This window comes from Hyalella azteca, unplaced genomic scaffold (assembly GCF_000764305.2).
Source record: "Hyalella azteca isolate HAZT.00-mixed unplaced genomic scaffold, Hazt_2.0.2 contig2126, whole genome shotgun sequence".
In the NCBI taxonomy this organism is placed as follows: Eukaryota; Metazoa; Arthropoda; class Malacostraca; order Amphipoda; family Hyalellidae; genus Hyalella; species Hyalella azteca.
Window position 1 is genome coordinate 58,451 of NW_025932412.1, and position 55,617 is coordinate 114,067.

The 55,617-nt window shown below is 40.2% G+C and overlaps 4 protein-coding genes across 6 annotated transcripts; 2 read left to right on the forward strand and 2 right to left on the reverse strand.

Annotated features, from left to right (window-relative positions):
* Positions 1 to 2,543: 2,543 nt before the first annotated feature.
* LOC108671879 (superoxide dismutase [Mn], mitochondrial-like) lies at positions 2,544 to 6,267 on the reverse strand. The gene is made up of 7 exons (XM_018159473.2): positions 6,124 to 6,267; positions 5,497 to 5,647; positions 4,673 to 4,818; positions 4,044 to 4,191; positions 3,560 to 3,612; positions 3,187 to 3,313; positions 2,544 to 2,881 (listed from the first exon to the last, which is right to left on the reverse strand). Exons 1-7 carry the CDS (start codon positions 6,211 to 6,213, stop codon positions 2,724 to 2,726), a joined length of 873 nt encoding a protein of 290 aa, XP_018014962.1. The 5' UTR covers positions 6,214 to 6,267; the 3' UTR covers positions 2,544 to 2,723.
* A 5,867-nt stretch (positions 6,268 to 12,134) lies between these two features.
* LOC108671878 (protein ABHD13) lies at positions 12,135 to 16,687 on the forward strand. The gene is made up of 7 exons (XM_018159470.2): positions 12,135 to 12,670; positions 13,103 to 13,240; positions 13,593 to 13,827; positions 14,221 to 14,414; positions 14,715 to 14,878; positions 15,069 to 15,281; positions 16,027 to 16,687. The coding sequence occupies exons 1-7, from the start codon at positions 12,472 to 12,474 to the stop codon at positions 16,102 to 16,104; spliced, it is 1,221 nt and encodes a 406-aa protein (XP_018014959.1). The 5' UTR covers positions 12,135 to 12,471; the 3' UTR covers positions 16,105 to 16,687.
* A 4,797-nt stretch (positions 16,688 to 21,484) lies between these two features.
* LOC108671859 lies at positions 21,485 to 30,198 on the forward strand. 3 transcript variants are annotated; one of them, XM_018159452.2, is made up of 12 exons: positions 21,485 to 22,222; positions 22,361 to 22,427; positions 22,829 to 22,897; positions 23,146 to 23,548; positions 23,813 to 24,179; positions 25,360 to 25,472; positions 25,563 to 25,744; positions 26,193 to 26,467; positions 26,741 to 26,897; positions 27,190 to 27,403; positions 28,252 to 28,480; positions 28,887 to 30,198. In XM_018159452.2, the coding sequence occupies exons 1-11, from the start codon at positions 21,888 to 21,890 to the stop codon at positions 28,392 to 28,394; spliced, it is 2,325 nt and encodes a 774-aa protein (XP_018014941.1). In that variant the 5' UTR covers positions 21,485 to 21,887; the 3' UTR covers positions 28,395 to 28,480; positions 28,887 to 30,198. The 3 variants fall into 3 exon arrangements, with proteins under 3 accessions (XP_018014941.1, XP_047741242.1, XP_047741237.1); XM_047885286.1 differs by having other exon boundaries at positions 26,196 to 26,467; XM_047885281.1 differs by having other exon boundaries at positions 22,364 to 22,427.
* Positions 30,199 to 34,177: 3,979 nt separating this feature from the next.
* On the reverse strand, positions 34,178 to 52,778 carry LOC108671860 (vacuolar protein sorting-associated protein 11 homolog). Its single transcript, XM_047885219.1, has 23 exons — positions 52,418 to 52,778; positions 49,867 to 49,935; positions 49,318 to 49,500; positions 48,432 to 48,651; positions 47,505 to 47,743; positions 46,645 to 46,737; positions 45,856 to 45,986; positions 44,807 to 45,037; positions 44,419 to 44,572; positions 43,635 to 43,781; positions 43,015 to 43,133; positions 42,198 to 42,344; positions 41,737 to 41,887; positions 41,032 to 41,245; positions 40,681 to 40,828; positions 40,032 to 40,226; positions 39,839 to 39,973; positions 39,135 to 39,230; positions 38,778 to 38,868; positions 38,299 to 38,464; positions 36,845 to 36,910; positions 36,247 to 36,318; positions 34,178 to 35,366 (listed from the first exon to the last, which is right to left on the reverse strand). Exons 1-23 carry the CDS (start codon positions 52,442 to 52,444, stop codon positions 34,729 to 34,731), a joined length of 3,732 nt encoding a protein of 1,243 aa, XP_047741175.1. The 5' UTR covers positions 52,445 to 52,778; the 3' UTR covers positions 34,178 to 34,728.
* Positions 52,779 to 55,617: the final 2,839 nt, after the last annotated feature.

Sequence of the window (55,617 nt, forward strand, 5' to 3'; positions counted from 1 at the left end):
CTGAATATGTGAGACTGTTTTCCTTTAAATTTAATAACGCATTATATTCCACGGATGGTTCTACTCCTCGCACCCGTCAAGGCGGTAGATCATGCTAAGATGCTATGGATGGCTCCACTCGTCCCACCCAACACGACGTTAGGTTATATAGCCAACGGTTCTACCAGCGGAAAACTTACCATGATATTACGTAATTACTATGCCGCCCAGCGCCGAAGCTACGGCAACATTCGAACCCATTTGCTTCCATCACTTGCCTCTCACCCACACAGGTGCAGGTTTCATCATTTCTCACATATTTAATAAAAATATTTTTCAACATCTGGAAACAAAAGAAGAAATCAAATTTTTCTAACATCAAAGATGGATTGGCGTATTGGTTCCCTGTCTCTACAGTTCTTGTCTGTCGCCCAGTAGTTCGACTGAACGAGTAAACAACACGACTTGACGTTATTTGAGTCGTGGCTTTTCCTAAGCATCACTTCCGTTCCGTACAGTGCACTACCAAAGCGCATAATGATGCTATTAATTATTATAACCTTATTATATCAGTATAATTTTATTATATTATAGCCTTCTGTGGCTATAATAATAAACGTGGCAATGAATTTTTCCAGTTAAAATGAACCTAGAATAAATTTAAATTATCAGAAGTTATAAAACGAAGACTTTTTCGAGCTTTCCCAGTACGAGTGAGCTAAAAACCGTGGCAAGGCTAAGACGTAGCTTAACTACAGATCAAATAACAGAACTAAGTACAAATATGAACCGTTTTCGAGACGAAAAAAGCGCACGCATCATCGTTATGAGTGGAGACAACAGAGTAGCATTTATCTTTTGAGAGTAATTTAAATCCCTTAAACGCTTGTCAATCTCCGGTCCACCGCTCGATTAAAACCTGCCTTATGCGGTCTTCCCAGGCCTCGCTTAAAATCGAGTTGCTCGAGAAGTGTTAGTCAGAAAATACGCCTCAAGTACATAAATAGATCAACGAACCAACTTGATATCCCAAAGAATACAATACGCACACTATGAGGAAAGAGAAAAAAAATAAAACCAGTCTTTATCACCGACATTTATGTCTCAAAACGTAAAGTTGGGCGTAGCATGCAAACCAATAAAAAAGTGCTTAACGAAGCTTTTACAAGCTAATTGACGCTGATACTTATAGAAAACAAGAAACGTAGTAAATTTTTAAACATAGTAGCGGACTTCATTCAGCAAATGATTTACTTCCATGAGGAGCAGGATAGCACTAGGAACTCCTTTGGTGGATGCGCGTCAACATCGAATTCCGACAGAGCGACACCTCATGTTCAGCTGACGGGCTTCATGCCAAAAGAAATGAATATAAGAGGAAAGATATTTTATGTCTTAGAAGCTAACAAAAAACCGAGTATCCCACAACAAAGTAAGTCTTTACGCAGATTTAAACCTTCAAAACGCAGCTTACCTGCACAGGACAGGTCGTCTCTCGTCTTTCATGCACCTCCACCGCGCGGGATGGCATCTTTAATAATTTATTTAGGTTTTTGTTATTCGATCTCTACATAAACTCGTCACTCGTATTCAATACGTACTTTGAGTGACTTGAACTATCGCATAACTGCTATATAAGAAAGCACTTGGTTCGAATTTCAACAAGTAGTAAACATTCATTCTCTGTTACCAGCAACAAATTATCGTACACTTTCTTCAAATACGAATGCCCATTAATATTTCGTCGTCCAAATGAAAATTTTGCATTTGAGTACCGAAATAAAATAGCAAGGCTGTAAGAGATCCCTTGATAGTTACATCCGACGAGTGGTAACAATTCAAAACTCCCAAGGAAACAATAGCAAGGTTTCAATCATCCGCGTATCTTGAATACCAAGTAGAACAACAACGAGCATCTGCACTCGGCATAGTGATGATATAAATCAAATATACTCTAAACATTAATAATTATTCGAAAATAATTTTTTTGGGCATAGTCCAACCTCCTCGACACTTGATAATTATTATTAAACGTGCTACTCAAAATAAACAACAGATAGAATATTTTTATGATATTAATGTTTCTAAGGAGCGAGAATACACGATTATCTAAGAAAACATACTATGGAATAAAGGAATTAGCATAAATGAAACGATTTCAACATGTATTCCTGTGACAGATGAATTCTCAATTCAATCAAGAAACATAGTAAATTCAATAAAAATTTCATAATTTTCGTGCCATACTCAGAATTTTCCAATAGGCATGACAGGAGTGCAGCTATGAATTTCTTTTCCGTCGACTTAAATGATCCCGAAGACGCTAGTTTGCATCCACAGGTACCCCGCTAAGAGTGCCATCAGAATCACTACAGTCTAGAAAAAACTTGATTTAGCAGGCCACTCCGGTCATGGCTTCTTGTGACTCGTCTTCAATGTCCAGCGTCAGTCCTAGCCTTGGCGTAGCGGTCAGCCACGTTGTCCCAGTTGATGACGTTGAAGAAAGCCTTGACGTAGTCAGGACGCAGGTTCTTGTACTGCAGGTAGTAGGCGTGCTCCCACACGATTTTCCAATAGTCATGACAGGAGTGCAGCTATGAATTTCTTTTCCGTCGACTTAAATGATCATGAAGCGCTAGTTTGCATCCACAGGTACCCCGCCAAGAGTGCCATCAGAATCACTACAGTCTAGAAAAAACTTGAATTAGCAGGCCACTCCGGTCATGGCTTCTTTTGATTTGTCTTCAATGTCCAGCGTCAGTCCTCGCCTTGGCGTAGCGGGCAGCCACGTTGTCCCAGTTGATGACGTTGAAGAAAGCCTTGACGTAGTCAGGACGCAGGTTCTTGTACTGCAGGTAGAAGGCGTGCTCCCACACGTCCAGCCCCAGCAGCGGCACCAAACCTGATCGTTGGTCATGTATTAACATTGCTTCTCTTAATATAAAAGATGGTGCATGTACTGCTTCGTTTCCCGCTCTAATGCCTCCAAACCTGACCATTAGGTGCCATAGGCAAGCATTTCTCTCTGACGATGGCTTTTATGGTGCACCTCAGATGCGGCACCCTGCCTAACCTCTTTTTAAAATGAATCAAAATAGAAAAACTGTGGCATTAACACATTACGCCCCTAGTACACCACCGAGCTGCAGACGTTGTACACAGCAAACAAATACTACTAATAATACTACACATGACGCAGCCAGGTACCGGTAGTGAGCTGCAGGGGGTCCTGGTTCTGGCAGGTGGCCACGGCGACCTCATCCTTGACGGGGCAGTAGCCCAGCCACCCCCAACCCGACCCCTTCACCCCCACGCTAGCTGTGCTGAACTCGCTCTGGGAGAAGGAGTTTGTTTAATGCATCGTCACGCATTGGTTACAACAAAAGTGACTAATGAATCAACGAAGAGGAATCTGGAACAACAATTGACTTGAAGCAGCGGATTCACTTAATTCAGATTAAAGACTTAGTAGCTTAAGGCCAATTCAGTTCATGTTTCAATCAATTTTAGACACCAATTTCAAGTGAGGCAGGTAGCAACATTAAGACTCTAACTGCGTAGTTAATGATCATTTCTGCACCTGGAAGTTCTGGAAGGAGCCGAACTTGGCGTCGATGGCTGCGAGCAGGTCGCCTGTGGGCTGGGTAAGCTGCAGGGGGTCCTGGTTCTGGCAGGTGGCCACGGCGACCTCATCCTTGACGGGGCAGTAGCCCAGCCATCCCCAACCCGACCCCTTCACCCCAACGCTAGCTGTGCTGAACTCGCTCTGGGAGAAGGAGTTTGATGTATCGTCACGCATTTGATACAACAAAAGTGACTAATTATACAACTAAGAGGAATCTGGAACAACAATTGACTTAGAGCTGCGGAATCATTTGATTCAGACTAAGGACTTAGTAGCATAAGGCTAAGTCAGTTCATGTTTCGATAAATTTTAGACACCAATTTCAAGTGAGATAGTAGGTAGCAACATTCAGACTTCAACTGCGTAGTTAATGATCATTTCTGCACCTGGAAGTTCTGGAAGGAGCCGAACTTGGCGTCGATGGCTGCGAGCAGGTCGCCTGTGGGCTGGGTGGGGGTGCCGGTGGGGTTGGGCGCCATGTTGGTCCAGAAGATGGTGTGGTTGAGGTGACCTCCACCGTTGAACTTGAGTGCGGGGAAGAGCGCATTGCACGCCGCGATGTCGTTCTTTGCGCGAGCCTCGTCCAGCTGTGGGAGCATTAATGCTTTTACATACAAGATATTTTGTAGATAAAGTGATAGAAATCATTGGGGCGGATTTCACAAGATATTTTATTGGAGCAGATACCACGGCAGCAGATTGCACAGATGTATGAAAAGTCAAAGAAATGGATGCTTGGTCAAGATCGTAAAGCGTAAAAAAGATACAATTACCAGCATATCCACCATGGCTCTTAGTTTTTTTATTTGGTCATGATGTTCCGTTAATAGAGAAAATTCATATAAAGATATCAATTGTTGTTTGATTGTATAAGTACAATCATACCTGAACTTGGTATGATTATTGAGTTGTAAAATTATGAAGCCTGAGAAGCATTAAATTAAATGGACATATTATATGGTAAGAGATTTAGCAGCAGTGGCCTGAAGGTTGTTGGTGTGGCCATAGTGGTAGCTGGCAAGAAAAACGTCATATAAAGGTCATTGAAGGTCCGCATTTCTTAATAACCTTAGCAGCAGCAGCCTTAAGGTTGTTAATGTAGCCTTGGTGGTGCTTGGTGTGGTGGATCTCCATGATGAGGCCAGAGATGTGGGGCTCCAGGCCCTTGTAGTCATACTGCAGAGGTGGCAGCGCATGCTCTCCCTTGTTTTCCCCTGCGGCAAATGCAGCCCTTGTCAACATTGAAATTAAACAAAATTGCACTACCAGTTTTTTAACAAACCTTAGACATTGTAGACATGCAAAATAAAAATTTTGAATGTTTTAACACACACTAACTGTGTGTTAAATAATAATTTCTAAGAATCAAAAATACAATAATAAATAATTGCTAACTACAAAACTCTATTAAAACATTGAGAATGCTGATGAAAGAATCTTAATGCACAATAAAACTGTGCACCTGAATATTTGACAGAATGACCACACAGCAGCTTCTGTTTGTGACCATTTCATCCCTGGAGACCATCACTCCAGCTAAATGCACACTAGCTCTGTTGTTACAAATTTATATTTATATTTTTGTTTAAATTATCATATAATTTATTAACAAAATATCATTAATAAATTAAATTACTTCCTTGAACCTGAATTTTGATCAACCAATGTCATCTGAAGAATATTTTTCGATCCTGAAAATCTAAATCAATCAATTCATTAACCATTAAGTCATTAACCACCAGTGTTTAAACTACCATAGCTCTGTCATGCACTTATCAGTTATCATGACTTATGCAGTAATATAATAATAATATAAAAGGTTATTTTTGTAACCATAGAAAAATAGCATCTGCCATCCAGAACTATACAATTGATTCAGAATATATTCTAACCAAGTTCAGCCTTGATGTGATCAAAGATGAGGTCAATCTGAGGATGAAGCACTGAAGGCTGGGCAGCAACAGCCACCTGCTGGACGGTGATGCCTGCCACATATTCAGCCATCTGTTGGATGCTGCGCGCCTCATCAGCCGCATTAGCCAGCTGAAACATCACAAAGTATTAATATCAATACAAGGCATTTATGTACTTACATACTATATATATCTTAATATTGTTCAAAACCACATAATAACAAGCCACAAGGCATGATCATAAACTCAGAGACAAACAGATAATATACATAACTGATTTAACTTGACTACCCTTGGTTAACTGTTACAGTTACCCTTGGGGCTTGGTTAACTGTTGGTTAACTGTTTGAAAGGATTTTATATGAATTCAAGAAATTCATGAGCTCTTAAACTTGTGAGAAGTAAACTGAATTCAAAATAAACATCCAAAACTAATTCAAAGCTGATATAGGTACAAATGATGTCCATCATGATCAAGCTTTGATTGGAAAAATTATTTATAAAAATTACTTAAGCGAAATAACTAGCCTATTGTACAACCTACAAACTGTAGTGTAGTGTGATATTCAAGAATAAATCATGTGTATACTACTAACACATAATTACCTGATTCTTCCTTATTTGATCAACTTCAATGCCAGAAAGCTCAGCCAGCTTGCTTTCAAGAGCAGCAATGTAGGCATCTTGATTAGCCATTGTTCTGATATTTAATTCTCAACAAATTAACAATCACTGAAAAAAAAATGATCAAATTACTATATCGAATTGATTGTGCATGAAGAAAAGGAAGGAAAAGTTTTAGAGAAAGAAGTCTCGACTCTCTCAAGTCAAGAATATGCAAAATGTTTTAAATCTATCATACCACTTTTAACCAACAATCTTACATCATACCTACATAACATGGCTCACAAATAATGAAATAAGCACTGCTACAAAGTACAAATACCTATATGTTTATGGTCTTGGAGCAGGACAAAACACAAGTGAAATTAATAATACCTAAGCATGTCATAATAAGCCGACCGCAAACTTGCATGCAATGATGCAAAGCTGATTGGTGTCCAATACAGTCTAAATGTGGGTGCAGCTTTGTTACCTCTAACATGCGCCTAGTTACTACAAACTGGCAACTGCCAATGCCAACGTTCTTAGCGGACCAGATTAACAACAGAAGAATGTATCCTTGGAGATTTTGAAGCTCTGAGCTATGCAATTAAAATTGTCCAGTTTTTCTCAGTTGTGACGCAGGTCCGCGGTTCATTTTAATCATGACTAGGACCAGTATCTATAAAAAAAAAAAACTCCGGATTATTCTTTAGTCTTTACATGAAACGATGTGTGCGTTAATTCGTTTCTAAACAGACTTAACGTAGGTAACGCCACGATAGTGGTTTGGTCTTGCTTTCTGGCAGTACCAAAAGTTAATGATTGTAGTATAGAAAATATTTATTGAAAACGAATAAATTTATGAAAAAATGGTTAGTACTCTGTAAACTTGATCAAACGTTTTCGAAAATCTGAGAACTTGTGTAATATTCAAAATTTCAAACCGGCACTTAGCTTCTTAGCCTATCTGCAACCGAGCCGTGTTCCTTTTTCTTCATATATTTGTTCAAAGAATATTAGAAAACATATGTTCTTATTTGTGGTTTAAATGCTATCCAACCGATATCATGTTATGAACTAATATGTTATGAACTCAGATATTAACTAATTCAGTAAATTATCTAGTGACTATTTGATTGCGATTTTCAATTAAAATATATTTGATTCTAGCCCATCAAAAATAAGATTGAAATATGAGACATAATAGGATTGATATTGAGAATGGACATCGGATAGGATTGACGTCGCACGATTGCCTGTGAAGGAATGATAAACTGAATTAGTTTTGATTACTGTATCGACACTTCTCCGAACTCGCCTTGGAAGAACTCTGAATTCGCTGTGAGAATATATTTTTTTATTTGGCAGGCTAGTAATTGTAGTTAGATAATGTTTCCTAGTTTTTTTCAGAAGGACGTATAATTCGCACCGCAGATACAATCTTCATTTACATCAAGGGTCGCCGGATGAAGAGACGTATAGTTTATCAGCACTTCCGTTGATATTTCAGTTTTTTAACACGGGATCTTGCCTGAGATAGAGTTAGAACCCGCTTGACAAGGCGGTCACGAAATGCACCGCTTCCTGATTTAATTAATGTTTTTGAATTATTGTGTATTTTTCTAAAAAAAACACTGCTTTATTGACCTATATGATTCAAAACAGCCTAAAATTGATTGCTTATAGGTATTTACGTTAGCCGCCTTCGAACGTTCATAGGTCCTAACTTTCTTCCTCCTCAATGTAGCTAGTCGTCAGTCGTATTTTACTTGCATTACAGAGTTTGCACTTTACTACGGCTGATTTCCGAGATATTTTATTTTAGAGCATCCAATTACCTTCAAAAATCTTGTTTAATTTGCGGTATTTCTTTATTATTATTATTTTTTTAAACCTGATGCATGTCATCAACTGGTTAGCGATATTGGTAAAAAACCGTCCAGAAAAGCAATGGGATAAATGAGGGCGGAATTGCTACTGTGGTTTGGAACATCACCCCGCTCTGTTAAATAATTTTTTATGGTACGTTAGCATATTGCATTTATAATTTCGGAGTTACGGGCGGGGCTGGGAGAACAGCGTACACCATGCGTTTTTGCATTCAAGTCTTCCGCTGAGTCCGTAGAAATTTTGATGACAAAGTGCAAGAAATATCAAATACTAGAAAGTGAACAAAAAACCTATGCGTGAAACTTCTGAAATTCAGATGTCTAAAACAAGTAACGAGAGTGGCAATTAACGCATAACTTCACTCCCGAATATAATAATAGCGGCTACAGCGTTTATTAGGCCATAGGCCTGTCGCCGATTCTTAGCATCGCAGAACATCCACAGCTTGTTGCGATTTCGAACTCACAACTCATTGATTCAAATTCTGCTGTGCTTAACCGCTCGGCCTCCTTGCAGATTCTGGCCAGAAACTTGCGCACAGAGCTGGGATCGCACCCGCGCCTTTTTGCGCCAATCTTGGTACTCTGAACTGTAACCACTGGGCCACTCTGCCCACCATTGGGCCACCCTGCCCAGTTAATAAAGGGGATGAGCCCAATATGATATGCGTCGGATGAGTGTTTTATTTGAGGCACCTCAGGCACTACTACAAATATTTCTTGGATTCTTGTGTGCATTAACAAAGATAAATAAATACGTTTATGAATAATTATCAAGATGCAAAATTTTGTACATTGCTGTTGCTGCTATGCGTAAATTTCATGCAATTTGTTATACGCAGGAGTTGGACAATTTTTATTAATTCTTATCGTGTATATGCTGGTGCATAGAAAGTTGTCTGAATATTGTTAAATAACTTGCAACATAAAAAAAACTTTTGTGAGTTACACGATCCCTGCAACGCAAGTGTTTTTTTTTAACTCGAAACGCTCATTTCCTTAACCTAGTAGCAACGATTGTGGAAACCGCATTTCTTCCTAAAGATCATTAAAACTTTGACTATGTGTTGAAATGCAACATTTCATCTATTATTCTACTCGATTCTTTTTATTTAGCACTCGTAGATAACACAGAGCTCGGTGTATGCTGTTATCCCAGCCTCTGCAGCCCAATCCGTAACTCCGCTGATGATATTCAATTTTTTTTACAATATTGGTCAATTATATTCCTGCTTCGTCATGATCAGGGTGTGACCTTTTTACTGTCACTTTGATTTTATTTAACCGTAAATGTAGGTGAACGCAGCCCGCTTCGGTCAGCAATGAAGCTCCTTCAATGGTAACGAGTTCTTCGTTATCGAGCATATCTCAGTAAGATCGAGGATTGGCTAGGCATCAAAAGTAAGAATGCCAGGACTCTTGTGGAATTCTCTGTCATTTTAATGATTTGTCGCAGTTGTATAGATAAGTGCACTCTTTCAGCTCAACTGCCTTAAGGATATGAGAAACATTTCTCTTAAGCTCACGTACGAGGACTTGAAAGTAAATTATTGAATCTAAAACGTGATTTCGAGAAAATTTCACGGTGAGATTACTGCTGTCACTATTACATTGCCGTGTTAGTGCTGACTCTGTTCAAATTATTACTCTTATTATTATCGTTATTTTAGTCGCTGTTGTTGTAGTCACTGTAATTTTCATTGGTTTTATTGCCGCCACTGTTAATCCCGTCACTGTCATTGCCGTTCCAGTTATTGAAGTCACTGTTATTGACGTTACTCATATCGCTACTATTGTCGTTCCTGTTATTGATACGATGTCACGGTTTCCACTACCATACCAAGAGTTTGCCTGCTAACGGCGTCAGAGCGTAACCCTGAACTCAGATTTGTCTAGATGCAGGCATTTTGCGGCTGTTTTATTGTGTGTGAGACATAATATTCTAGGCTTAATAGTATAATAGGAAGTAACAACGTTTCTGACGGCAGGATGGCCTGCCGCTGTATTCTAACATCAGACTTACTTCACTTGCGCTATTTTTATTAGGTAAAAACAATACCTCAAATAAAAACAGTATGGGCAGGCTAAAACGATCTATTTGGTTTGATCAAGCTATATGCCTAAATATTTTATGCACTGTATATACTTTCAAATAAAATCTAGAATGTAAAATTGTCCCAAGTGGTTCCTTTTTGTAATGTGCAGATTCTTTCGATTTGGTGTCATCTTCTTATAAATCACACAATCACATTTTTAAAGTAAAAATTTATAAGCTAGTTTATGTGGCTTGTTTATACTATTTGAGGATAGATTCGACATTCAAATGAAACATTGAATGTAAAGTTCTGTACTTCTGTTCGAGTTGTTCAATTTTTTGCTGTTTTCAGTTGCCTGCGACTATATCGACATTTTTCCGGACTCGAACGCTCCAGGCACGCTAGGGCTACATGCGATTTCAACACGCATAATTTAATCAATTTTGAACTGGCAGCATGATATTAAACATATAACTATTAAATGTCCTTACACTGCGACAAGCATTGTCTGAATAATTATGTTTGCATTAATTTTGATTGAAAAAAAACGGAAATATGCGCACAAGATTCACGAAGCGCTCGATGTTGCCTATAGTCGTACTGTTTACATTTGGCCGTATGTGATCTGTTCGTTCTGTTGACTGTAGGCTGTAGCTAGCCGGCAGCTGCTACGGTGTTAAGTAGGCTAGCTATGTCAGCCTATGTGCACGAAAATTTTTTCCCTTTGATCCTAAACGAAATTATGTATCAGAAAACATAAAAATCCACAAAATACAAATTCTAGTGGAGTACAAATAAAATTGAAAAATAAACGAATTTTTCCTTTATTCAATGACGTCCCAAAAATAAAAAATAGACAAATTACCTCCTACGACCTACGTGAAATCGTGAATTACCGATCGGCACTACTTTTAGAAAAACCATCATTTCCTATTAGCCAATTTCTAAGATTTTTAGCACCATTAGATAGCTCTTAGCCTAGCCTCTTGTTGTAGGGACCAGTGGGCTGAGTCGCTGAGTGGGGCAATTAGGTACCCGTAAAAAACGCATTTATGGAAGAACCTGTCAACCTTGTTTAGTAAAGGCTCCAGCTAACAAAAAAATCAATTAGGTAAACATAATGAATTCTGATTAAGGCTACCTACATTTACCTTGCTCAGCAAAAGAATTTCACTCAACGAAAAATTAATGCATCACCGGTCATCACAAAATTGTGCATAGAATGTCATAGATAGAATTGTGCACCAGGCAACATAGAATGAGTCTATGAGAAGTAATTACCCTAAACTATGATTTATTCCTCCAAAAAATGTAATGGTTGTCACTAAAATATTCCTTTCTGTTTCGGGTAGGTATGTTTTTTACAATCTGTTTTTCTTAGAGTGAATTCACTTGCCTCAATAAAATGGTAGAAAATTGCAAGCCATCCCAAAAACGAAACCTCTGCTGTCATCATTGCTGCGTTAAAGGCCGTTTGAAGGGCTAAGGCGCGATTCAGACATAACTTCGTAATTCATAGCAAATAATGTAAATAAATAACTGAATACTAAAACAATCCCATTCCTGTAAGCTTACGCCTTACAGATACAGAAGAAATGCTATACGGGCTATGGCTGCTGATATGAAGCTTGTGGGAGACAAGGTTGTTGTCAATGCAAACTGGCAATCTGGCATGTCCATGGATACAGTAATTGGGACTTAGGTAATATCACATCAATATTATTATTATGGACTGTTTTCCGACTGTATTTATGGTAATGTATGCACATCATCATCAAAGGAAGAGGAGGACTTCAGACTCAGAGTTCAGACCTACTGTTAGTAGTGGATGAGTACACTCTGCATAGTTCAGACATTTTGAAATTTAGTTTTATTTCAAGGGTCCCTTATTACCCTATTTACAGGGGGTAATTCAGGAGGCTTTTACTTTGTGTCTGGCACCTTACCATACTTAAGAATAGCACATGGAATTTTTTCAGAGATACCAATCCCAATGCCATATGATAGTAATCAAAATGACCTTTAAAATGAGCTTAAACTTGTTTGTGAAATGTTTCATGATAAGAAGTTTTTAACAAAAAATGCTCAAAACCATCCCATATTCATATTACCCTGTTTGAAGCTTGAAGGTACCTGTATATGTGTAGTGACTGTGGTCTACTAACTCTACTTACATTAAAAAAATTAGATTGTTGCACCCAGCTTTGACTTGAACAGTTGAGGAATATATCAAGTTTTTCAATCGTTACTACAGCTTTCCCGCCATTTATGGCAACATGAGATTCCTGCTTAATGAATAAGCTCCTATCTAATTGTTAATAAAAGTACACAACTGGGTGGTCACAACTTCACAAGTTTCCATATGTATTCGAAATTTATTTCTCAGATAGATTTTTCAATAGAATTGAACTAAAGTTTGTATCATGAGTGTGAACGATGAAGAAAAAAAGCCTTCAGCACCAACTCCTCCTGCAGCACATGAAATGAATGAAGATACTCAGCCACTGTTACTAGATCACAACCCTCACCTCCATCACCACCACCACCATGCCATGCAGCCTGTTGGTGTTGTGGACTTGGAGGCTGACAGCAAACGGAAAATAAGAGCCATAGCAATTATTGGTAAGTAAATGCAATATTTAAGTGCTATTTGCAAACTTGATGGGTACCCTCAACCTTGTAGAGAATAATGTAGATTAACTCAAGAGGGGTGTAAAACTGTTCAGAATTTTATTCCTAGAAATAGCTCCATTCCATTGCTACATTCAGATTATTTTGATTAGCATTTCACTTTCTGCTAATTATATGCATACATCCATCCTTATGAAAATGTTTATTTTTCCTTTGCTTATGAGGCAATAAAAATAATCTCGTATCATTAAACACTGTTTCATAGGAAATGTTAAATAATTACAAACCAATTACTTGAGAAATTCAGAGTTGTATTCTGTATTGGAAAAATTTATGTAAAGAGACGATGTTAATACATAAAATCTTTATGTGATTCTAGTTACCCTTATTTACTGTGAATGAGTAATGAAGTTTTTTTTCCAGGGATGATAGCAGTTTTGGTGGCTGGTGTCCTGAGAAGATTTCCAGTGATAAGCTGCTGCACGGCTCTTGCTCTTGTGCTGCTTTTCTTCCTGTACAGCGCAATTGCTTCTTTTGCCCTTTTTATTGCTTCTTTACTAGGTATGTTGCATTGAGTACCGTACCTATTTCAATAACTAGCATATGTTTCTATCATTTTTCCTATAATAAATTCTTCTAAAATAATATAAATTACAATAAAAGCTCCTAATTTAAGGAACTAAAATTGTAAGTAGGACAGCAGGAAAATATAAAAATCAACAAATGTATTGAAAATATACGTATATAAGGTACGAAGATGAATATGTTGAGAATGTATGGAAAATGTATTTAAAATTAATGGTATAAGTATGACATATGCATTGAAATTTTTGAAAGATGTGAAAATGGTTTGAAAAATATTAATAACAAATGCTTGTAATTATTAATGCATAATTTTTTTCCCTTCTGGCAGGTGTTTTATACAACGCCAGTGACCAAGCTGTGTTCTGTCCAGACTATCCACCCGATGCACGACAATGTGTCATGCTGCCTTCCTCTGTTGGTCTGCCAAGTGAGAACTTGAGACTCTATGCGGCAGACAACACGCGACTACACGCAGTCTTTGTGGGTCAGACAGACCCTGTGCTAAGACTGAACACTTACACCATACTTTATCTACATGGAAATGCAGGCAACTTTGGGCATAGGTCTGAACTCTACACAGCTTTCGTTTATTATTTGTGTTCTTCTAATGCTATCTTCATGCCTAAGAATAACCTAACATAAGAAGCATGAGGGGATGTGTCTAACTATAGTGTGGATTGCCATTTTGTTTTTTTAAGTAAGTTTATTAGTGTGACTTTATATATCTATAAATTAATCTAGGTATTTGTTTGGTTGATGCAATTTGATGAACGTTGTGTTCTAATTTGAGACGTTCAAAACGGCAAACAATACCAGATGCCTTTTCTGTGTACAAATCTCTACTCACAAGTTTTATGTTAAGTTACTGGCGAGAAATTAATGTACTTATGATGTTTTTTGAATTATTGATATATGTTGCTTCTCGACATCTCCCTGATTAAAAATAATTTGTGCAGGCTAGCCAATGTGTGCGGTCTTTTCAACCGCATCAAGTGCAACGTGCTGCTGTTGGAGTATCGAGGCTACGGCTTCAGCTCAGGCCACCCGTCAGAAGCTGGGCTCTACCAAGACGCCACAGCAGCACTCAACTACCTGCACACCAGACAAGATATTGATGTCAATAAAATTGTGGTCTTTGGTAGATCTTTAGGTGGGTTTTGGTATCTCCTAGCGTTTTATTTGTTGCAACCAAGAATTTAAAAACTAACAAAATGCCAAGTGAATTAAGCTTTATTTCGTTAAACATTATGGTTACTCTGATTTACTTTTTGGCATTCCATATGATCTTGAATTCTTGGTTCATTTGTGATTTAAGATAACCAACGGTATGTTATTGTTTTATTATTGGTAAGCTGGGCAAATTTCAACAGTAAATGTGTGAATAATTTAATAAGTTGAAATTAATAGCTTTATTGTAGAGTTGCGAGCAATTGTGTTCACACTGTCGCAGGTGGCGGAGTCGGTATTGAGTTGGCAAGTAGAAGCAACGCAAGACAAGAACTTCGAGCCCTCATTGTAGAGAACACCTTTACCTCCATACCTGATATGGCTAAGGCACTGCTGCCTAAGAATAACTTCATCACCAAGTTGCCTCTTTGCTGTTATAAGAATCAGGTCGGTCTTAAATCTTACCATCATACGAAAAGGGGATTAGTTTCCTTTAATATCAACAAGTTGCAAATGGTGGTGTTTTAATAAAAATCCTGTCAGTTGGATCACCTACTCTCAATATTCTGTGACTAATAGCAAATGGCGACTCTAACAGAAATATAATAATTCTTAATTTTAATTTATTGTTCTCTAGTTCCTATCGCGGCTGAAGATCCTGCGGACGGCTGTTCCCACGCTGATCGTATCAGGGCTACGGGACACGCTCGTGCCGCCCCACATGTCAGTGCAGCTGCATCAGGCGTGCGGCGCGCACCACAAGCGCTTGGTGCGCTTCTCCCACGGCACACACAACGACACTTGGCGCTGTCCAGGATACTACTCCGCTCTCAAGTATTTCCTGGACGAGGTGAGCTGGGCGTAAGTCTGGCGCAGTACTCCGCTCTGAAGTAATTTCTGCATTAGTAATTACTAATTCCGAGGACGAGCGACGTTTAAGGGGATCCCCGTTTTTGTTAAGGGGATCGTTAACCTTTTGTCTGCCCGGGGAACTCTCGTTTCCTGGCTTATTGGTATCAATATCTTTGTATACAATCCTGGCGTCAATCCATAGGCCTGAGGTTAAATTTCGGTAATCAAGTGCGTGGTCGAGATATTTTCAGGTTGGTTTGTGTCTCCACATCGTTGGATATTCTGAGCTGCACTGAGAGAAATTACATGTTCGTGTTTCCTTAATACTGGACGAGCAATCAGTTAAAATTGTTGGGGTCTTGCCAGTCTCCAATTTCGGTTCACTTAACGTGTACTAACTCACAATAAATAGTTGACGCATCCGGTCCGGGCTTGACATATAAAGTAATATTCCACCAATTCCCATTTATAAAAAAATATAACTCAGTACTCACTGCAGTGAGTGACAGAGAGTGCATTTTCTCGTCGACGAAAACTTGAGGTCACGGACAGACGAGCACAGACAGACAGACGTACGGACGGACATGGCGAGCACAATAGTGCATTTTTTCCATAAATGAGAAAATGCGCTAGAAACTGAAATTCTATTTTAATTTTTTTCTTTTTTATTCAGTGTTGAAATTTTCACGCCACGTTCATAACTTCATACTGGCGAAAAAATATATTATGTTTTTCTTCACTAGGTGACTGGTGGAGCGCAGGTGTCGCCGGTGTTCCCGCCAGGAGTGACGTGGCTGCGCGACGCGGCCCAGAACCTATAGCCATGACTGGACGGCAGCTTGTGCGCGATTCCATGAAGTTCTTGACTTCAATACGTCAAGAAGTTCTTCATTGCCGCCTGAAGTTCTTCACTTTTGAAGGGATGAAGAAATGTGTGCGTTGTGTAGAAGTTTGGGCATTGTCGTTCAGTATTTGAAAAAATCCTGGTTCAATAACCTTATAACTCCACGCCAACAGACTTATTTATTTATGATTTTTTTTTTTGCTCCTGTGAAATTGCGTGTGCATCTATCTCATTGCTTTCTCATGAACGAGTTATTTTATACTTGTCTTACAAACTGTCATTGTAGGTATTCTATATAGGGGCAAATAATCTTTATGTTTACCGCGATTTTAAACTTCTATGCCTTCAAATTTTGTATCTAGTTAAATTTTTTAATGAACTCTCACAGTAACGTCACATCAGTGACTCTAGTTTCTTGTAACAGGTATCGCGGAATCGTTGTGTTCAAAGTCTAAATTCTATTCCTCTAATATTACTTCAATTACTTCATTGTTTACTTCGTTTACTTTTGGTTATTTAAACAGAACATTTCAGAAATGGGGATTTTGATCAATTGTTTTCAGTAAAGTGAATAATCAGAGAAGTCTTAGTGCTGGGAATATATGATGCTATTGAATTTTTATGCTGTTTATTGCGTCACTGGTTCATGAATACGTCTCACTGATTGCCTTAAGAACCATAAATTTCAATGGAATTTTCACCTGTAAATCTTCTAGATTTTACGTTTGAGTGGCCAGTAACTGTTGGGAGTGTTAGCGTACTATAATTTATGCTTTAGTTAAAGCTTTTTTACGTTTTCTGCTTCTTGCTTATCAATGAGTGATGGTTTTCAGCGGGTCTTAATTAATGCGCGGAAGCTGCCATTTGCTTGTATGAGTGTGCAAGGATCTCTAATAATCATTGTTTGTTCTCTCTTATTATCCATTCACTTGTTTATATGCCGAATACATAAAATCTTGTTATGCTCAGTAATATGCGATATTCATTTCATTATTTTCGCCGCTTTGATCTTTTTGAATGTCTGAGTGCAAGTTCAATGGGTCTTTCACTCACTTTTTCCGTCAATATTAATAAAAACCTAATAGAAATCTTTGTACCTATATGTTTTTAAATGTTAGTTGCCTTGCTTTAATTGGATTTATGGTATGATTAAGAAAGCTTAATATTTCCCGTCTTCTCAACTGAGTGTGCAGTCCGACATTATTTCCTGCACCCAGCATGAGGAGAAGTTTACTCTCCCCAACGTCAAAGACTTCTTCTACAGTACGAAATTAAACATTTAGAAGAATTACTCGCATTCATAATGAAGGAAGATACTTTTAACCAATGTCACGTTCTCAACTTTGTTTTTCAAAATCAGTTAATAATGTTTTTTGTTTCTAGCAAGTTATTCCTGGAATCTTTATGTTTGTTTAAATCTTTGCACAAGTACGTACTTATCTTCAAACCCCTTGTCTGCATCGCATTTTTTTCATTAAGCCTAAGCAAGAGTATCCTATTAACTCGTATACATGTATTTATTTTATGCTGTAAATAGTAGAGTGAGATGCTGTAAGTTTGCTGCTTGTGTTGCCTTTTGTTATCTTGGTAATATAATAATTTTAATGGCTCAAGGGCCCTCCATTTAGAGCGGTTATTGCTATGCCCATGGTTCAGGCTGTGACCGTGAGTGTGCAAAGCGTTTTTAAATTTTTGATAGTATGATTGTATGCTTGAGTTTTGATTGATTTTTTTTAGACTTCGCTCTTCCGTCCAACATTTTATAAAATTTAATGACGGAGCTTGCGTAAATCATCCGTCGGTGTATATATGTTTTGAAGTCAGTGGAGCATATGTCAGTAGAGCATATGATTATGTCTGCAGCAAATGCGTTTTATTTGCAAGTTTTGGCGATCCCCGACTCATAATTAATTCCAATATGAAAATCTGATCTTCAGGTGTCTATATGCTTTCGGTTATCCTTGTAGTGCGGATTGGTCCATGTATGAAGCGTTCTTTACGTGATGACATTAAAGGGATCCTATGAGGATTGTTGGGTTTCGTGTAAAGCAAAGCAGCAGATGTTTGTCACCTCCCTAAGGAACAAACGTTTGGAATGTTATGCATGTGCAACTCTCCCTCTTGCGACATTTTATTTATGTTCTTCTAGCCCGCACACTAATGGATCAGCAAAAGAAGAAATGCATCTCTCCTGGTAACGAGTTTCACATACAAGCAGAAATTAAATGGACGTTGCTCATGCAATTCAATGATCTCTTGTTTTGTTTGCTCTGCGAGATCTTTTATACTGTATAGTGGTCTAATATCCCGCTATTTTTTTTATCGTTCTCGCAAAATTCAGAGGAAATAAATCGATCATGTACACAACCAATCCCTGATCTCTCGTTACTATTTGGCTGCTGTGCCGAATGCCGTGTCCGTTCTTACCGTTAAAATTTGGCTCATTTTTTGGAAGAGTTCTTCGCTGCTGCTAATCATTCGATCGCAGTTTTGAAGCAATACCTGAAGTTGTGTGATAGCAAGATGATACCAGCGTCACTATGGGATTTAAAAACTGGAAGGACGATATTGTTCGCGCGGGAAATATGTGCCCATGCTTCAGTTTAGGTCTGATGTGAGCCTTCAAAGTAAATGTGTAATTTCTATTTACATTCTATATATTTTTTTCTAGAGATAAAGTCCCTATGTCCGATAATCGTATCAACTAGTGTATATAGTGTAATCTAGTATTTCCACTCGTTAATTGTTGCAACGACCAATGTGTCTTCAATCATAGATATTTTTACCAATGTTGTTGCCGAAGAACTTTGTTATTTTAGCAATCTACATTTTATCTGTGATTGCCGTGTTTCTTTATCCCACCTGTTGAATAAGTACTGTTTTTAAGATGTATTTAACCATCGTCTACTGATACATTAACAGTCATCCATGCCATTGGTATTTATATGCCTGATAGGTCATAGGCGTTACCGTCAGTGGACTAAGAGGCTAACCGCGTGCTCGGATATGTAGAACTTTCGGAACGTGGAGTTCTGATTTATGTAGGTTCTGAGCTGAGTCTCCTTCGCTACAGAAATAAATGCGCCGGACTTGCATTTTCTCTACTTTCTTGCAAGATGGCATAACAGGTTTGACCAAAACTGGCCATCATCTTGACATTAAAACTATCTCGTTGTACAGTAAACTAATAACTAGCTCAGGCACAGCTAATCAAATACGAATCAGAAGTTATTTCAATTTGGATTGTTGATTAGATAGTTTTAGGCAGCTCAAATTTAATATTTGTTCGTTCATGATTGATCGCTAGAATTACTTCATAAATCATTCAGAGAGTCGCCTGAGGGATCGCCTGCCGAAGACCATCACTGCCCTGGATGTAATGGACCATCATGATTCCTGCCTTCCGGAACGTAGCCTTCAACACTTCAAGCCGTCCGTATCCAGGCCGTGCGTCGAACGGGTGGATAGCTAGAGGTCAGCATAGCCCAAGTCCACAGTGCGATTCATATACCTTCCCGAGCGTAACGCAGCCGGGCATCTTCACGGCTTTTGACACAAAGCGCCCACCACAACAGCGCAGTTCAGTCACAGGCCGGAGCGCATATAGGCCGCAGTACAACTGGCCGGAGCGCAGCAGGCTCTACCGCAACAGCTACTCCTAACGTAACCTAACCTGCGCCGCCTGTTGCGGTAGGGCCTGTTGCGCTCCGGCCAGTTGGGCTCCGGCGCTGTGAAGCAGTGGCTGTGTTGTGCAAAGCGGATTTACTATAAAATTACGTAATTCAACGATGCCCGGAAGTCATATTCGATCCGCGGCCTGGTGGTGCACGGCAGGTTCTATGCAAGGCCGGAGGTGGACAAAGCCGAGTGGTTCACGGCTGATTGGTGGATGTCCGGAGAGATCCAAGGCGTTCGATTCAGGGCTTATTGGTGTACAAAATTGGTGGTGCACGGCTGCGCTCCCCGCCCGAGTTGAGACGTTTCCGTTTTACTTGCTCGTTTAGGTGCGAGAATGGAAGAAACAAAACGATTGGCTGTGTGGTACGATTATCCGAAAAAAAAATTGATCCGATTACGCAACATAATACTTAAACTAACTAAATGTTATAGTCCCTGGAAAACATGAATTTTTCATCAATGAAATGCAAAATCGACGTTTATCCACTAATTCTACTAAAACAAGGAAAAGAAAATTGTCATGGCTGCATGTGAGATAATTATAGCGGCTTGAAGTAACTAATAAGGGCCGTAGTCAAAGTTAGGTTTAGACTAAAAACTAGCCTGCTTAGTGTGCTTAGTGCTTACTGGTTAGTCTTCACGTAACTGTAGTTCAAATAACAGCTGTTCGCTATAGTAACCGCAAGTCCAGTCAATTGGCCGGCACGAGCAAAAAAATCAGTCACAGTCGGTGAACTTTAAGAATCTTATGTGTCCACCATTATAGCGGTTTCAGCGTTTATTAGGTTGTAGGCCTGTCTCCTATTTTTAACATCGCATAATATCCACAGTTTTTGTGGTCACGATTCACTAACTCGCTGCTGCCGCTCCTATTTTGCTTTGCACGGCATCGTCGCCGATTTTGACCAGAAGCCGCCAAGCCGGTGCACAGAGCTGGGATCGAACACATACCCCTCTGCTCCAATCCTAGTTCTCTGGAACTGTAACCACTGGGCTTTCCTGCCCCTCCACTGCTTATTTCCGAGCTATTATACCAGTCAATTAATGCTTTTCACATTTCAAAGTGAGTTCTAAAAAGTGTTCAACATGAATATGAACGAATGGAGTGTACTTTGAACAAAAAATCTTGTGCTGAAACTAGGTTTTATCAAATTGACCAGTCTTCAGTGAAAATTAATGCACCGTATTATATGAGTGAAGTGGTTCTGACTATCTCTGTCATTCGTCTGGAAATTTTCATTGAAACTATGGTAGTGTCTGAGTCTTGACATATGTATGGTGTTAAGTTTGGTCAATTATAGTCTTCTTGCAAGATGTGAATTCTGATGAAGTTATTACGTGTTGAATCGTTTATGAAATTATATGTATTTAATCTTTCACATTGATGGAAATCAACATATATTTCTTACATCTAGTGTTTTTGAATCATTAAGATTAATTCCATCAATAGGTAATTTAACTAATTTTCCACATTCCGAATATACCTAGCGGGCGTACGACGATGATAAGGTTAGGACGGCTGGCCGTGCTACGTTCAATCTGATTTTTTTTTTTGTTGTGCCTCTTGTGCTTCCAGCCTTGACAAATGATGGTTTTCGAGAACAGTGGAGAGGGAAGCCCCGCCTAAATAATCCAAAACAATTTTTAATTTTTACTTCGAGTTTTAAAAGTTATTGCAGTGAAAAGGTTTAAATTTATAAAATAATGTCGAATAAAACAACGCGCTTTCGCCCACAAGAATTGGAAACTAACTTTGAAACTAGCCTTGCAGGTTGGCGGCATGTTCATGTCGATGGAGAAGTCACTAGTAGCTGCTTCAGTGAAATTCCTGGAGTAGCTGAGTTGAATGCTAAAAGCGATTAGGATTTAGGAATTTATATAAAAAGTGTTGTGCGTTCATTCTGTATAGTAGTAGCCTTTAAATAGAAATGGAATAAATATCCAGTTTATTGCAAATCAAGGGCTTATATAAAATCGATTAAATTTCATATTTTTTCTTTACCAGTTTTCTTCGTCACATTTTTCATTGATTCAGACATTTTAATCTTCTTTCGTAACTACGCATCATAAGAAACAAGAATCATGAGTTCGTCAAAATGGTTGGCGTCCAAGCGCCGCTCGTCTCTAAACCAAATCGAACCTCTCGGCCACGTGTCCAAACTCCTGACATTACGCAGCCCTCGACCTGCAGAAGGCCTTGCAAGATATCAATCTGACTCCAACTTAATGAAGTGCAGAACCCTGAAAATTCCCACCTTGAATATCAGTTTTACGTCGGAGGAACACTTTGAGAATCATGAACGCAAGCGGTCGTTACCTGAAGAGGATGGATTGACTGCCAATTCATATATTAAAGACAGGAGAGCTTCGTGCGGGCCCTGCCTTAAACGGTCCTACGTTCGGTCGCCCTTGCAGAGGTCAGTTTTACAACAGAAATTTAATTAGGCCAATAATTAATGTAAATTCCACTTTGTAACCTTACAGCAATGGGCAAAATATGTATTTCAGGAATTCAGTCCGAGAAGCATTTACTGACATTTTCAAAATTACCTCAGCAGCTTTCCCGAGTCAAGTCGTCGCTTGTCTCTCGCATCAGTGGAAGCGTCTCCAGTTCACATTCAGGTGAGATCTTATTTCGAAATTTAAATAATCTTATATTACTAGTTTCGCCTTCCTCTGTCATGTTTTTGTTACCTCTAAAACTATGGTTATTTCGTACGGGTGTTCTACATCCGTTAGCTGATAGCACCTGGCTGAATTTTCGTTCACAATTCAGGAGCTCTTAAATTGTAAAAATCTTGCTTTTGCCGAACTGTCATACTTGTTCCAGTTTCGTAAAATTGTCTTTGTGTTAAACGTTTTTGTGTTAAAAATTAAAGTCTCCGAAGTCATTGTGTTAAAAATTTATATAAGTACTGATAATGATTGATGACTTTGAAATATTCAATGAAAAACAATTTTAACTTGAAAAAGCTCACAATTTCTCGGAAAAACTATCTTGCCGATGACAATTTTACTCGCAGGAAACGTCGTTCCAGCGAAGGCGGTCTCTGTGTGCGCTCTCCCCTGTACTGGCCAGCACGCCTATCGAGGTTCATGCTTGAAAATAAGTTAATAATAGAATTTCAAATGTTAATGAAGAATCTCGTGCATTAATAATTAGAAAATTCATAGTTAATTTCCCCGATTTCCCATAGTTAGTTTCCCCATGAAACCATTCCCTGTTTTTAATTAATAAAATCAATCATTTTTTTTTTGTTGGAATGGTGAGTGTGGGAGGCCTTAAAAAAAATTTCCCGATTCTTCCTGATAATTTGCTCTAATTTTGATCATTTGGCAGGATTCTGGCCACAAGAAAGACGCTTTCTTTCGCACGCCTTCGCTATCCCCGTGCGTAGAGGACGACTACAGGGAAGATAAATTCTATTTCTCTTCTTTCGGAAAGGAATCTGATCCCTTCCAAAGTTCATCTCGTGACCACAGGTCTTTTTCTCAAATAAAGTATACCTCAAGTGATGAACTTCTACGATGCCAGCAGTCGAGGCTTGAGTCACACTCGATTGCGGTTTCAAACTTGAGTGATTCGCAGAGATATTCGACGGCAAGCGGCTTGTCTTCTGACGAGAATCTTCAACCAAACTTAACGCACTCGAGAAAACCTAGTGACGGAAATTTATTCTCCACGGTTACATCAAGAAAGAAGCACATCATTCCTACAATAGAGATTGATTTTGCAAGTCCAGGTCAGTATATGCCAATTTCGAAGTCATTTTCACGCAGGTAAAAGTAGATGCAGATGATTTTATAATTTGTATATTTCATCTATATATATGTCTGCATATGCATAGTCAGCTGCCTACTGTAACAAATAATGGGCGATATATCCGTTTTAATTCTGAAATCTTTACGCCGCCGCATTCTCAATTTAGGCTTCTCTAGTGATAGTCTTTATTATGTAAGGGCTACCTTGCATTACTTCTAATGACATTCAACATTGTTTTGAACAGTTTCAGTGAATAAATCTCAGCCTGTTGTCCACGAGGGCTTCTCACTCTGGCTCGTGGAGCATGTACAGGATGAGCAGCAACACGGGCAGCTCTTCTCGCATGATCGCGGCAACCCTCAAACGAAGCTGCACACCTCTGGCCCACTAAAAAATATGTACAGATCCTTTTCAAAGTTTCCAGCAAGTCAAGCTCGGAATAAAAACTCGGCTTTTTCTTCAGCCTGGTTAAACACTACGTATGGAGGGCGAAATAAAAGCTTTGTGAACTCCTCCTCCATTGGATGCCGAAGTCCCAGGAGAGTTTCCCTCCAGCCCGAGGGGTTGCCCGCTGTCCGGGCGTCTAGAAAACTCTCTGTTCACCTGCCAAGGTGAGGAATGATAGCAGTTTCAGCGTTCAGTAGGCCATAGGCCTGTCTCTGATTATTAACATTGAAGAACATTCACAGCATTTTGCCAGTCTTGAACTCGCAACTCACTGCTACAATTCTGCGGCTTAACCGCTCGGCCTCCTCGCCGATTCTGACGAGAAAATAACGCACCGAGCTGGGACCGAACCCGCGCCTCTCTGCGCCAATCTTGGTACTCTGTACTGTAACCACTGGGCCACCCTTCCCTTAAATATTGATGGGGATGAGGCTGTATAACGTTATATATTATCGAGAGAAACTTTATTTGTAGTGTTTGTAACATAATAGAGTATCGAGTGGAACGTCTTTTGGAACATATGTTTTTGTTTTTAGTTAGAGGTTACGATAGAAAGTTGGACAAAGTCTAATCTCAGTGCAATCTGTGTACTCGCAGAATGAAATAGCCATAATTTTGTTAATGCAGCAATCTAGGATTGCGTGCTTTAGAGTTTCAATTTAAAATCAAACTCTATTTGCTGTCTCCATCTATTTGTGACGTTTGCAAGCAAAGTTTTCTGGAGAACTTTTCTAAGTTGTCTTTCGTTTAATAGTACTTACTACTTATACATGCTAATTGTAGAAATGTTGCATATTCACCTTCAGTAAACAAAATAGAATCTATGACTAATGATTACTGCTATTTGTAATCTTAAATTTTACCGACATTTCCTGACAATTGACAAGTGAACCTGAATTTGTTCGATCAAATTTATCATGTGGAAAAAATATTCAAATATAAATTAAAGGGTGAGTAGAAATCGAATCACACTGTTTATTAATACGCTTCCATGTTTACTGTTTACGTTCGACGATTTTGCCTGTTTTTAAGTTGTATAATCTGATGAAGAAGTTACATAACATAAGTGAGTTACATAGTGAGTGAACACTAATCCAATTGATAAGACGGGTCGTCGCAAGTCTTTTATACCCAAGTCACTTGTCACAGCCACCATGCTATACCGCCAGCATAATATCAACGTTAGTATTACTTTCATCGCTGCTACCGTGTGATGCCGTGAGCATAATTCCAAGGTTAATGTCAACTTCATCATTGCTACTATGTGATGTTTCCATACCGTGTGATAATTCCATATTTAGTATCACCTCTAAGTGTTTGCTACCCACGAATTTGTTTGCTTAGGTTACGAGCTCCGATTTTCTCGTCCCCCGTCGAACGTTCTCGAGAGAAGCGCCCTCTAGGCGTGGAAATTGGCAAGGGTGGCTTCGGGACAGTTTGCCTGGCGACTTTCGAAGGTCAGCTCAATATTGTTTCAGTTATTTCTAATCTATTTTACATAGACACAGGAAATGATTGACCAGCATGAGTAATAAATTGCATTGCAGGAGACTACGTAGCAGTGAAGAAGATCCAGGCGAGCAAGACGGTCGCGTGTCGGGACAGCGAGCGTCTGGCGCTGCTCTTCCAGCAACACCCGCACCTCGTGACCACCGTCGCCGTGGTGGAGCCCTTGCCAGGGTCGGGGCAGGTCTTGCTCAGCAGACGACTACAGGGCACGACCCAGTCTGTAAGCCCTGTTATTGATGTATTATATGTGTGCTAAATTATTATTATTATTATTCTAGGGAGCGATTGTCGTGTCGTCTGGTTCATCCAATCTCCGATGGCACGTTACACATTGAGAGAGCTATGAATAAGTTTGATAGTGAAAATAAAATACACGAAAGATAGCAAAGACAAAAGGGTACATTTATTGTGAATAAAATGGAAAAATTGAAAGTATACCCTCAATTGAATCAATTTATTTGAGCTGAAGAGATTTTCTTTTTTCTTCGATCTGTTTGGTTAGTCGTTACAGTGATGCGTCATTTTTTGTCGCCGCATAACCGCCTTGACGCCATAAAAAATCAAATACTGATAACTAGTGGCTATAACATAACTACAAACCATTGCTAGTGCAACTCTACTGGATTCCCTTATTTAAGTCTTATAAGTCGTGTCTTCTTTCACATGAGAACACGGCGGAGGAGATCTCCCTAGAGGCGCTCACTCGTAGCCTCGGTCTACACACCACTACAGGGCACAGACAGTCTGCGGTGGACCGCTGCCAGCAGTACGGCTTTACTAACCTCCAAACAAGTTTACTGAAAAGCACCAAAACTTTTCTACCAATTAGCGCCACAGTGAACGGCAGCGACTGGCTGTGGGTCATCAGTGAGTTGTGTTCCCCAACTAACCTCCACACGTTGGTCCACTCCACCGCCGAACTCACCATCAAACAGAAGTTAAGGTTTGTGCTGAATGCCGCACAAAAACGCGGCCTATCTTTGTAATCATGTTAAATTGTATTATTTTCTATGGATGTCATATATGATGCAATTAATACTTGATTCATGCTGATTAAATAATCGTTTAGTTGCTCGTGACTAATGCGTTGAGGTTCGTACCCTGTAAACTAAATTCAGTTTACATCGATCCTCTGATCAACATCAAACATTTTTCTAATAAATAAAAGGTTAATAAGTTATAGTACAAAAAATTGGTATTGTATTTGGCGAGGGAGGTTTTTGGGTGAGCTGGCGAGCGGGGTGACGTTCCTGCACGAACAAGGCTTCGTGCACCGCGACGTGAAGCCCGCGAACGCCTTCCTGACCTACGGCGGCACCATCAAGCTGGGCGACTTCGGGTGCTGCGGCGACCTCAGCGGGGACATGAGTCCTGTGAGTTGAACTGCTGTGGTCCTTGCTGATGTACCTGGTAGCACAAAATTGAGGCTTTTGCTTTAGTCCTTACTGAATTAGCATAAAATTGAGGCTACATATACTACGTACATTGCTACTTGCACTTTTTTTTGATGCGTTTAATGAAGCTTGCTACTGCCAAGTAAAAAAAAAGAAATATTTGATGGATATAAAGGAACATTTGCCCTTTAGAATAATCGATGATATTTTTCAAGAACTGTGGATACAAGAAAACAATTGTACTCGCAGAACTAAAGTAATTTGTCCTAAGGTAATCGGGACCATTGCATACCAAGCGCCCGAGATCCTCCAAGGTGAATCAGGCAGTGAGAAGTCTGACGTGTTCTCGCTGGGCGTGACGATGTGGCACGTCTTGCACCGCACTGTACCTTACTGCGGCATCCATCCTCACGTCATCGCCTACAACGTCACCAGGACCGGCATGCGGCCCGATGCTCCCTGGCCTTTGGAGCGCAACTCCGAAGGTAGCTGCATGGTTTCGTGGGTGCTTATGCATCGTAAATCCGCAGTGAAATGCATTAGTTAGACTGTAGTCTGGAGTGCAACTCCGCAGTCAGCTGCGTCATTTTGTTAGGGACTATATAACGTAACTCTGAAGTTGAGATGCATTATTTAGAGTGAGGTCATGAGCGCAACTACGCAGGCGAGTTGCAATATTTCGTGAGGACCATGTAAAACATGTAACGTCATTCCCCGGGCGAGATTCTTTATTTAAAGTGGCTTTTAGCGCGGAAATATATTCCGCTATACTTTTAGTGTTTGGCTGTCACGATTTCTCCAGATGATGAGCATTATTTCGAGTGGTAGCTTGAGCGTAATTTCACTGGCGGGGTGAACCATTTTCTGACACCAATATAACGCAACTACCTGGTTAAATACATCAATAAAAGTGGGGTCTGGAGAGGAAAGCTAGTGATATTTTGAAGGAGTTCCATAGAGGAAGTGCGAATTTGGTCATTTTTTAGGTGTAGGCTGTCGTGCTCTCTGCAGATCATTTGCATCGTGTTTAATGACCGACAGTGTCCACCTGTATAGATGATTCTGTAGATCATAATCATGCAGTGGGCCAAGCAAATATCACGCTCGCAGTCGAGGCGTACCCGGACTGTGTCTTTGAATAAAGTGACTGAATTCTATTCACTGCGCCTTATTCAGACCTGGCTCCTTGAGAATCACACGTTTGGGGTTATTGAATATTGCATGAAAATATCCCTGAAGGGAAAATTGAATTATACCGACAATTACAATAGTTAGTCATTATTATCCTCTCAAAAGAGGAATTTTTTTGACGCACTTTGTATCTGGATTTCAGATACATCACACTGCAAGAAGTTGGATCTCCTTGAGACCATGCTGACAATGCTGGCACGCAAGTGCTGGCATCAGCAATCCAGTGAGCGGCTGTCGACCACCTCGGTGTGTCGCAGCCTCGCTATCCTGTACCTCACTCCATGAACAACTGCCATCAATTCTGTCCACTTGAGCAGAGAAATGTTTAGCAGCGAACTTCTAATTTTGAGATTAAAACTTTAGTGAGAAATGTGAGTAAACACGTAAGACAACTCAAGAACCTTGATATCTCGGAGCTTAATTTCCGAACACCTTCTTTGTGTCAGCTCAAGTAGTATAATAATAATGTGAAAGATTGGTTTAGATAGATTTGCACATTTACATCGTTATCAAAAAGTACTCTGGGGAACCGAGGCCTTTGGTCTTTTAATCTCATGATGAAATTTTCTGTTAGTTTCTGAAATTAGCTAACAGTAATTTTATCCTCGTGATAGTATATGTTTTCCATGTGATTTAGTTACTTGCAGCGGCGCGTTGTAGCTGAAATATCAATCAATCATATCAATGAAATATCTTTTCTTTTCAAGTGCATTTCCTTCATTATTATGAAGATACATTGATAAATTAAGCACGTTAACAAATATTCTATTCATACAGGAGCTCCGCGGGCGAAGTTCGTCGTCGCACGCGGGTTAATGCACTTCATGAGATGACAAGTTTAAGTGGGTACTCGATTATTCAATTTATCGAGGTAACCTTGGGCAATTATTTGACTCAAAAAATGCACTACTTGTATGGACACACAGCAAACCCCGCGAAAAAGTAAATTTGCCGTTAAGTTCTGTTTGAGTGAACGCCGATTTTCCGGCGTATTAAAAATCTCCTAAGTATTTTGATGTCAATAATGGAGAAACACGCCTTAGTGCTGGCGTCAACTGAACGAAGAAACCAACTCGTAGCAACCTCAAACACACCAGAAATGAGCTTGAGCTTTTAAATTATATTGGAACTAAAGGTTTCCATTGCTAATTACTTGAGAAATTTTATCTATAGAGCGTTCTTTTGATAGTAGTTTTCAGGTCTGAAGACAGTGATGAATATCACAATTCCTGAGAAAGAACTCACAACCTAAAGGCTGATCTGAGAAATGATTTACTTTCCTTGTACTTCAGCGTATGAATAATACCGATTTTTTTTAGTGATAAATCTTAATTTCACTTTCACATTTACAGTTTAAATCTAGAATTAAATGGTGTGGGATTTTTCTAACTTATGTGTTCTTTTCTAAATTTTACCAGCGTCTATTTTAGTTGTATTCTAAAGCTGTTTTAACGAGTTTTCTAGTAGCTTCTTGCCACGAAGTTTTGTTTGATTTGCTTTATACGAGTCTCTTCAAAGTTTCATTAGAGACTCGAACACATGTTCATTAGTCTTCGATGAGTTAAAAAAATATTTGGTTTAATTTCGATGTATTGTAAGATGTTTATTAAAATATTTTATCGCATTACTAGTTTCACCTTCGTCTTTCGGAAGGATCTATCAGTAATGTAAACAAACGAGAACAGGCAAAAAGAATGATTAATATTTATTATATGCTTTGATATATTATGTAAAATGAGGTCATGATGCATGACCTTTGTACCAGAGAGTATGAGTCATCAAGGCAAGTCAACATGGAGTTGTGAATTTTTCATATGCCTAAACATCTTATTCGAAGACACCATGTATTGAGGCAATGCAAGGTTTCCTTCTCAAGGCTCAACAAGGAACAGGTAACATTTACCTAAAAATATCGAAGAATAATGTCGAAAATATGCGCGTGTGTAGTTACCTAAAAATATCGAAAATATGCGCGTGTGTTATTGCTAACATTAATATTTAGTATCACACAGGGGCTGGTAAATGAATGAACTGGGTACTCTTGAATTGAATTTCAAAAGCAAGAAATTCTATTAAATATTAAATTACATATTCTTTATATAATTTAAAAATAAAATTAACAAGACACGCGTTGCAGGGGCGGCAGCGGCCGCGGCGCCGTACAAGTCCCTTGATGGAAGTCGTCCGCGTGACACCAGCAGAAGCTTTGAGTGTCGCGCTTCATAAGGCAGGTCCTTGAACGGCACTACACCAGCCTCCACCTCTGCAACCTGCACACAATGTTCATACTTCATTATCATAATGTATTGTAATTTAGCAATATTTTAATAATTATAGTACCTATTTATTTATGTTAATTATATTTTTATACTTCACACTTTGATTAGGACCAGCTGGATATTAGAGATCAGCCCTTTTTCAATTCTACGCGGTTACTTGGTGAAAGTTTGCAAACCTAACTCATCTTTTTTTTTAGATTTACTGCATACATAGGATTATTCCACTGGCAATGACTAGTATGATTTCTGTGAAAAGACCTTCGCATTAATCAGAAAAATCATTGGTAAAATGACGTCGACTTCATAGCAGCTTCATCAATGTCAGGGATAATTCAATTTAAATCGTTCGATTATCCTGTCGAAAGCTCATCAAAAGATAATCACGTGCCCCCATCATATCGAATTCGTGCCCGGATCATAACTAATTTCAAAGTCTCACCTAAACTAATCCCGTAGCACAGGAATCATGAGCGTCATTTGAGCGCCGCCGTGACTGCATCGGCGATAGCGCGGTACTTTTGCTCGGTGTCCACGAAACCTGCGCCGCGCTGCACAACATAACCACCAATTAATTAACCCACACACCAATTAATTAACCCACACACCATAACAGTAATTTCAATAGAGAAAATTATAGAGATTACTGAGGAAGTAATGTACAACGAAGCAAAGCTGCGCAACACAACCGCATCAGGGCAGGCCCGAGCTCAAAAAATTGATTGTCAAGGAAGCAACGAGTTGAGCTCGAAAATTCGAACAGCTTTTCAGCATCAAATCAGTTTTAATGAGTTATGTCAGAGGACCAGTTATTACTATGCCTGGGGCCATACTTTCAAAACTCGCTAAGTGAACGCAAGTACTTACGCTCTATTTTCTCGTCTATGATTGGTGGATTTTGCTTGAAAGGCCGTCAATGATTGGCTGATGAACGTACGATCTCTTAACTTTTTTTTTTTTGAAAGTATGGGCCCTGGAAATGATTTACGAAGATACTCGACAGGTCAGACTCTGCCTTATTTCCAACTCGACAATGTTTTGCAACACTAAGCTATTATATACTAAACAATGCTATACAGCACGAGATAATGCTATGATATAAAATACGGCTATACAAGTAGACTGAAGTGCTCACCTTCTTGGAGTGGACGAGTTTGTCGCCCACTTTGACCTCGAAGAGACCCGTCATGCCTGGAGTTCCTTCTCCAGTCTGCACAGAGAATGAAGTCAGACTCTAACACTCGACAGAACTCAATAAGTTCTCTTATAAAAATGGTCAGTGGCAGGAAATTGTACTGGAAACAAGATAGTTGCATAAAAATTGTTTTCTATGGAGTTCTTATCAATCGTAAGCTGCCAAAAACGCCATAACAACAACACTGTCGCCCAGGGATGCGACAGGGAAACGGGAGCAGCCAGGTCAGGTGCACCTTTGAGCCCAGTGAGTCAGGATACAAAAAATTTGAGAAAAAAAAATGCAAAATTAATTTATCACATCTTGAGGGTATTTTTGCCATAAAATTTTTAACGTTACGATTTTAGCAGTACATTATAACTAACATAAATATAAGTACTGAGACACGATGTTTGTAGGGCACCAATGAGCGGCCCAGTCTTCGAGGTTCCCTTACCTGAGCCGCAAGTTTTACGCTATCCAGGGGGAATAATTCGAGAGAATGTTCAACGAAGTCGTAAGATAATACATAACGATAATACTGAGCAGATATATAATCTACTCACCACTTCAATCTCATCGGGGAACTCCTTCAGCAGCTCCGCCTGTAACGAGCGGAACTTGCCAGCGTAGCCTCAGGCTCCGCTGTAGGAAGGCTCGTTTTAGATGTGGTAGGAATAAAATAAATAATGGAGATGTAGTATCTGTAAATAAGTGATGTCACTCTCCATATTCAGAAATTATGTGTAATAGGAAGGCTTGTTTTTAGATGTGGTTTGAATATGAAAAATTGTGAAGGTATGATCTTGAATAAATGATGTCACTATCTATTTAGAAATGATGTGTAGGAGGAAGGCTTGTTTTAGAAGTAGTAGGAACAAGACAAATTGTGAAGGTACGACCTTAAATAAATGATGTTGCTATCCATATTCAGAAATCGTAATGAAAATCCAATTCTTGAACAAGCAAGTTGCGACCGCCATGTGAAGTAGGAATTCTTTATTTGGGACTTACCAGTTCATGGCACTACAATATAAGAAATTAGTGAGGCTCTGTCTAAATACCTATGCACTTTATGCGTTAATACCTGTCCACCTGGCCCGGGAAAAGGACGTATTAGTGCTACGTTCAGAAAATGTGTCACTATTTGGACAAGATGACTCGTTCATTTTTCTGACAGCGTGAATGAGGGCTCAGGAGTTGTACATGCAAGTGGAGAAGCAACTCACCAATAAACAACGTGAACTTTAAGTTTGGCCATCGTGGTGAGGAAGCGATGTAGCTGCAGACCAAGTATTTTTACGGCTTAATCTGAGGAAATAAGATGGCAGAGCGACCTGCTTGCAGTCACTAACACAACTCTGAGGAAGGGAATGTTTTCACCTCACGCATTACTTTAGAGAAAATAAGTATAAAGAATTAAGTATCCAAGATGGAGCGTTAATTCCTTTCCCATCAACTACAGTGATGGAATTCCAAACAATGATGTAGATCATGTCAGTAATTCAATAGCGATTGATGTACAAGGCTTATTCGGAAATTTAGATAATAGCTTAGAAAGTCGGAATTCAGCCCGGTCTAATTTTGAAAAATAACATCATACTGAATAACGTGGCAAACAAAGCATAGTTTCCTAAAATGATAGACAGGATACAGAGTTAATCGGCCTCAGGGCGGCCACTAGGCAACAATTAAGAGCTTTTCGCGTCTCCAACGGTCGAGCTTAATTAATGCTTGAGCATTGAAATTAAAAGCTTTAATTCACCAGTGCATGACGAACATTTACTCTTCTTCATATTTCTTTCTTCACATTATTTTCAATAGACACACAACGCCTTGTTACGACCTCAAGTTGCATTGCAGCCCAATAAGAAATTAGAGCTCCGATGCTGACATACAGAAAACTTGACAGCTGAAGATGAACATCATCAATTTTAACCATTCGATATTGAATTGAATCCTAAATGACGGTAAAGCAGTTCATGGCATTAATGATGATGAAAAAATACTATTTATGCCTAAAGCAGTTCATGGCATGAATAAAGATGAAGAAAAACTATTCATGCATGAAGCAGTTCATGGCATGAATAATGATGCAGAAAAAACTCGTTTTTATAACAGATTTGGCGGGGCTACGGGACCCAGGGAACGCCACTTCCCTAGAATGTGAGTGACACATTCCCGCGGGGTGAGCGTATCGCGTGCAATTAATGCGTGAATGTGTGAAATTTCCGTGTGATAGAAGCGAGCGCGTATCTCTGGTAGGAAGAAGCAATGCCACAACGTGAAATTATTTTTGCCGACCACGCGATTCCTAGAAGCAAAGAGGTAAGACGAAAAGAGGAAAACTGAGCTCTAGAGTTCGAGCAATAATTGTGGAAATTAATATCAATTACAGCAAAAATTTTCGTCTTACACGAGTATCTCATGAGTTTATATCGTAAAAAAACATTCTATTTATTGGCTAATTGATAACTTCACCAAACCTCCCGAAGTGAGATGTATTAAATATTTCCGATATCGTAACCCTTGTCAGCAAGGCATTGATAATTTTACAAATTCTCCCCTTCAATAACTCAAGCGAAGTCATATGATATGATCACTGCAGTAATACGATGCACAGTGAAACTTTTATTATCATAATTATTGTACGAACAAATTATCGTGTCGTCTGGTACAAAATTTCGAGGTCACGTTACAAATTTTTATTCTTCACATCACGCGTTCTGGACACGATGTACTTCACACCCTTCAAATGTTGAGCTGATTTAAGACACGTGAGCTGGACAGTCACGCATGAGGCCGATTTTCATGACAACAAAATTGGCGTTAAGATAATTTATTAACAAATGATATTTCTTAATTATCTAGGAATACGTTAATTGACGTCAATGTTATTCCTACCTAATACCCTGGTAACGAGAGTTACCATCTCGACAAAGGATAGAAGCGAAGATAACACTTCACCAATTCAGCATAAAAAACACAGCATTAATAAAATAATAGGAATAATAATGGTGCTCTTGAGTTCGATAACAAACTGCAATAAGTAATAAATATTCAATAAATGACAAACACAGGAAACTATCTATACTTCGAAACATATTAACAGCATATTCCACTACGGAGATGTAAACAAGAAAATAAATAAGGAAACTTAAATGGAAAATTATTCCTCAAACGGGTTGAGGCTGTCGTCATTGTCATTCTCTTCGAAGGGATTTGAGGCGGCCTTGGGTTCCTCGAAGGGATTCTTGTTGTCGGCTTCATCGTCGCCACCGAAGGGGTTATTATCGTCAGCCTCCGTCTCGAAGTCGTCCCCGAAGGGATTATTAGACGCCGACTCGAAGGGGTTCAACTCTGCGTTTGTCACAGCCGCAGGTCGCGAGTTCGCGAGCGCCGAAGATATGCTTTCTGGGTGCGTGTGGTCGGCGAAATTGGGGCGGCGCTTGGCGGGTGCAAGGGGCACGCCTCCCGAGACGGTGATCTGGTCCATTAGGGATGTGGGCGACCGGCCGAATCTCGGTGACATTTTCTTTGGTGACCCAACCTTGTCGAAGATGTTGCCGTGCGACCTGAGCCGCGCCTCGGGCTGTGGCATGGTGACGGACGATGCCACGGTGCCACGAACCCGCGCCTCGGGCTGTGGCATGGCGACGGACGATGCGACGACGCCACGAACCCGCGCCTCTGAGGCAGCGTCCAGAACACGACTCGCCTGCTCATGCCTCAGCCGCCCCTCCGAGGCTCCGCTTTGCGCTGCAGGAAGCGCTTGCCCGCGCGCTTCTTTAAGACGCAATCGAGACTCTGAAAATAAGGAAGGTTATGTTTGTTGTAGTTGAAGTGACGCTAGCGCTCTGGAAATACGGAAGGTTTATACTTGTTACCAGTTTAACTATGAGGCTAGTTATATTTTAAACTGTGACCAGATTAACGCTTTATGAGCTGTAGCATCATTGCAAGGGATACAAATAGGAAATACTATAAATAAAACACACGTTGAAAAATAGTGGCATACAACTCGTACATCGTGACTTTGCGTCACACGCGTTGCAGAGCTTGCATACAGCTGAGCTCGCACACTAACATCGAATTTTTATATATCTTCCATCGACACAAGCTCATTAGTGTCACTATAAGAATGTCAAAATTGAACTCAATTGAATTTGTAAGGCAATGAAAAGGATAATAATGTAATAAAACATTATTACATATTAGTAAGGAAAAGGACTGACAATAGAGCCAACTTCTACACGACTGCCTTTTCCACTATATTCATTTGTTTGTAATTGTAAATGATTAGGTAAGAAAATAAAATAATGACGTACGTATTGAATTCTTTAATAGGAGCGATTTCAAACGAATCACCATCGATCACAACACAGCTGAGCGATTTGAGCAGTCAATTAAAGATCAGCAGCTCCTCAACCTCATATGAGGTTGATATCCTAACACAGAGTGCATCTGCAAACTGCAATCTGCACATGCACTCTGAGGGCGGATGCGCGATTGTCGGAGGCGGCGATCCATCGCGGCCTGTGCCTGCTACGTCCGAAACATATACTAAGGATACAGAGTGGATACTACCACACAGAGATGGGTGGTATACCCACACAGAGATGGGGGGTAACCCCCCAGGGGGTGTACTACACACCCCCCAGGGGAGAGTTAGGCCCCCACATCTCACCTGAGGCGCCGCCGCTGAGATGCGATGCGTCGAGCGCCGCTGCGGCTGCCGTCGTCCTCGTGCGAGCGGCCGCTGAAAAATCAAGACACGAATGAGAACAGAACTACATGTTCCTTTCGAATTGAAACGTGTTTAGCGTGTACGAATAAAGAACTAGGCACTGGGTCACCTATTCGGAGCCCATCTTCTACTGTAGCCTGATTAAAGGGCGGGTGGCATTTATCTAAGTGACTTAGGAATAAATTTGTAGGTGATAAGTCTATAGGTAGTACTCGAGCAGGAGGCAATGCGCAACGCTGTAAATTAATAAGAATCTGGGTTTAAATAAAATCATTATTTAAAAATAATAGAAACGTCATGAACGTCAGTCCATACGAAAGAAAATCTTAGGAGTAATCCTAGGTTCGTTAGCAGGGAACTGATCCAATGACAGCTGGGCGACGAATACATTAATAAAAGCAGGTACCCTCATCAGCAGGCAAACCTGTACGAGGAGTGCTGACAGGCGCTGATTACCTGCGTCAGGAGTGCAGGGGGCGCTGACAGTAGCTGATTACCTGCGTCAGGAGTGCTGGAGATGCTGACAGGGGCTGATTACCTGCGTCAGGAGTGCCAGGGGCGCTGACAGGCGCTTGCTCGTTATCAGCAGCTGCGGCGTCAGCTGCTGCACCAACACAAGCAAGTGAAGCAGTACAGAAACACACAAAATAAACTCGCTGTGGCTAAATCATCTACGTGAAGCAAGCAAATGAAATGCAGCAAATAAAAAAAATTGAGCTAAAAAGTCTACAGTAGGGAACAGACAACGCAATGAAGCAGTGCATTAAGTGAACATGAAATAACTCGTATAAAGAAGCAATGCATTGAGTGCCACAAGATAAGTTTTTTTTTCCAATAAGAACACAACTAATTACGACAGTGGATGAGCAAATGAATAATTTTTTATTAATTAGCAATGAAGAATTTGCAGTACAAAAAAAAAGTTACTGAAAATAAAATTGAATGTATAAGCCAAATAAAATTTAATGTATAAGCCAACTAAAAAAATACGACATACCGAGTTACCTGAAATCTGACATCACGCAAAACATGGCCCAACAACAAGAAATGTAGTGTAAAAATGTCCTCGGTTTCGGGAGCAAGAAACAATCAAAGCAAATAGATGACCAAAGAGGAAAGCTACCATTACACAAGACCCACAAATACGCTCTTGAATGGGCAGGAAAGTGGTTCTAAATCTAAACCTGGCTAGACAACAATAAAAATAGGGGGAATTTGTGTGTTTAGGTATCGTTTGGTTACAATTTATTATTACTAGATCCCAGAATCTGAATAACCTCTTTCACAAGTAGAGTTCTTTTCACCGTCTCAGCTGAAGCAACAGTAGCTGCAGTCTCAATATTGATCATCGCTGACGGAAGATGCTTAGCAACGTCCGAAACTTATATCGTTCAGAAGACTTGCACAACAATAAATGAAGAGCGACCGTTAAAGTTATTGCTGACTCGTCAATTAAAGGAATTTCTGCATGAGTAAGAGCTGCTCAGGTTACTTGATGTACTGTTATGAACAAATTTCCCGTACATCTCAACAAAATATTAGTACTGAACATGACTTGAGTTTGAACAAAAATTTAGTTCTACAAGGTGCATAATAGAATAAAAAGGAACCAATAATATCTAAAGCATTAAATGAAGACCTATAACGCAGGTGGCCCAACACAAACGTTCATGGTCTGAAGATTTTTTTTCACGACATTCAAGATTTGGCATAGAACAAAGCCAGTAGATCACGGTGCTTCGAACAGACTTCAGGATCATTTTACTGCATTAGCAAGAATTTAGGAAAAATGCCTTAGGAACCAAATAAATTCAAGTGCACGAAAATACGGTTGAATAGCAAACAAACGTTAATACAAAAAATAGGAAGGAAGACCTCAAAATTTGCTATGAGTAGATGTGATATAAGTGCTGGTGTAGAACCCAAGCTGTGCGAGGAGGTGTAGAGTGAGGCGGAGGTGTGGACATCTAACTTTATTCATGTTGATGGCACCTCTAGCAGTGTTGGTGTGTGAGGCTGAGGTGTGTATGGCGAGGTTGGCGGTGTAGTCAGTGAAGAGGCCGCGCGCCAGGTAGTCGGCCAGCTCGCTGAACACGTCGTCGCTGTCGCCCCCAGACATGCTCTCTCCGAAGCTTTGGATCGTCGCGCGGTGTGACGCCTAATGCAATAACAACTGTCACATTACGTAAACAATAACATGGTATATAATCTACTCAATTTGTTACATTTTACATTATATTTATAATACTGCCTTCTATGCCACTCATAGGGTTAACGAGCGCACCCAACACTGGTACCGGTACGTGACAGAAATAGGTAGGGCGTTATGTATCACTTTAGATAGGTAATTCTTTGGCCTCTCGTAATTTAGGTCATTCTTCACGAGGAGTTTCGTTTCAAGAGGTTTATTATTTCATTTCCACATATCAAAGCAGGAATATTCAACTATTATCAATATATAAAGCATATACCTGTTGTCTGAGGGAGTCCCGGATGTCGTTGTGGCGAGGAAGGCACATGGGGCATTCCTCCTCGCTGCTGCTGCAGTAGGACGAGAAGCAGCTGCACGCACAATACACCACTCAGATATCACATATTAAATGCCTTAACTAAATTATGAGCTTTTGCTATGGCATCGTGAGCACAGTTTTATTACAGCGTCGTACACAAGAATTGATTGCACACATTAAACCAATATTAGAATTGATAACTCACTACATTTAAATTAATAAACGCCCAATAAATTCCAATCGGCAGAAGACCAACAATGGAGGATTTAGAAGGACTTACTGCTGGTGGAAGGACTTACTGCTGGTGGAAGGACTTACTGCTGGTGGAAGGAATGTTTGCAGAAGAAGTGTACAGTTGGGAACTCCAGCTCCTTGTGGCAGGCGTCGCAGTTGCTCTCCGTGAACACCAAGCCACTATAAAAAACGCACAGTTTCATTATAAATAATAAAGGATAATTCGTCATCGATTAAATTAAGGATATTTCGTCATCAATTAAAGCCAAAAATTGGTCACAGTAAAGTTTAACGAACGTATAACTATAACTGCATCCAAACGAATTGCATATACTTTAATAGGACTTTACAATGAAATTTTGCCTTCCAGTCAATACAGAGTGCCAGAAAGTAAGCTTCATGAAAGATGCACCCAACTTCACTAATAATCAATATTAGAGAGCTGAAATAAAAATATTGAATTATCTAAGTAAAGAATAAATTATATAGTAATGATTTCATTCTCAACACTGGTATTCCGGAAAATCAAAGTCAATGAAGTAGCAATGATGAAGATGCCAGTTAGAACCTGAGTATGACATTGAGTGATACTTGGTAGTCTGGAGTTTATTGGACAGTCAAATCAACAATCTGCTCCATGAGCTGTTCTGTACGGCAACACCCACCATTCAAACAACATCCCAGCCCAGCCCCTGTTCCAAACAATCGTCCTCTCAAACTACTATTCCGAACTACCCTGTCCAAACCCCTGGGCAAGGTACAGTTGTATAGAAGTACTGCTAAAGCACCTGTTTTGTATAGCGATTATCTGGTCGCGCACAGCGTCGGCTTCAGCGACGATGTCAGTGAGCTGGGAGGTGTGGGCGAGTGCCGCCTCCTCCTCGCGGTCCGCTAGCGCCGTGAGGTACGCAAGCCAGGACGCGCTGCAGGACGCACGTGTCACACTCACCAACTCTGGCCAGGACACGCTGCAGGACGCACGTGTCCCACTCACCAACTCTGGCCAGGACGCGCTGCAGGACGCGCGTGTCAGGGGGCCTGGGGAGCTGAGGGGCGGTGAGCAGACGCAGCGCCGTGAGCCACAAGCCGGGGTCCTTGCCGCCCTGCGCCTCACACACCGACAGCAGCGCCTGCTCGTCCCCAGCGCCCATGTGGTGCTGCAGGATCTCGTCGAACCTGCACGAGCAACGTCCGTTTAGTGGTCGAAGTCATGAACAGCAGATTGTACAGGCGAATTAATTCATATAAATAGAATATGTGAAATAAATATAAGTGGCTCTGCTCAAACCTAACCACAGAATACAGAGCAATTGATCTCAGGGCTACATGATAATGTATTTAGGCTTTTTGTTCAGGTTAGCGATCAGTTATAAAGAAAAAACATCATGACAACCCATTAATATGCAGCAAACTTCTTAGCAATTTACTCAAGCTTCGACTTCATGGGTACGTGCGGCTGCAAAATTGAGTCTAACAACAGATTACCGTACATGGGCACATTATTTCAAATCGAATCATTTAGAGCAAGGATTCTGTTGAAAGGATAAAAATCTTGCTGAACATATCAAGACTAGTAACAGAAGTAAACTAAAAAAAACTTTAACTAGGATTAGGCATTTTTTGATCTTACATGCGGTGGTGCTCCCATATGAGGAGCTTGCCGTGAGGGTAGTTGTGCCTGTCGCAAAGGAGGCAAGCGAGGGCGGGGTCCAGAGGGTAGAGGCTGTCCTCGCTCACCAAAGAGCGCACCTTCTGTTCCCACGCCTCACGCACCACGTCTGCAAGTATGACCTATGATTGATCATAGAGAACTGCCAGCGCAATCGCAAAGACTTATGCTTGGTCATAGGGAACTGCTAACGCAATTTCAATTACCTATACTCCCTTCTACAAAGAACTTGCTTGTAAGCTCACACCTATATCATGTCATACTTAATTCATAAATAGAGATTAATATATAAATATAAAACAAATAAGTCACCCTCAGAAGCAGCACTGAGCTGGTGCAGGTACTCGGCAAGGAGCATCTCGTGCAGACGCGTGGCGGGGCGCGGATGGCCGAGCTGCAGAAGGCGCTTCGAGACGCCCTCGATGTAGCGGATGGCGAGGAGGCTGTCGCCGCACACAACGCTCTCGAACTTCTCGGGAGGGCAGCTTTGAGGCGAGCGGCCCTCCAGGTACCCGTCAAGACAGGCCTGATTAAAATGCATGACAGTATCAGTATCATGCCCTCATGACAGTATCAGGAACTCGTCCAGACACGTCTGATGGCATGAGAGTATCAGGTACTCGTCCAGACACGTCTGATGACATGACAGTATCAGATAACCGTCCAGATATGCCAGCTCTATGAGCAGCTCAAGTGTGACATCATGATCCACATGATCACATCGCACACCAGCGGCGTGCAGTCCGTACCTAGCTCTATAAGCAGCTCAAGTGTGTTGTGTTGTTGTTGTAATTACCCGACCCGCCAAAACCATTTTATTGCATTACACAACACCCTGGACAAGTTAGGTACTTATTTATCAACCAGAGTTGAATGAATGGCTGACTTGACCATGAGCTGAGCTTCACGGAAGAACTTGTCCTCAGTGGGACACGAACCCGGGCGCTGGGTGCGAGAGACTGAGTCTCTCACCACTGCACCATCATAGCTCAGCTGAATTGTGTCATTATGACCCACCTCGCCCACCAGCGGCGTGTTGTCAGGCGTGTAGTCCGTGGCCAGCTCTATGAGCAGTTCAAGAGTCTCGTCAGGAGCGCCTCTCGTGAGCGCGCTACCGTGGGCCACCATCTGCTCGCTGGCGGCGCTCAGGTCTAGCGTGCGGATGTACCTGCCCGGTGAAGTGGTCGAGTTAAGTACAACAAGTTAAGTGAAATTAAGTCAAGTAAAGCCTGGCTGGTTAAGTGGTCAAGTTAAGTAAGGTTAAGCCATGCCTGAATCTTCATGCCATTTGATGCGCAGTGAACTCAGACATTAACTCAGAGCTGAAGAAACTATATTGAAGTATCTCATTTAAATGAGCTGAGGGTGAACTGAAATATATTCACAGTAAAAGGAATTACAGAGGATCGTAATGTGATAAAGCTCAATGACTTTCAAATTATAGAAAATTTAGCTAAATTATAGGATAATGTTCGCACTCAATGGCTTTGGTGAACTGCTTGGTGTGGTTGCAGAGAATGTCGAGGTGCAGACTGTGCAGACCGTGCAGAGCTGAGAGCTGCAGAGCCTCTTCATAGAAGCCGCCCTCTCTGCACACCTCCACCAGCACGCTCACGTCCTCGTCGCTGCAACGAAAATGGCAGCACTCCTTTTTTAATACTTAAAATAAGTTCAAGTGTAATCCACTGATAACTTTACTGAAAAGGTGGAAGTTCACCTGATAAATTCGGCAGCAACTTTCCATTTTAACACTTAAAAAGTTAAAATAAGTTCAGAGATAATAAATTAATCACGACAGAGACTGTTTGATGCAAGAGTAATTCTGAATTATAATTTTTTTCGTCCACGCCTGAAAGATTGATCCCAATGTTAGTTTGGAAGAAAGTGCGTCGATAAGAAATAATGACACGCTAGCATGGCGGTTTTGAGAAATTTCCCACAACCAACAGACTGAGAGAATTTATGGATCTGGATGAGAGTTGTTTCTATTCGAGGATAGATCTATTAAACACGGAATCGAGTTATCCACTATTTGACTCAAATTAGACGGAGGTTGAAGGAGAAGCAGTAGCATATGAGTTCATGCACTGCTTCTATCACGAGGTCATGAAGAATAACCGCAATTCTATAGTGAATATAAGAGCCATTGAGCCAAGTCAATAGCAGCCAAAGACACGCAGAGATGCAGTGCCGCACTTACGAAGGAACGTTCAGATTAACGCGTCGTGAATAAAAGGCACTGAGGGCAAGTAAGAGGCAAGGTTCCAGAGTACAGAGTTAAGATTCGGGACTCACTTGAGACCAGCGGGCGCCAGGTGTTTGGCGGCCACGGGGGAGCGGTTGTGGTGGTCGCTACCGTCCCTCAGCTGTCTCTCCTTCTCCTGCTGAGCGGCTTTGACTTGCTTGCTGTGTTTCTGCACAAAGTTAATTCATGGTTAATATATGCCGCGTTATTTATGTAAACGTTACGTGTGTATATGTTGATGCACTCGCCCTAACGCACTTCATGACCGAGTGACGCTGTCAAAGTATTGAATGTATACGATTAGTTGATATTCATACATGAATGTTTAGTATGATCCACGTTGACTGAGCAGTAATGACACACATGTTAGCTGAATATTCAAGTTCAATGGACGTTTGCAACAATAGCCTAACATGTCCACCAAATACAAAAAAAAGATCAATACATGGTCAATGTGTCACGAGACAAATACAAACTTGAATGGGAGAAGAGATGAAAACTTAAAGTAACATAAAGATTAATTCATTTCATTCATATTACGGTCATGATAATATAAAAAAAGCAATAATACATTCATTTCCATTTCATTGAACCGTATGAGAACTCAAAGCATAATAATTATTTCAGATTTTTTTTTATTGAGATTGTAACGTGAGAAAGGGCAAAGCACCTCAATGAAGGAGCGTATGCGGTCGTCGTGCTTGTGTCGCGTGTAGCAGTTCAGTAGCAGCGACGAGTGGTCAGGACTGTGCAAGTTGCGCGCGTGCAGCGCCTCCAGATACTCCGCCAGTAACGACATGTGCTCGCTGCTCAGGAACTGATCAAAAATATCAGATTTATTAGTGGACTAATTGAAATAAATAAATGGCTTAATTGAGCTAAAAATCAAACAATAGATTTATTACCTGCCATATTATACATCAGGACCTATTTGGGAAGAATATTAGCCTCAATTAGCTTTATATTATCAGTATAAAAACTGCAACGAAAATGACTGGCTCCAAATGAGTGATTAAATAGCGGCATTTATTAGAGCTGCTCAAGAATACGAGTAAAACAATTGACTGGAGAGCAGCAGTGGAAAAACTTACCAGACCGAGGAATAGCTGAACTGGCAAGAAAACGCGTGTATTGAAGTGTAAATGGGAGTCTTTGATTTTAACTTGTGTTCAGACTGGACTCGCATTACGTTCCTTACGAGCGTATATGTTAAAGCATGAAACATTCAAATTTAGAATTTAATATCCGATTAAACATAAATTGCAAAGCTGTCGTTTCATACTTCATGTCTTGTCGCACAATTACTGACAATGGTTCCATGACTTCCATCTAAGTGTCCGGAATTCCATTTCAGATTCTGTGGGCTCCTCTTACCTTCTTGATGACGTAGGAAGGCTCGAGGTGAGGAATGGTTTTGATGTACTGCTTCACTGCCATGCTCAGCTCCCCCTTACCTTCTTGATGACGTAGGAAGGCTCGAGATGAGGAATGGTTTTGATGTACTGCTTCACTGCCATGCTCAGCTCCCCCTTAGAGTACAGCCAGTCGCCGTACTGCTTCAGGATCTCAGCCACGCCCTCTCCGCTCACCTTCTGGCCGCGCGCCAGGCTGCGCAGTGATTATGAACCTTTTTTAAATGGAAAACACTTCCTCAGAACAAAGGGAAAGGGCTTTCCCTTTGTTCTGCGCTTTTTTACCTAGCCAAAGCTATTTCAATACCACGTAACCCTAATAGATTTATTCTCAGTTGAATTGTCCTAATGACAAAGTAACATGAAAACCATTACAGAAGCGATTCTATACAAACAAAGTGGCTTTGAATCCATCTTCATATGCTCTTACCTGACAGCAATATCATATTGATTCTTCTTGAAAAGGATCTCCATCTTAGCGTGCAGGTGCTTCTCTTGAAACTGTATGAGGGAGGGTGACGCCCCTCCAGCTGCCGAGCACACCCCATACAGGCCGCCCCACTCCGACACTAGCCCCACTAGTGGACCAGGTAGCGGGTGCGTTAGAGCGATCACTTGGTTGCTCAGGTCGTACACGTTGCAAAGCGTTCGCTTGTTGCTGCTCAATTATATACACAAGGTCAAATAAAGAGGTAGAGGTAGAATTAAACAATGAGCACATATGATGAAGTAAAGCAAGATGAACGAGCCATTTGTTACCACCGCTACAACGTGGTGGAAGGAGCACTAGCGGCTAAGAAAAAAGTAAATGTAAATTCTTGAATTTAGTTTTAATGAAGAATAATTCTGGAACAGTAGATCCACAAGAATTCGACATGCGGCGTAAAGCTTACTACAATTAACCTCCAGCCAAACTAACAATGTCATCATATGAGGAATATAATTTAAAACTATATGCAGTTTTATACTTTTTAATGTAAGTTTTGCATTTGAAAATTAAATAATAATAAATGAAACGAGAAATCGTCAAATTACTCATAAAAATTCAAATAACAGATGGTCGAAAAAACATTTCACCATCAATTTAAATGCAGAGCAATACCGTTTATTTATTTATATACAATAATTCATGTAGTTATTGAAAAATAAGATCAACGGCTGGCTCGGCAGTGGCAAGAAATTTATCCACAAAGCAAATGTTTCTGTGCGCGGTGTGCACAACTCAGAATACCTACTAGCTGCCCACATCTGGGGCCATACTTTTAAAACTCGCTAAGTGAACGTAAGTTTCACTAAGTAAGTAAGAACGCTCTATTTTCTTGTCTACGATTGGTGGATTTGGCTTGAAACGCCGTCAATGATTGGCTGATGAACTTAAGATTTCTTAACGTTTTTTGAAAGTATAGGCCCTGGCATTTAGCTTCCAAGTGGTTTATAGAAATTCTACCAATATATTAGTTAAGCATTGCGGAGCCTTACTTGGAGGGAGCGTTTCTATCCGCTTGAGCCTGGACGACGATGGCGTAACCGCGATGGCAGAAGAGCAGCTCCTTGAGGCCTGGGAAGGCGTAGAAGCCTGCACGCCCCTCGCTGCTGTAGCTGTACAGCGCCTGTAGCACCGAGTCAAGCTTTATTCAAACGTAAAAAAAAGAAGCTAAAAACTACTGCATTAAACAATAAAGAATATTTTGGAGGCAAATAAGCTACAGCTAAGTCTAATAAAGAGCAAAAGTATGAGCAGGAATGGCGGTAATTAACTCGGAGGTTATGGAGTAACCAACCTCACCAAAAAAACCCTCAGGGGTTTTCATAATGATTTCATAATATGAGTTTGCTGTTCCGTGACCTGTAGCAGATCTGCCAGCCCAGAGTCCTTTTTTATATCACTTAAATAGCGATCGTATAAAAAATCAGGTAATCTAATATTCATGTTATCTTAATATAACAATCATGAACGTCATTAGATCAAATAGGCATAGCTGGTCTAATATCATCTCTTAGAAGCGAATCTCAAAACGAAAATTTGATTTATTAACCAATTCCGATAAAAGAACCACAATTAACCATTAATTATCATGATATTAAAATTAATACACTCACAAATATTGTGCGTAGAAAATTGATGTATCTTAACCAACATGGCAAGGCGTTTTGTTTAAAATTTAATGAGCCATTTGTGGCTGCTGATATTTCTTAATTATTTATTATCATTTATATAGGCAGCAATCAAGTCATCCTTCTATTATTACTTATACAGGAGCAACTCACGTCATCCCTGGCCATGACAAAGATGTGGTGCTCGTTGCGACCAACAGCGAGATCGGAGCATCCGCTGCGGCAGCCCACCTTGTCAAGCTCGCTCTGCACACCAAATTACATACGAAATTCACACCCAATACTCGCAGATCGATTTCCATTATTAGAAAAAGAATTACGGGAGTCAGTATTAATTACGAAGCTTACGGTGGTCATTCGTACAAAAAAACGTCCATTCACACTACAGTTTTAGAGGAAATTGAATGCATCTAATAGCACGCGTTAGGGTGACTCGGAGACGGAGGACGACGAAGGCGGCGCATCAGCATAACCGGGGACTAGGAAGTCCTGAACTCATCATAAGGTCAGATATGTCAGTACGAAGAGGAAATTTTGTCTGCCGGCCAGCTTAAAGAACTGTCCTCCTTGCAGGAATAGCATGTGCAAAACTTAGTGTAATGCAGAATGAACTAATCAGGAGGTTGATGTTCATTGAATGATCTTATTGACTTCTATCTCGCTTTGCTTTCAATTTAAGCTACAACTTCAGCACTCCAGTCAAAGCACGAACTCCAACAAAACTACAACTTCAGCACTCCAGTCAAAGCACGAACTCCAACAAAACTACAACTTCAGCACTCCAGTCAAAGCAAGAACTCCAACAAAACTACAACCTGTAGCTACAACTTCACCATACATTTGCAATACCTGCTTTGCCTCCAACAATACAAATCTAAATAAGGCAACAGCTCGGTAGCCCACCTCAAGGAAAGAAAAATGTCCTAAATAAATAACTTAATATTACCGTGACAAATTCACTTAATATTTTCTTCAGCTACAGACTAGACAAGAAGGTAGTGAGCATGACTGACGGTGGTCTCTTTGTCACGCTGCGTGCACTGCATGCTGTAGACGTTGGTCGTGGTAGTGATGAGAAGGCTGGTTGTCTGCACGTCAACTGAAGGAGTGCTGCTAGTCTTGCCGGTCCTGGCGTTGGTGTGGGCGGTATAGGTGTGCATGGTCAGGTGGAAGTGCAGGTTAGTTACGGTCGAGCTGAACGTTACTATCACGCGCGATGTGGAGCCTCTTTCACGGTCCCGGCCCAGATCTCCTACGCATACAAAACATGGCTGCAATCAAATGAACCGACACATATTGGCCATAAATACTTGTTCATAATAATAATTTATTAAATCACAATGGTCGGCTGAATATGAGTTCAAGAGACACACAATGCAAGCTATCTCTTGCGAGGACATGCTCGGCTTCATAGACGAGGATAAAATCTCAGAAAGAGACAAATAAGTAGAGAAAATCATCACAAAATAAAGCAAGCAAGCAAGCAATATTCTCTAACTCATCACAATGAAGACAAGCAATCACCATCCAATAGTGTGCTATTGAAACGTTTCCATCTAATTAGAAAGTGTTCGCAATTGAACATAATTTCCTGCTTATACTTCCTATAAAATAGTCAATGAAGAAATATTTAATGACACTTTCTTTATGCTGCAAATGAGCTCGCGCAGAGCAATGTTTCGTCACGACGTGGTCTCGACATGAAGCTATTCAGAAGAGAAAAGCACTCTGCAGTCTCGACATGAAGCTAATCAGAAGATAGAGTAGGTACTCTAGTCTCGACATGAAGCTACTCAAAAGATAAGAGCACTCTGCAGTCTCGACACGAAGCACAGTAAAGCACCTCTATACAGCATGATGGCCCCAAACGGGGCACCACAATAGAGCATGATGGTCCCACTAAAGCACCTCTATACAACATGATGGCCCCACAAGAGCACCTCTATACAGCATGATGGCCCCACAAGTGAAGCCTAGGGCGAGCATGTTGAGGTTGGGGTGCACGGCGACTGCGGTGACGGTGGACGGCGGTGGCAGAGCAGCACCAGGGCGCGCCGGGGGACGTGGGTCAGGCCGCAGCAGGCGCAGCAGCAGCGGCTGGTCTGCCTGCAGTCTGTCTGGTGCCCACACCTTCAGCTCTGAGCAGCCGTTCGCGGGGTGCTGAAATGATTTCCAATTTGTTGATCATATCAAATTATAACATAATAATCTTAGCCCTCTGGGTTAAGATTCAAGCTAATCATCATATTTAACTTCACAATTTCATTAGCCTAGGAAAAGAGTTAATGCCAAAAGAGAGTAGATTGAGGTAACTAGTGAGAAATGGTAAATTCAAGAGGGCAGAATAAAGGGAGCCAGTAAATAGAGCGGGTTTAAAAGAGTCAGTTGAAAAATGTGGTCACAAAGGAAAGATTCAAGAGAGCCAGCTTCTGAGAGCCTGGTAAAAGAAGTATATATATAAGTACTATCTGTTAAGAAGCAGTTAATATGAAGAGTTTTTCACATGATGGTGGTATTTGTTAAAAACATACCATCACGCAAGCAACTCAAGAAATTTTTTTTATACATTTTTAAACCTTCAGCAGGCAAGCACAGAAATCAGCAAAAAGTTGAATTTCTGAAGCCCTTACAAAAAAGTATGGACAATTTGAAGATAAATTTACTGCTATTGAATTTTCAAAATTTGCCAATTGATTGGATTAAATTGCAGGCAAAAAAATTCATGCAAAGTAGTAAATTCCCTGAAATTTATATATTAATTCATTTTGAGGTGATAATGAAGCTTGGAATTGATATTTTTTGAAGTTACTCATTCAAACAACTCACAGCCATTGTGACTAGAAGAGAAGCAGCATCAGCGGCCCACATCCAGGCCACCTTAGCGTCGTGTGCTGGGAAGGAAGGCACAGGAGAGTCGAGCGTACGACTCAAAGTGTGAACAAACCCCTTTGAGTCTCCGACGTAAATGAGGTCCCGTCCACTGCATGCTGCTGTCAATGACGACCCACTCTGACAAACATAATTAGTGATTAAAAATATATATGCAAAAGGTAAATGAAAATTCTAGTAGTGATTTCTTGATAATTTGTTGGCTGATTACGCATATTTTTGTGAAAAAATTATTTGATTACAAAAAAAAAGAATCATGGTTTTGTTGTGAGGCTTAGGTTTTGTCTCAAAGCAAGGTGGGATTCCACATTGCCTACACATCTAAATTCCTGGCAAAATTAAAATTTATAGGTGACAGCTAAAAGAATGTTATACCTAGCTGAGTAATATTAATAATCCTTTTGACCAAAAATAAAAATAGTCTTTGTTTACATGGACATGTAATTAGAGATGGATCATTTTTGTTTCAGCTTTATCACCACATACCTTCAGCAGTGAACCCAGTTGGTTATCATCAGCACCCTCAACAACATTGAAGAACTCAAATTTTCTCCACTGTAACAAAGAGATCAATATCATAATTAACAATCACACAACTGATCTTAACAAATTCTAAATTTTCGAGTATGGTACTTGACTTGAATTTTCTCTTATTTCTAGTAATTGAAAAAAAAAATTTAACTTAAAAAACATTAGTACTTCATTTGCATTTTAGAATAAGTACCTATTGACAATAAAGACACCATTTCAGTAGAGAATGTCATGCAGCAGGAAATTAATATACATTACTTGTTTTAGACAGTATTCTGTATTAACTGAAATTATACAACATATTATTGTAAAACCTTCATGGGTCCTTGAGGCTTGAAGCCTATTTTTCACTTGAATATTTTTTAAAAACATTAAATAAGCTAACCCTTGTATGATACCCCTGTCTGATCCTTCAGTCTGTCTAAACTGCATAAAAAAAAATCCATGTACCTATGTAATTGAGGAGAGCGGTGGCAAAAATAGGAGTGTGCTCACTCCAATAGGAGCAGGCACTCCAATATGAGGGGGCCAGCAGCATGCTTGTCTCACTCCTATTTTAGCAGGACGAGTACACTGAAGCTGCTGCAGGCCCGCTCATATTGGAGCGTGTGGCCATCCCACTCCCCCCTGCTCCTCAAGTGAGTAGTGTTGGATTTCTATGGCCGTCCTGGTGAATCTAAATGACCAACCATTTCCTAGAATTCCACCATGGTTCCGTGTGAGCACTGCTGCTCCTAAAAATCTCAAAATTTGCTCCTATCATCAGTTCATCATCAGAAAATTTAGTTCACTTTTTTCAAAATTAGTATAAATTGGTATAACCTTGTTACCTTGGAAACCAGTGATTGGTCTTAACATTGTTTCAAAACTGCTATAAGCCAGTACAAACTTGAACAGCAGTGTTTATGTTCATTGCAATGTGGTGCTGGACTTCTGGTGGCCCACAATGTGATGCTGGTGACCAGGTTGGGAAACGTCCTACTTTTTCCTGAAAAATCTCGGCTCTAACATCTTACAATTTCAGTAGGTATGAAATCTCGTGGCTCTACTGTCATGTATTTTTGATTGATTGAAAAAAAATCGTGGTTCGCACTTTGCAAACATGTCATTTCATAAAATGTTCAACTTCCACAATCTGCATTATTATACTGTTCCCGTCAAAATATCATGCAGAAGGTAATCATCTTAATGATAAGTGATAACAAGTCAACCTAAACATTTTGTTGAAGATCGCGCATAGTTGAGGTCACCTCATGGCGGTCAGACTGCATTAACACTTGCATGGACTTTGTAAATACGTTCAAGGCTTGTAAATGGCTCTTCATGGCCAAGATATGGAATTCACGGCTCAAAAAAATGGAATCAGGGCTCAAAGAAATAGAATCATGGCTGGCAAATCCATGAAAACATGGCCTGAAAAATTCAGTTCCAGCTCCCTAAGTAGATATATTCCAGACCATGCCTGCTGGTGACCCACTTGCCCCACATTGTTTCAAAACTAGTATAAACCAATATAAACTTTCAAAGTGATGTTTATGTTGTTTCACAACTAGTATAAACTGGTACAAACTAATGAGCAGTGTTTATGTTCATAACAATGTGGAGCTAGTGGCCAGTGACATCATTGGTGACCTATGACATCATATCATTGCTGATGTTATAATGTTATTGATATCATTGGTATTATGATCAACAGACTCAGTGCAGGTGCAAGGTTGCAAGCAACTAGCAAGAGACATTTGGTAAATTGGTCATACTGTAACTGTGGTACATTTGTTTCTAGCATGCCTGGTAGGCTGATGTACATCCCCAAAAAAAAGTGGCATGTAGGCCAATACACAAGACTTTCCAGGCATGGGCAAACAAATGAAACAATTAAAAGATATATCTGATTTTAGAGTGAAATGAGGCAAATTGCAATTTAAATATAAAGTTTATTTAAGATAAAGATCAGTGTTACAGTGATATTTAGAATATTGGATTATTTAACACGTTAACTGCCAGCATGCAATATTGGAATTTACCCCTAGCGCCAAGACTTCTAGGCGCCAAAATATCTCAGTAGGTCAGGAACAGCTGCAAGGGAAGGTGTGTATGTGTTAAAGAAAAACTTTTAAATATTCTTATGAAAAATGTCCTAGGTACTTAATAGACTAGCTATTGGGCATTTTGTACATTTCATACCTCATAGAAAATTTAATAGGAAAGAATTTATATTGCACAATTCAGCACAACTAAGCTGTGCTGAAATTGTTGAGCTGAGCACAACAATTCAACTTATTCAAGAAAACTGAGCAGAATCTACCCTTGATCTTGTCCTATAGAAATAGTAAGAAAGCTCTAATAGCAGCTTGTCTTGTGAAATAGATAATTTCCAGTCCAGTAGAGTGTAGACACTGTGACAGTACCTAGTCAGTCCTAGTGACAAACTGATACTACCTGTACGGTGTACCTGAAAAAAATTAAGAAGCTTGCATTAATTCCCTAGCAGTAGTACTTTACTCGCCTGAAGGACTGGTGAACTCCCCATCATAACATTAGCTGCAAAATGAAGTATTTAATTACTGAAATATGAATAGTTTAGTCTGGCTATCATTAACATCACTATCATGACTATGTTGCCACCAGCTGTTCGCCGTACCGGCCAACCACGTCCGCAGACCGCAAGATTCTCCCACCTCTCCACACTCAAGCTAAAAGAATTAGAACTTTTCTTCTTCTAATTATTCAGTTTTATTTATGGTTTGGAAGTAAATCTAGCATAAAATTAAATCATATTATTTTATATTTTCTGTTGCTAAAGGCGCTTTAGCGGCGCCATATATAATTTTTGCATATAACAAATTATGTTGGAGTGAGTGGGCCAAAGTGGAAATCAAATCCGCGATTTTATTACATGTAGTCTTCACTAAACGACATAATTTCCGTAAATTAAAAAAAAAGAACAATAAAATTAATTTGAAAAATACTGAAATTTTTATGTGTGGGGGGAGTTCATTCTCCGCACAACCTCTTGAGTTGTGATACATTACTATTAGCAAAGTATGAAATCAAACAAATTATTTATGCATGCGAATTTAGGAATAAGTTGCTAGCAATGTAACATATAATCATTAATCAAGTAGTTCAAACTATGCAATAAAACTTTTTTGATGTTTGAAAATATTTTAATTCTAAACGCTGCATTACATATAATCCACTCGCTCCTGCCGTGAGAGGAACCATGTCAGAATTTGTTTTATTTGTTGGTTTTCAAGCAAAGTTATACAGTTAGCAAGTCATTTTTAAGTGCATGGTACTTAGATAATGCAAATATAAGACTTTGAATGAATAGTTCACACTCGTGTTGATTTCCGAGTGAAGGCTTTTGATTTCGGGGATAAATGACTTGTCAACTTAATAAAATGTAGGCTTTAGTGATGGAGATAGAACCATGAGTGGCTAGTCAACGGGTCGCAGTATTTCACAGCTAGCTGCGGGTCTCGAATCCGCTAGTTGCTGCACCTAATTTTACTGATGTTCACCAATCAACCACACCGAGACCGAGGTTGACATCAAAAGGCTTGTCTTCACCTCATCAGCTACAACTACCACCATTAACCAACAAGCACATTGTGCCAGCAAATTTCATTTTCTTAACGGAATTTATTTAGAAGAACAATGCCTGAGCTCAAATTGACACTCAGTTGATTTTTACACATCGTCTGATGCCGGTACGCGTTCTGCTGCTCCACATAGATCGTTGCAGTGGCTCTCTTACGTCCCGTTCAAAGGCATTCGTGTTGGTCGACTTCCCAGACAAGAAACAGCTCGATTCATTTCGTCGATTTAGCGAAGTTTTTAACGAATACACTTACGACGGTTGTACGCTTTGTTATAAATATATTAATGTAAAACGGTCTCTTCAAACAAAAATGTATCTACGTCGAATAACTCTGTCGCTCATAAGACGAGTTGAAATGTAATCGATAGATATTGGGTGCCATTTTTCTTTACACAACCTTTCCAAATAGTCATGCAACCATTTAATTTATCGTCATGAACATCGGTCGTGAAATTGAAAAAGTAGTGTCATAATTAATCAACTACATCAATATTTTTACAATAGATGACCTGTTTTATTGTGCAATTTGATTCCTATGTTATTTAAATCGCAATGCTATATATCCAGTGCTAATTATATTGTTTCCCACAACTATCGTCGTTGTACATGTGAGGGTACGATTTGTACACTGGGCATGAGCGAAAAATTTTCCTTGATCAATTATTGTCCTCTTCTACAACTTTTAATAACTAGGGAGTTCGGTCACTTTTGTCAGATCAGACGACCTTAGATCAGATTTGGTGACCTCAGGTCAGATCAGGTGACCTCAGGTCAGATCAGGTGACCTCAGGTCGGATCATGTGACCTCAGGTCAGATCATGTGAACTCAGGTCAGATCAGGTGATCTCATGTCAGATCATGTGGCCTCAGGTCAGATCAGGCGATTTCAGATCAGATTTGGTAACCTCAGGTCAGATAAGGTGACCTCATGTCAGATTATGTGACCTCAGGTCAGATAAGGTGACCTCAGGTCAGATTATGTGACCTCAGGTCAGATCATGTGACCTCAGGTCAGATTATGTGACCTCAGGTCAGATTAGGTGACCTCAGGTCAGATCAGGTGACCTCAGGTCAGATAATGTGACATCAGGTCAGATCAGGTGATCTCATGTCAGATCATGTGACCTCAGGTCAGATCAGGCGATTTCAAATCAGATTTGGTGACCTCAGGTCAGATCAGGTGACCTCAGGTCAGATCAGGTGACCTCAGGTCGGATCATGTGACCTCAGGTCAGATCATGTGAACTCAGGTCAGATCAGGTGATCTCATGTCAGATCATGTGGCCTCAGGTCAGATCAGGCGATTTCAGATCAGATTTGGTAACCTCAGGTCAGATAAGGTGACCTCATGTCAGATTATGTGACCTCAGGTCAGATAAGGTGACCTCAGGTCAGATTATGTGACCTCAGGTCAGATCATGTGACCTCAGGTCAGATTATGTGACCTCAGGTCAGATTAGGTGACCTCAGGTCAGATCAGGTGACCTCATGTCAGATTAGGTGACCTCAGGTCAGATTAGGTGACCTCATGTCAGATCAGGTGATCTCAGGTCAGATTAGGTGACCTCAGGTCAGATCAGGTGACCTCAGGTCAGATTCATTAGATGTAACTACGCCGAGACAAACAATGCGTCGGCGGCCCGCAGGCCTGGAAATGACTGGAAATGTAAGGCATATTATCGATTCATAATTTATGGGTACAATCCGCTCAAAATAATAATGACGGTTTTAGCGTTCACTAAGCCTTAGGCTTGTCGCCGATTCTTAACATGGCAGTACATTGACATCCTCAAAATCTCATACACACATCCTTTGAAACGAAAATTCATGTCTCCTAGTCATTAAGCAGATTAATTGTTAGATTATGCAGCTTTCAATAATTGAATATGCTAAACAATCCATAGTGCGTGCATAACGCATTTGCTTTTCCAATGCTGTTGAAAATAAGGTCGCCCATGGCTGCGTTAAATAGAATAAACTGAACATAAATGTCTTTTGAGAGTCCCGAAGAAATTTATGCGCGTCCATTTGACAAAGCATAGACATTGCGTGGTGCTGACTCTGGCATTTAAAAATCTTGGAGACATTTTTTTTAATAAGTT

Excerpts from the sequence above, each read along its gene's own strand:
- LOC108671879 (XM_018159473.2), bottom strand. The coding sequence starts at position 6,213 with ATGGCTAATCAAGATGCCTACATTGCTGCTCTTGAAAGCAAGCTGGCT. Across the intron at positions 4,192-4,672 it reads TTAAGGCTGCTGCTGCTAAG|CTGGACGAGGCTCGCGCAAA; the intron begins GTTATTAAGAAA and ends ATGCTCCCACAG. Across the intron at positions 2,882-3,186 it reads CCCCCTGCAGCTCACTACCG|GTTTGGTGCCGCTGCTGGGG; the intron begins GTACCTGGCTGC and ends ACCAACGATCAG.
- LOC108671878 (XM_018159470.2), top strand. The coding sequence starts at position 12,472 with ATGAGTGTGAACGATGAAGAAAAAAAGCCTTCAGCACCAACTCCTCCT. Across the intron at positions 14,879-15,068 it reads TTTGCTGTTATAAGAATCAG|TTCCTATCGCGGCTGAAGAT; the intron begins GTCGGTCTTAAA and ends ATTGTTCTCTAG. Across the intron at positions 15,282-16,026 it reads TCAAGTATTTCCTGGACGAG|GTGACTGGTGGAGCGCAGGT; the intron begins GTGAGCTGGGCG and ends TTTCTTCACTAG.
- LOC108671859 (XM_018159452.2), top strand. The coding sequence starts at position 21,888 with ATGAGTTCGTCAAAATGGTTGGCGTCCAAGCGCCGCTCGTCTCTAAAC. Across the intron at positions 22,223-22,360 it reads GTTCGGTCGCCCTTGCAGAG|CAGCTTTCCCGAGTCAAGTC; the intron begins GTCAGTTTTACA and ends AAATTACCTCAG. Across the intron at positions 23,549-23,812 it reads GATTGATTTTGCAAGTCCAG|TTTCAGTGAATAAATCTCAG; the intron begins GTCAGTATATGC and ends TGTTTTGAACAG.
- LOC108671860 (XM_047885219.1), bottom strand. The coding sequence starts at position 52,444 with ATGATGGGGAGTTCACCAGTCCTTCAG. Across the intron at positions 48,652-49,317 it reads CTCTTCTAGTCACAATGGCT|CACCCCGCGAACGGCTGCTC; the intron begins GTGAGTTGTTTG and ends AAATCATTTCAG. Across the intron at positions 39,231-39,838 it reads ATAATCGCTATACAAAACAG|TGGCTTGGTGTTCACGGAGA; the intron begins GTGCTTTAGCAG and ends CGTTTTTTATAG.